Below are 59,693 nucleotides of genomic sequence, written 5' to 3' on the forward strand. Positions count from 1 at the left end.
GCAGTTCTTCACAGCTTTAACGGCAAAAATCTTCAACGGGAAAATCTTCTGCGGCAAATCTTACAGGGACAAAATCTTTAACGGTAAAATCTTCAACGGCTTATCTTCAGCGGTACGCCAATCTTGCACGGCTTATCATTTCCCGTGGAAGTGTTATTATTTCTTAGTTAAAAATCTTGAACGGAGTCGGGGGTCCCATACGGCTTTCCATACATACATACATACTGTTTATACAATTGTGAATTGCCTAGGCCAAAGAGTGCTCGACAAGATTTGGTCAAAATCCTAGAAGCATCTCTGGATAAGTAGACTTTAAAGACAAGTATGGCTTAAGGTATGTTTGACGTACAACCACACAATCCATAGGCTTAGGTCTGATTTGAATTGCATGCGGGGTTATTAATCATAAATGTTAGATATAATTCTATCATACTCATTAACTTGACGATATTTTCGGTAATGTAAGGGTACCCAAAATATGACACTTAATATGTATAATGAAGCCGTTTTATTTTGAAATACATCTTAATCAAAACTATTCAAAATTTAAATTAATAGAGTTTCATGGCACTGGGCATTAACTGATTTGCCAACATTATTTAAATTTTGTTTATTTCATATTAAAAATTATATTAAAATATCACAAAATTTTATAAAACTTTTAAAAGACTTGTCACTCTTATTGAACTTATTGATATAGATGCTCTAAGAGTTTTGAGGATTGCCCAGCCACTTAGTCCGTCTTTTATTCATATCATAATAAATGTATAGAATACATGTTTATATAACCTAACAGTTATATTATGTCGAGGATTCTCTGTATATAAATATTACATAATTAAATAACGGATACATATACAAGATTACTAGTATAAGGAATATTTAATTGTTATTAAAACAAACCGTGCATTAAATATATAAGCACGTGTTTTTATTGATTCAGTCCATTTAACCTAGTCAGTTTCATTTGGAGTTTTAGTGAACAGGGGGATCTAACGTATAAAAAAACCTCATTATAATAGTTTGTCTTCGTTTAAACTTTAAAAGTTTAACACGACTTAACTTTTTTCTATCTTTCTATAACTTTACATGCATAGTCTTTTTAGTCTACATTTTTATTTACCTAACAAATGTTTGACTGTTATCTGCTTGGCCGTGTCGTTGATAATTGATAAAACTTTGTAAGTTATTGCACTGACTGAAACGATTTTGAGACGACCCCTGGATCAGCTGCGTCACCTCCGACTGACTTGGTTCAGTGTGACAGCTAATGGGGCATGGCGATTGATGGTACTTTATTAGTTTTGGTCTACATAGAGTCTAGCGTAATTAGCTTGGATGAACACCACTTGGAATTTCTTATACAGCATGCACTATTGGACCGCTAACACAGTAATCGGCGAGTGATCACATTGCAAATGACTGTATCCGTGAGAGCGTCTGCACTGTCAGCAGAACGACATGATGAAGCTGATACAATAAGTACCTATACCAAGTTATGCATCTGATTCTGTGCAAGTGAATGAATAATTAATTCAACGACCATTTGGGGTTGTAATTGACAGACTGAACGATTCAAGGAAGGCTAAGTTACGGTAGACTCTTCTCATTCGAAAGTGGCCTATGTTTACAAGCTATTTTTAGTGTCAACACATGGCATCAGCTAGGGGCGACATGAGGGGAAATTAGAACACAGTAAAATTACTACCTGATCAACTGTACTGCTCCTCTTCTTTAGTCGTTTATCTGATAATGGTGACCATTCGAAATTCGAAATAGCGAATGCACGTGTACGAGTAGTATGCGAATACATACGCGTGCGCAAAGAAAACAGTGATCCGCTATAGACGATAAAGGGCAGCTAAGCACTTAGCTTAATTTATGCATCGGAAGGCCTGCACATTTCCAAATTTTCGTATTATTTTGCTACAAATTATACACGAGTTATTTCCCTTTATAACTTATATTTCCATACATACTTATCTGCCCCTGTCAAGCAGCTAGGAATTATTGGTAGCAGCTTTCGACGCGCGCCATTAAAAAATTGCAAACAGAGTTTTGTAATATGAAGTTTTCTACTATTTTCATAAGTTTTTTAGGCCTTCTCACTTAGGATCAATAAGAAAAATACTTTTGAAGGACTCGCAGAGCAGAAGAACGTCCCAGCGACGCATCGGACGGGTTTTTGAGCCCACCAGTCTCAATTTAAGATATGATTCTCTGGCACATCGAATTCAGGCTATTTTGGCTAACTTGACCCCACTCGTGTTGATTTTGGGTCATAGTTTTGTGCGTAGACTTTTTGAATATGTGCATGATCATAATTTGTAGACATTTAACCTCTCTCAATGCATTGTGAACGGTTTGGGGATTAGCGGAGCAACGGTGGACAAGTTAAAATCTAATGTGTCTGTCCAACGGAAGATAAACTCTTTACAACCGCACATTATTATACTCCAGATCGGCGGTAATTGTTTGTGCAATGACTCTATTCGCCCCGATCAGCTGGCCTATAAGATTTTTGATTTCGCCAAACACTTGCAAGATAATTATGGATGTAATGTTTATGCATGTGAACTGTTCCCCAGACCACGGCCTCGAGGCATGAGCCCGAGTCAATATGAATCACGCAGAGTCGCAACCAATAAGGCACTGCATGTTTTGCTAACCGAACAGGAGCATGTTCATATTTGGCCACATCGTCGAATTTTTAATAGCCCACTAGATCTTTTTCTGCGAGATGGGTGTCATCTCACTGGTAACGGCAATAAAAAATTCTTTCGGAGTCTTCGCCTTGCCATAATGCATGCCTATCGACAGTTGTCACAGGGTAAGTTTTGAGCATGGGCTAATATTGTACTAACCTAGATCGACTGTATTATACCTGTCCAGCATTTTATTAATGTTACCTTAAAATAGTGAGAAACAATATATCATTATGTTAAGTGATATCCCATTATATTTGGCTAGGTGTCGACAAGTAATTATAATCTGGCATGTTTTAATTTTGCATGCAAGTTGTATTGCCCAGCATCTTGGATATAGCAGCAATGCAAATTCTTATTTAAGTTTGTGGGGAAACAAGCAGCGTTTCACAGGCTGGTTTTGTGGCGGAGTTTGGCAACCCCCACACAGGTTTTTGTTGTAATTGACTACCATTGTCATTTTTAGATGTTTAATTTTGGACGTTTTTTAATTATTGTATTATGCTATGTTAATTTTGTATTGTTAATTTGTAATATGTTTAGAATTGATATTAAATGTCACCATATGCCATATATGGTGGCCATTTTCAATCTATACATTCTTTTTGTTGTCTGTGACAGGACCGAAGATGCATAAAGGGCAGCTAAGCACTTAGCTTAATTTATGCATCGGAAGGCTTGCACATTTCCAAATTTTCGTATTATTTTGCTACAAATTATACCCGAGTTATTTCCCTTTATAACTTATATTTCCATACATACTTATCTGCCCCTGTCAAGCAGCTAGGAATTATGGGTAGCAGCTTTCGACGCGCGCCATTAAAAAAGTGTCAACAGTGTTTTGTAGTTTGAAGTTTTCTACTATTTTCATAAGTTTTTTAGGCCTTCTCACTTAACCCGCTCACTTCCTCCCCTGATTCTTTTATCTTCTTATTTTATGTTTACTATATTGGATGATGTTTCACATGCCTGGTTGAAGGCGGAGTTTGGCAACCCCCACACAGGCTTTTGTTGTAATTGACTACCATTGTCATTTTTAGATGTTTATTTTTGGACGTTTTTTAATTATTGTGTTATGCTATGTTAATTTTGTATTGTCAATTTGTAATATGTTTAGAATTGATATTAAATGTCACCATATGCCATATATGGTGGCCATTTTCAATCAATACATTCTTTTTGTTGTCTGTGACAGGACCGAAGATGCATAAATAACACTTTAAGCAATGCATGATTACGGTTTTAAAAACAATCCAAGATTACGAAAAAATGAATTGTTATCAAATAAAACACCATAAGTCATCATTCAATTGCATTTTTATGTGTTTGACAGTGTGTTGTATCTTCGAAACCATTTCCCAATCGAACTGTCCGTTATCAAAGATGGCGGCCATATCTTGTTTAGCGGATTGAGGAACAAGCAAATTCTTGAATTCTGTACGTAACTTGCTCCTGTATATCAAGTTTTTGTTTTAGACACTAAAATGATTTATTAACAGATGTGTACAACAAACACCCTCCTGGGAGTCGTACTTTTTTCATAATCAGCTATAGTTTTTCGAATGATCCCCTATAGCCGATGATCCGCTACTGCCGTAACAACTGTATCAATTTTAAGCATCGTCTATTATCATTTACGCTAGAAATTACTATTTCCGTACCCTATGACTGCATGATGTACGGCCTTCGTTAATCAGTAATACCAAAACATTGTATTTGTAAGCATAGCGCTGGTTGCATGGTCAAGAAGCTGAAGGCGTATAAATGCAAAGCGCATATTAACTGACAGCAAGGGTTTCTGCACGTGCTTCTATTCCAAACACTATAAAAAAACGAAAATCTGAGACATAATGTCATTCGTTCTATTGAAACGCCAGATGTATAGACCATTTGACCAAAATGACACTATGAAATCCCTGGTAAGCTTCACAGCAACGAGGGTAAACGAGAGTAAAGAGGGACGGCTGACCAAGTGACCACTTTTGGAATTAATAATGAAATATTTTATACAAAACCAGCGGGGAAAACTGTCCCAATGACAAGAATACTTGAAATTATGCAGTGACACCAACAGCAGAGAGATATTTACATTTTTATATCTCAGTAGAAGTAACATAATTATATTCAAGTTTTTAAATAAGATAACACTACCCTTAATGCATTGATTTGTAGTTGTTAGTTAATTGCACCTGAAAATGAGTTCATTTCCATAGCTAGGTAAGAAATGATTGTTCCATTATCCGATAACACGAACAGTTTTCCCATATCCGGGAACAGGGACAGTTTTCACATATCCGGGAACAGGAGGTGTTTTCCCACATCGGGGAAACATGTAGCTAATTCTTACATATGTATCTATAGTAAGCTATCAGACTCATTTCTTGTAATGAACTAAAATGTTTTGAGTTGTAACATGAACTGATGGTTTTATTAAAAGTGTAAATGAAATACTGAATTTGACCATAACTGTTGCTGGTCTTGCTTTTGGTGATGGGTGCAAAGCTGGTAACGAACTTGTATGATAACTTATCTCACTCGCAAGATCAGTTTCGTAGAAGAACCGTTACGGGTGGAAGACTGTTTTTTGTTCAATTGCTGTCACAATGTCGTCTGCTGCAGAACTGTCATAGTATTTCTGTATCTATTGAAAACATGCCTCCCCTCAATTTTCGATCACTTATTTGGTCCTTTTATTACAAATTTTAATAATATTAATCCTCTCTGTTCGTTTCAACTTTGTATCATTAATGCTACTTTTGACTCGCATAACTACTTCAACCAGTCAGCTGATGTTTTATCCGAGCAAAATTCCTAGGGAAAAATATTTTTTTCTGGCATTTATTGCTAGTTTCTTGAGTAATTATCATACCATAACATTACATGTGACCTTTGACCTCTGAAATTTCTTTGAGGCCAGAGGAAACTGATGTAGTGAATAACATACCATATGCAACTGACCTTAAAGTATATTTCTACGAAATATTATCATTATCACTGAGGGCACACAACATGGATAGATACGCATCCCTCCTTTGCATGTGTTAATGATTTATATATAGCCAGTGGGCAATACACAGTAAATCACGATACTTGTAATTTGTATAACAATAAAACAATCAGTTTAAAAAAATCATAATTACATATCTTGTTTAATACTATTTTCGTTTCCTGAAAATTTAAAAATGGACTTCATTTTACACTAACATAATTGAAATCCATGGAAATTAGTTCCAACACTGACATAATCTTTGAAAATCTGTGTAATCTCATTGTTACCATTCAACAAATTGAAGTAATATTGAGAAAAATAAAGAGAATGACGACATGATAACTAAATTGTAATTATTACTCAAAATCCATTAAACGAGGGCAATAAATACACAAAAATATGGAGCTGCATGATTACCCTTAAATGCGTTTTTCTCCGTTTTGTAGTTACTTGAACATTGTACTGAAATCAATTTAAATACATATTGTACCTCGTTAGTATCAATAAATTCAAATGGTAATATCTTAATAAAATATATATTTTGAAAATAATTTTAAAAACAAACTCATTAATATTAATTTTCCAATTCTTTATTTATTTACTTTACATAATTACGCTTATTAGTACTTATGTAAAATAATACTTTTGTTACAATACAATCAACTATTATGATGATCTTCAATCACAAGCATATATTATCCAGTTGTTTATTACACTGAAATACCAACTCCTTTGTTTTTATATGAATCTAGATACCTGATAATTAGATAAATTCAATTAAACTTCTGTATTCAATTTTTTAAAGTGTGTTTCTTAAAATTAGTTATTATAAGACATCCAAGAAACTTTGCCACACTGTTCAGGTGATATCGTTATCAATAGGCATTCTACGAATCTGTCTCTTGATAATGTAAAAAAAAATTGCATATAGAAAGCCGGAGTTATGTCTACTGAATGTAGTGATAGTATATCTAGGTTAATACCACGTCGGTTTCATCCAAGAGATCTGTCAACAACTCTATTTAGTCCCACAAATAAAATTTCTATTAAAATAAAAGATATAAATTATCAAATGAATATATATAACATATAAAAACAAAAGTATCTTTATCAATGAAATGTAAGCTAGGCCACTATCTCCATATATACGAGTGTGGGCTTTGTATATTCAAGCATCCTTTCCTTCTAAAAAATTATCTCATGAACTCGATTTAAAACTTGTTACTCTCGGCTGAAACATCTGTTTTAGGTTAAATTGAGTGAATATGCAAGATTAATAAATCTATTTATATTGATCAATAAAGAACAAAAACACAAGCTTTGCTTGTAAATACATTTGACCATATTCATATATATGCATTACCAAAACAAACATACTGGTTTTTAAAAAAAAAGGTTGTTGATTTAAAGATGCTTCGTAACCAACAAAAATAGGCTGTTTAACATTTTATGCAAACCATCCATTACATATTTTACGAAATTACCATACTCCAACAGTTTGTGCTTCTCTTTTTAAATTTTTAATTCAGAGTTAATAAATAATTCATTGTTTCCCACAGAAATTATCTCCTTTCTATCTCTTTATTTTTATATGGTCGGTAACTTTCGATCTAGCAAGCACTTTCATGACGCAGTTATTTCTATATTAAGTTATTTGTTGTTAATTATATATATCTGTATAACGTTGTAAGCATTGAAAAAGTAATAGTGTCAAAAAGTGCGAAAATAAGTAACATAATTCATGACGTAATCCTTTTGTAACGTTACTCCACGTAAACGTGACGGCGCCATTTTGAAAGGACTGATCAACGCAATTTAGTCGTTTTCTGCTGTTACCAGAGAATCTGTGCATGAATAGCTAATGTCAGGTGAGTTTTTTGTCCAAAACAAGTCTGAATATTTCAGAAATACAGCAAACTAACCAATTTATCGATCTTCGCGTCTATTGGAGAAATCGGCAGATTTTAGTGAGGTGAATACAAAGGTTCCCTCTGATTGGTCAAAGACGAAAAACTTATATTTTCACTTAAAAAAAAACAGCATTTTCACTGTTAAATCTTATAAATATAGTTGTATTAGTTTGATAAATTTCTTATTTCACTGACAAATATTGATGTTTTGATAGTGCTCACAACAATGACACCTGAATCCTATGCCTGTAACAGCTCATAACATCCCAATTAAACAGATACTTGTTAAAATATCCGCGATTCTTTTCACGGTAATTTGTTTTCACTCATTTAAATTCAATCAGACAAAAACGAAAATAAACAAGAAAAAAGGCGGGAAGACATATGTTGCAGTTATATAGTCACAAAAAAGTGTGCAAATCAATTAAGGAAGCACCATTACATATTCGTATATATTCTGGTAAAGGATAAAGATAAATAAATATGTAATATATATTTTGAGTTTGTAAAACAAATGGAAATGACACAACACGAAGCCATAAATTACCGCCAGTTCTATAGGCGGCAAGTGCTCGTATTCCTATTTTTAGAATATAAAGATTTGTTATTGATATGAAAAAATAATGCTTTTTGAAAGTTTAGGCCTGTCCCTAAAATTAAAAAAAAACAAGCAAACAATGGATAAATAAGATAATGTCTTCAGCGTGAACCTAACACCAAACATCACAAGATTGAGCTTTAATGCCAAAAACGTTTACACCAGAATGGCTCGAATGAAATGTAATAGACACAAAATAATATTCATTGACAGACAAACCAGTTTAGTTGCATGTTTAGACTTTTTCTGATCTAAAAAGTGTTACGATATCTTGAATTTATCTGATTTACAAAAACAATATCGTTAACAGTTGTTTCTTGCATGTATGGAATAAGTGACCAAAAACAAAAAAAAGCAATACAAAACAAAACAAAACAGGAATGGGAGGGGTAACAATGCCAACATTTGCATATACTCTACAAATGTTGTGTCATTAGCGTATGAACTTGGCGCTAAAAAACGTGCAATTTAAATAACAACAACATAATATGTGATTTTGATGATGATTGTGAACCATACTATCATTGAAAGTAATCCACTGTAATTCCATGCTGAGCGTAACCCAGGTTGCAAACATTCCATTGCAAAACTACTAAGCAATCGAACGGGGGAAATAACAAACTTTCAATATTTTGTTTTAATAGATATCGCGATTTCCTCCAAAGAGGTATGTGTAGAATAGCACGTGCTCGTTGACGTACCTATACATGTACGCGAGTTCATGCCGTATACATGTATCTAATTTCCCGTATATAATTGCATATCATTTCAACTGTCGTGTGTTAAGTATTCTCGTATCAGATTTAAAAAAATGATAAAGGATTTTCCCCCAACATAATTTATAATCACATTCACTATAGGGATTCTCGGTGAACAAAAAGTGATTTGATTCAATGCCAATTCACTATTTTCCAAGTAACTAGTCACAATAAAATAAGCCATTATTAGTTCAGAGGAATCATGTTAAATTGATTGGTAAAATGTTACCAAAATTATTGCTTGTAGTTTTGATTCAGGGTGGCGGGAAATATTGCCAATTTCATAAAGTGTTATTATTATTTTGGCTGCGCATGTGGGTTAATGTTGCATTTATAATTAAAAAGAACAAAAAACATCATGTTTTAATATAAATTCAATATTTAATGATTTCCCGGGTAGTTCTGTTTGTTTTTTTGATCGGATTTTAATGTTAGGTGTCCAACGTCTTTATCGGGGTGTTTTCGTCGTTCCTCGTGTTCTCGCGTGGTCACGTGACCGGCACGAAGGACTACATTAACACTTGGTCGGTAAATATGGCCAGAGCACCCGACCAACGTATTTTGTCGTACAAACAAATAGGATACATTTATTCATCGTGCTAAGAAACCGAGAAAAAGTGCTGTACATTCTTCTATTTATTCAAGTATGGTTACATAACGGCGTTATAAACTGGTGTTAATTGAAGAAATGCCGATTAATTGACTACTTTTTAAGTAATTTTGACGATGTTTGTCATTTTCGTAAGAATGTACAGCACTTTTCGTTGCTCTCATACAATTACCTTCACGCTCGTACCTGTTTCATAAGTATTGATTTAGGGTAGTCGGGTGCTCTAGGACGATTCATAGAGCAAGTGTTAATGTTCATTCTCCAATATTGGAACTCTTCAGTGTTTTAAGTATCGAAATCGGCATATAGAAACGAACAAACGTTAATAAACGAATGCAATGGATCGTAATTAATTCAATTAATTATTTACAGATGATTTCCAAAGACATAAGGTATAGTTAGAAGTTTTCGGCTGTAGACATGCAAGTTTGTAAATTCGTCACTGTGATGAAACCACCGTCCTCGTCGTTGCCATGACAGCCGATCGAAGCTGCGATCACGAATGCACTGACAAAGTGAAAGTTGAAGTATTTTTCGCAACATGCGGTTTAAACTTAAAATTACAATCACACCTCATATTGATTGGGGTTGTTTAATCATACCTGATCAATTGAATTATCAGAAAACTAACAAAAACATTAAAAAACACAGAATGAAGCCTTCGTGTCAGGCAGTGCAGACACAACGCGGGATCTGTAAACAATGTGACGTCATTGGAATGTACAAGTTGCAACAATGTACAACAATGTATATTTTACATGAATACACTAATGAGCAACAAAACGGGATGCAACATTAACCCACATGCGTGTTGTCCTACAAAATCCTCGAGCCAATTTGCCACCTTTTCATAGTACTTGTTGTGCCATTCCATATTGACAGAAATTCTATTAATTGCCGTGGAAAACCCAGCGAGATCAGGGGTATCAGCCGGATGTATATCATCTCTCCAGCTCTTGATCTATAAATAGAAACACGGGGGAAATTACACGGATCATCGTTTTAAGCATGAAACTAAAAACATCTACCATCTACTTTTCCATCCTCTTTGTGGTCATGAATACAAGAAGAATACTTTGTTCTTGTAGCGCATTACATATCCCATATCAAATATTTTATAAAATTTAAGAAGTAGTACGACTAAAGAAATTCATGGTCTAAGTTTGAACGATTTTATTTATCTCGATGCTTGCATATTGAACCGTTTTCCAATACACAATTTGGAATATCCCTCACAAATATCACCAAAACCAATTATTATCGCGCATTTAACGCTGACAAGATGTCGAAGAAAATATGAAAAAGAAAATGTTTAATGTAAGTAAGGTATAAATGCAACAATTGAATAGCTTGATTTAGGTGGCGTTTTTTAGGTAAGATCTTCATTATAATATGGCATTTTAAGCTGGTGATACTTACCCTGTTCATATCATACTCTGTATACATTCCTCTAGCTGAGGCGGCGATGATTCCATTCAATAAAATCACATCTACTCCATAACTGAAAAACAAATAATACGGCACAGGGATATACAGCACGTTTTGAAAATGTAGGCTAACATCAAATCATCGGTCGGTTAAAGAAAAGATGTTAATTACGTATTTAAAGATGTTATTTCTGATCATACATGCTAAATATTTACTCGATAACCAGGAATTCCCATTTCTCCAGAAGATAATCGAAAGTCGGGTAGAAGGCCATCGTGTTTCCAAGAAGTGTATCGAAGGCACGAGAAGCATCTTGTTGTCTAATATTTGACGGATCTAGTATGTATTCCAGGTACCTAAAATAGGAAATACAGTTTTATAAACTATTCATTACCGGAAGTAAATAACGCTCTATCCCATTAAACATTTGCTGATTCAAATTTATTTATATACTTAAAGCTTTTTATATGTATATAATTATGTTTTCTTTGTTTTCATGGTAAATACTCAAATGTGATTGGTCGAAACATTCTTTTCATTCTTCTATGAAAGAAATTCAGAGAATGGCGCGATTTAAAAACCATTTAAAACCAGTAAAATTGTACATAAATTAAATTAGAAAATAATTTTCAAAAATTAATTATAAGCGTTGATGTCAATTATTTTTTTGGTTTCATCTTCATCGGGTTATGAAACAAATTTTGTTTGCAAACTGCTGTAAGAATCCGTTACTCAGATTCATACAGTGTGCAAACAAAATTTGTTTCATACCTCGATGAAACTAAAACAAAAATGACATCAATGCTTAAATATATATACGTATATGATGTCACACTGAACATCACTTAAGAAGCACGGAAATTCACCTGCTGATGACCCACAAACGGTTTGTACAAGCCAGCGATTGGAGAGCCGCGGCCTGTTCCGAGCCTTGTCCACTAACGTAAACATTAAACATGTAATCCCACTCCTCTTCACCTCCTTCCTGGATAGCTTTACAGAAAACTTCTTCTTTGATGTCAGGGGGAATCCTGCAACCAACCAACAGAAAAGACATTTAAGTGTACAGTCGTTGTATTTATTAGTGTTAAGGTTGTTGTGATCGAAATACAGAAACTTTTGACCATTATTCATATCTCCACGAAAGAATTGTTCATTTTTTGGGGGGTTACAAAAATTTACCCATATTTTTACAGCATGTTATCCTCAATTTCTGTTATATATGGCATTTTGAATTAGATAAATACATTAATAGATAATTAATTAATTAATAAATCATGTTTTAAATTAAATGTTATTGTTGTCACAATTATTAAGATGTAGTAATTTAGAATTAGTGCTTACAATCGCTGTATTTCATACGTGATGATATACAGTATCCTTAGTATATAGTAGGGGAGATAATTCTAAAAGCTGTATTTCATATTCAAATTTAGAGAGTAGCCTTAGTATTGTATGGGAGATAATTCAAAGAGCTGTTTATCATATTTAAAACTAGAGAGTATGCTTAGGATAATAGAGACGATAATTCCAAGACGGTATTTTAAATTTAAAAGTCTCACAAAACTTATTCAGCTAATCAGCTGGTTCTTCACCTAAACCAAGTTTCTGAAGAAAATGTGTTTTCTTAGGTTTGTAGCTATTTCCTGAGTAAATAATACAGGAAATGGGATACTTTCTATATACGAGAATAAGGATGAGGGTGTTGAGATTTTAAAACTTCAAAATATAAACTCTTGGTATAAATAAAAAAAACCCATAGGATTCTAGGTGTAAAAAGGCGGGAATTCCCTAGGTGGGGGTTACCAAGGTCACTGTAAATATCAGGGTAAAAAAAGGACTGTTGTGCTCTTATATGCAATTTCATCATTTTGCTGGTAGGGAAATCTTCAACCTTGAAAGTGAAATAATTAGTTGTGTGTGACCTTTAAAATTAGATAGTATCTTTCGTATAGTCGGGGAGATAATTCTAAGAGCTGTATTTCATACTTAATCTATAAAGTACAGAAGGAGGAAATAGTTCCATTACCGTTAGAAATAAAATGTTTAGATATGCTTACAATGTCCCTGAATTTTTCCAGTCATTAAATAATTGTATTGCTCGATTGGTACATTCTTTTACACCGAATTTGCACGACAGTTGAAACATCAACCCAGACAGTGATCTGAAAATAAAATAGAAATAAATAAATAAAAAATACAACCCCCCCCCACCAAAAAAAAACAAAAAAAAAAACAAAATTCTACCAAATATTTCGAAATTTAAAAAGAATGTAAGAATGTTAATATATTAAACGATGTGTTATTGTACAAATATCCGTTAAATATCATAATATACATCATATAAACTATATTTGTATACGCTAATCGTATACTGATAGATAATTTTAATAACAATTGACAGGTGCGCTCAACAACACATACTCAATGATAAAGAAATGATATATATATAATGTTATTAATGTACCTTATACCGAATTTCGTATACATTTGTGTGTAATGTGACTTTCACGTGCAACTAAACAATCGTGTGGGAAATGTAGGTGTTTTATTGATTGTCATCGTTCTATATATTCATTTTTTTAGTACAATGATTTAAACAACACTGGTAAAAGTTATTATAATACGAGTCTACCTTTCCTGTGTAGGCCGGTTGTCGTACAAGGAAACATTCAGTGAGCGTCCTTCTAGCAAGTTCAGCATGAACCGCTGGAGATGAAAACATGTAGCATTTCAATATTTCTAACTCTGTCAAAAAGAAGGATAGCATACATTGATTATATAATGATTAAGATTTACTCTAACGTGCACATTTTAGGGTAAGCTTATCTTACCGTTTTTCGCATTGGAAGCATTCCGCTAAATCAGTAGATCGCACTGGTTTTTATAGGACTCATTGATGGTACGTTAGTTCACAATTTTGCTGATATGTTTTAATTTGCTTTTGCTCTAAATCCCGTTACTGTCTAAGATGGCTAAAGAATTGTTAAATTGTTATTAAAGTTAAGTCATATGTTAAAACAATGGTCATTTAAGGATATATTACAAGTGGTTCATGTGTAGATCACACGTTCACTGTACTGGTACGTACAGAGTTAAGGTTCTTGATGGTCAAACTCGGTATTAAGAGTATTAAGACCTCCCCGCTATTAGGACCACTTTCACTCAGTCCCAAGGTGGTCTTAAAAGGGAAGTTTTAGTGCACCCATCTATATAGTAATCTTACTTCAAAATTTCCGTAGGCTGGACGACTAACAAGCATATTGGTTGGATACTCGAGTTCATTAGCAGCGTATGCCCAAGGTATGTATTCTGTTTCGTGACGGAGGTAGGTCAACATATCCCAGGCTGTCACCAAATCAGTCTGTCCAGCCCTTTCAGGACAAAGGAGCTACAGTGTTATCCAATATCAAATACAGACCCATTTTACTATTTGATGTGCAGCTCTTTAAAACCGAACATTTAAACATTTTATTGATATCATAATCAATTTCACCGAGCACAAATGCTGTTAAATATATATTAGGATTTTCTGCGAATGATCTTATGATCATTCCGAAAACTGATTAAAAACTGAAGCAGTTGTCACACTGACTCCAGACATCTGTGATCAGTTTCCCTCCGTGGAAGAGCTACGTTATTAGATAAAGCCCAAACATCTGTGATAAATGAACCCCGATCGATGTTAGATTAGAGTAAGTTACTTAAATAAAGTCCATAACTCTGTGATGAGTGCCTCTCTTTAGTAGGTCAGATTTACTTAAATAAAGTTCATGCAATGAGTGTTTCTCTATAATAGATCAAAGTTACTTGTTTAAATAACGCCCGTACATCTGTGATGAGTTTACTTATATGGTAGATTAGAATTACTTGTTAAAACAAAGCCCATTCATCTGTGATGAGTGTCTCTCTAAAGTAGATCAATGTTACTTACTGAATAAAGGCCATACACAATGATGAGTGTCCCTCTATAGTAGATCAGACTCACTTAAATGAAGCTCATACATCTATGATGAGTGCCCCTCTATAGTAGATCAGACTCGCTTAAATAAAGCTCATACATCTATGATGAGTGCCCCTCTATGGTAGATCAGGCTCACTTAAATAAGATGAGTGTCCCTCTATGGTATATCAAAGTAACTTACTTAAATAAAGCCCACATCTATGATAAGTGCCCATATATGGTAGATCAGGCTCACTTAAATAAAGCCCACATCTATGATGAGTGTCCCTCTATGGTAGATAAAAGTTACTTGTTTAAATAAAGCTCATACATCTCTGATGAGTGTCCCTCTATGGTAGATCAGACTCACTTAAATAAAGCTCATACATCTATGATGAGTGTCCCTCTATGTTATATCAAAGTAACTTACTTAAATAAAGCCCACATCTATGATGAGTGTCCTTCTATGGTAGATCAGACTCAGTTAAATAAAGCTCATACATCTATGATGAGTGTCCCTCTATGGTAGATCAGACTCACTTAAATAAAGCTCATACATCTCTGATGAGTGCCCCTCTATGGTAGATAAAAGTTACTTGTTTAAATAAAGGCCATACACAATGATGAGTGTCCCTCTATGGTAGATCAGACTCACTTAAATAAGGCCCACATCTATGATGAGTGCCCCTCTATGGTAGATCAGGCTCACTTAAATAAAACTCATACATCTATGATGAGTGTCCCTCTATGGTAGATCAAAGTTACTTGCTTAAATAAAGCCCACATCTATGATGAGTGTCCCTCTATGGTAGATCAGACTCACTTAAATAAAGCCCATACATCTATGATGAGTGTTCCTCTATGGTAGATCGGACTCACTTAAATAAAGCCCACATCTATGATGAGTGTCCCTCTATGGTAGATCAGACTCACTTAAATAAAGCCCACATCTATGATGAGTGTCCCTCTATGGTAGATCAGACTCACTTAAATAAAGCTCATACATCTATGATGAGTGTCCCTCTATGGTAGATCAAAGTTACTTGCTTAAATAAAGGCCATACACAATGATGAGTGTCCTTCTATGGTAGATCAGACTCACTTAAATAAAGCTCATACATCTATGATGAGTGCCCCTCTATGGTAGATCAGGCTCACTTAAATAAAGCCCACATCTATGATGAGTGCCCCTCTATAGTAGATCAGGCTCACTTAAATAAAGCCCACATCTATGATGAGTGCCCCTCTATGGTAGATCAGACTCACTTAAATAAAGCCCACATCTATGATGAGTGCCCCTCTATGGTAGATCAGACTCCCTTAAATAAAGCCCATACATCTATGATGAGTGTCCCTCTATGGTAGATCGGACTCACTTAAATAAAGCTCACACATCTATGATGAGTGTCCCTCTATGGTAGATCGGACTCACTTAAATAAAGCTCATACATCTCTGATGAGTGTCCCTCTATGGTAGATAAAAGTTACTTGTTTAAATAAAGGCCATACACAATAATGAGTGTCCCTCTATGGTATATCAAAGTAACTTACTTAAATAAAGCTCATACATCTCTGATGGGTGCCCCTCTATGGTAGATCAGACTCACTTAAATAAAGCTCATACATCTCTGATGAGTGCCCCTCTATGGTAGATCAGACTGACTTAAATAAAGCTCATACATCTATGATGAGTGCCCCTCTATGGTAGATAAAAGTTACTTGTTTAAATAAAGGCCATACACAATGATGAGTGTCCCTCTATGGTAGATCAGACTCGCTTAAATAAAGCTCACATCAATGATAAGTGCCCCTCTATGGTAGATCAGACTCACTTAAATAAAACTCATACATCTATGATGAGTGTCCCTCTATGTTATATCAAAGTTACTTACTTAAATAAAACTCATACATCTATGATGAGTGTCCCTCTATGGTATATCAAAGTAACTTACTTAAATAAAGCTCATACATCTCTGATGAGTGCCCCTCTATGTTATATCAAAGTTACTTACTTAAATAAAGCTCATACATCTATGATGAGTGCCCCTCTATGGTAGATCAGACTCACTTAAATAAAGCCCACATCTCTGATGAGTGCCCCTCTATGGTAGATCAGACTCACTTAAATAAAGCTCATACATCTCTGATGAGTGTCCCTCTATGGTAGATCAGACTCACTTAAAAAAAGCCCATACATCTATGATGAGTGCCCCTATATAATAGATAAGAGTTACTTACTTACATACATCTGTGACAAGTTGCCTTCTAAAGTAGACCAGTGTTACTTACTTAAATAATGCCCATACGTCTGTGATGAGTGTTCCTCTGTTGACCACGCGTATTTTCTGTTACAATCAACATAATTCTCATTACAAACCCACAGTATAATATTTAATAACGAGCAAACATCGCCACAAGTATCGCCGCGTTCGGCCTCTGAAGTGATCGTACACTTTTTATAACACAAGTAGTACAAGTATATCGCCAACATATCAATTATAATATAGCATCCCAAAGTAGGGTAGTGATGATAAAAAATCAAAATATATTTCATTTGTTTCTTTAAAACAATAATTGAATATTGTCCTGATTTAGGGTTACAAGTCAGCAGATATTTTTCTATTTTTTTTCATAATTGGCTTATTCACCAATCAGGGATGGCTAGCGGATAGCCCTATAGAGTAGAACTTGTGTCGGATATGTCATAACAAATAAATATCAATGCATAGACTTCTCAAATATACACTAGATCTATTCAATGAAAGTACTTTTAACGTTAAATTAAGTTTTGTCTTCTGTCTGTTAGAAAAATGTTACTATGTCCAGGCAGATATATAAGGATCAGGCAGAGGGGAATATATATCAAAATTAATGTCGTTTATTCAGGTTGAATAGCCTTATTTTGAAAAAGTGTAATAAATTACCGTAAAATCGGTTTTAAGCTGGGTGATCAGAGCATTCCAATTATCAGGTTCATAATTCACGCGGAAGTATCCGTAATGTTGAATGTTTCCAATGACCCATCCGCCCGTCTTACTGATACTGGCGTCGGTAGCGTATACTGAAACGAAATTTCATATAAAGAGGATATTGAATGGTTTCCCGTTTAATATAACATATATTTCACGAGTATGACAGAATATCGATATTTTCACGAGTGCGAAGCACGAGTGAAAAATATCGAAATATTCTGTCATACGAGTGAAATATATGTTATATTTAATGGCAAACAATTCAATATTCTTTTTATTGCATTTCATACATTAAAAACAAAATTAAAAACATCGAAAAATTAGGAGCGTCAAAAGGTGCGCGAATCAGTAATGACGTCATCTCTTTATGACGTTACCCCACGTTAATTTGACGGCGCCATTTTGAAAGGACTGACCGGCGCGATTTAAGCGTTTTCTGCTGTTATTGGAGAATCTGTGCATGAATAGCTAACGTCAAGTGAATGTTTTGTCAAAAACTAGTCAGAAAATTTCAGAAATACAGTAAAATAACCAATGTATCTATCTCCGCTTCGATTTGAAAAACCGGCAAGTTTCAACGAGCTGAATACAAAGGTCCGCTCTGATTGGTCAAAAACGGAAAACTTATATTTTCACTGCAAAATCTTATATGTTCACTGCAAAACCTTATATTTTCACTGCAAAATCTTATATTTTCACTGCTCATCGCTGCAGTGAAAATATAAGTTTTATTAGTTTGATAAATTTCTATATTTCATTGGCAAAAATGCAATAAACACGTTTATATAATATTGTCGTCATATTAAAACCAAGCATAGAAAGCAATATACGAATTGACCATTAACTGTTTTGAAATATATATTATTCCGTGTAATTATGTAAAATCTCAACTTAAATATTCAAATATGGAAATATATCGTGTTCTTACAGAAAATATTTGAAAAAAAAAATATTTGAAAGAAAATATACTGTACCTTGTGTATTGGGTGCCATCCATACAACGTCATTTGATGTTTTATTGAAATCCAGTTCCTGATCTGTAGTGTAGGTAAATGGAATATTCCAGCTATACCTGTAATTTGTATAAATAATGAATATAGAAAAAATAGTATACATGTAGTATTAGTATAATAGTATATCAGCACTTCACATCAATTTGTTAGGCGTCCTTTTTTATAATTTTTATTATTTGTAATTTTGAGTATATACCATCTAATCGACTCTGGATACTCACGCAATGTTATATGGGTCAACGAAAAGTGAAGACTCCCTTAATAGGAAAATATTGGCTTTAAACACACATAAACAATATCGTATAGCTATTTATTTTCGAGAGTCAAAATTTCAGCAATTTCCATTTATAAAGGAGTCATAAGGAGGATATGTTATTTTCGCGGGTATTGCTCCGGATGTCGAATTTCAAAGTGCTGAACTCGTGATTGTTAATTTTATAAAAACACAGAATGAGAAGATTTGTCATCCATGAAGCAGTCTAAACTACCTTACCCAACAAAATCTGTGGTGTTGTCAGAATGGAGAAGGAATCTTCCCTGGTTCAGGTAAAGACCTCCATTTACTCTCCTCACTGTCACGACCGGGTAGTTCGTTTGTAATATCCAGGAATCCATTAAAGTTTTAATGTTAAAATCGGTTTTACCATCCTCGATCGCTTGCTATAAATACAAACATGTCAATCAAGCAGCAAGCACGGTACGATAGAGAAACATATAGGCAATTTTAGTTAACTGTTCCATTCATTAAAAAAATAGAATAAAATGTTCCAAACATGCCTCTTTATAAAAAAATATTATTGTGTATACAATGTAGTTAACAGTATTTTTGAATCAGAGAAAGACGATAAAATTAAAAAAAATATGCAAATGTGAGTATATAGACAAAACGGTTATCTTTAAATGAAAGCCTGACTCTGCCCTGAAATATGTACTAGGGAAAAAGAAAGCTGGGGTCCAAAAAAAAATCAATGACTTGAAGAAACTATAAATATGGAAATTGAGTATTGAAATGAAGAGATCCGGAAAAAAAATTAACGCTGTCCTTAAAAACATTACAATGTTGTATCCAAGAACATACTCAAGAAGTACATCTGACTAATAACGGACAGAAAGCTTGAAACTTGTTCATTTGATAATCAAAGTACAGACTCACTACCCCTGTCTACCATATACCCATATACATAAAAAGACAATGTATATTTGTATTTTTCTGACCATCAAGAATAAACAAAGAACATCTCACGTACATATAGGTTCATATCGAAATAGAATCTCTTATGCCTTAACAGGCAACACCCACCGTTTGCAGAGCTCTCCATAAATCATCATGAGCAACATTTCCATAAGCCTTCTCTCTCAGATATCCCTGTAACATTTTAAATAATCTTGCACAAAATTCATAGACATTAATGACAGACAAAGCTTGAAATCATCATTGTTGATTATGACAACGGTTGTCTTTAATGATGCCATTAATCATAGATTGCTCTTGTTTCCTGACAAAAAGTATTACTGCTACCAAAATAATCAAATGAAGTTTTCTTTTTATATTGTACAGCTCTACTCAATTTATGCATATGATTGCAATGCAACAGATTGATGAACACTGGTAAGACAGAGACATTCCAGGAAACAAAGACAACCAACGAAAAATGACCTGAAATATATTCTCACATACTTCACATGGTTATCCCGCGGTTGTTTGGAAAAAAGATCAATCGATCTCAGGGTAGGAGGTAAAGACAGCTGGCAAGCGCTATATGACACTGCTCAAAGTAACGTAACGTCATCATTTTACGTTGGGTAACCATGTCATAAATTTTGATGTTGATTAAAAAATAATTAAACATGCTTATCTCAACGCCCGTGCAAGAGTTTGGCTGATCAGCACTCGGCAAGCCTCGTGATGACTGGCCTAACTCTTACGATTGAACCGAGATATCCTTGTCCACCGATAAACTTATGTTAGATTCTATCAATCCCATATAGACATAATACAACGTTACAGAATTTTTTTTTTAATAGGTGGTATCTCCTCAATCATAATTGTTCGTAATAGCCCTTTAATTTCCCGAACCTGTCTTTTTTCCGCACGAAAACAAAGGAAAATTAATATTGTGAAATGTTCGTCTGTAGTTAGAAATATGTTTATTAAACAGACTGTGAAAATCTTAATGTTTTCTAATTAAAAAGAGAATGGTTTGTGAATGTATAATAATTAACATTAGAAATAATAGCGTTTATAAAAGTTGCATTCATAGAAAACATAAATTTAAGTAAAGGCATGCGAGCTTCATTTTAAATATAAACAGCTTGTATAATATCTCCGGCAACAAAATATATGATATGGTCGAAATTTGTCAATATTATATCATATTTGTATTATCATACAATTGGAATTGTATGGATTATATATCTATAAACCATTATAACGTACCTGTAATCCTTTCCTGAAGGTTTCTGGTCCAAGGAAGAACCACATCATTCTAATGACAGCGCAACCCTTGGAAAAAAACATTCGAATGGTTAAATGTTCCGTACTAGATTACAGCTGACATAACAGATACTGTAAATCGATGGAGTACATAAATGATTATTACTTACTATCTTGTTGAGAAAATGCCTGTTGTGTTTGTGTACAAACAGTGCGCTTAACAAACGTTAGTTATCATAAAGTAAATGTACCTATCAATATTTAGTATTACATTGTGTTAAGCGGAAAATTAAATCACTATTGAAATTTTTCAAGAAAAGAATGTCTTCATTTCAAAACCAATTCGGTTATAAATTGATCGATCACAACATGATGTATTAATATAAGAGCGCATGTTATGTAATTAACGCCAAAGTGTTTAAGAAAAAAACATATCGTATACAAATACCGTATGTCCTTGCGGTAATTAGTGATACTTCGGGTCGATCAAGAATTTTCAGGACTTGATACTCGAAGAACTTTGGTTTATCTTGAGAGTTAAACTGCAATATTAATGTAAATATCATGAACCCTGATATCATAAGATTAACTCTCGGTAAGTATCAGGTCAGTACACAATTAACACACCTTGAAGTACGTAATTATGTCAAACAAGGCTAGAATATCTTCAGGTGCGTACGCCTCTCTGTAAAGAGGGCTAACACTTTCCACGCTGTCCACGTCCATCACCGGCTGTATAACGTTCAAATTGATCAGGTCCATCTAAAACTCATTAATATTCATACCTTTACATGTATGGTAAAAAAAGGAAGAAGAAAACAAGAATATGCATTTTGTCAAAACAAGGATTAAGGGAATATTATTTACAGATATATGTTAGAATATTGAAGTAACCAGTGTCTCCTACAGCTCGGAGACATCTGTATGGCGTTACTGCCATTGTTTCCTATAATTGCAATACTTTAAATCTGTCCTTTGTTCTCCCATTTCTTACTCCCTTTTCCGGGTGTTTCCATATATTCAATTCTGATATATTTCTAATCAAAATAAGCAACGTTTGTATATATATTTACAATGGTGTTATACCCACCGTTTTTGGCTGTTGTTGAACTTTGATATATAAGCGTAATAAAGAGTGCATATGAGTTGTATGTATGTTTCATATCCGTCCCTGCGTTAAGAAGTAATACTATATATCAATGAACGTTGTGAACTTACTGTAAAATCAGATATTTTCGTGGGGTTAAAATTTCATTGTTTTCTCCAAAAATGCTATATCCTGAGGACGTGAATTCGTGAATTAAGATTATCTTCATGTATGTACTTTGAAGTTTTTAGTAATTCGTGGACATTTGAATTCGTGCATCAAGTTTAACCTCGAAAAAAACAAAAATGAAACGTCGAGAAATAATGGTTTTACAGTAACACCATATCATTTTCAATTACCATATCAAATTTATACAAACACTACTAATTAAAGTAGGGTCAAAGCACTGACTCCACCATCTAGAGGCTGTACAAACACCTCTCTATATTGGCTATAAAAATAAGTTTGATGATTATGTAATTGATCAGAAATGTCGAACTCTAGGTTTCAAATTTAGATGGGATAGTATCTGGATTCAGCTGGGCAAGTCGTAATAACAACTAACTGATAGCTCTAATTTCACAGGAGAATATAGAACTGAACTCGGCCAGGGAAGATGTTATAACTACCATATCCCACTCAGGGTCCACAAGATCCACTCCGAAAGTAGGAGAGAAAAACGGCAAAACCTTCATTCAGCCAAATGTCGTCCCACCATTCCGGGGACACCAAGTTGCCAAACCACTGATGAAAACAAGCGAATCATTTGATAAGATTTCACCAATAACCTTTATAGAATAATATGGACATGCTGGTTAAATAGCAATGTAGCATTTAAGTGAGGTTTTCCATGTTTTGGTCTACCAAAGGATGAAATAATGTTTTGATGAATTTGTATAAACCACGTCTCTTGTTACTTGGTCAGGAGCCTTACTGGCATCTGCATTGTGATCATTTGCAAATTACTCAAACTCGCGAAGTTATTTCTCCGTGCGAAGTGTTTACTTGATTTTAAGGGCTTTGTTTGTAGGTGGCGTGAGGCCCTCGCAACAGTCAGGGTCATATCATAACAAGGTCAAGGAGACATTATTTCAGTGAACAAAAAGTAGAACAAAAAATAAGCCGAAGGAAATAAATGTAAAAAAATAAAAAGAATTAGATTGACTGCAAGTAAGTTCTTTTATCGATGTATAGAACAATAATAAAAATGAAGGCTTAATCTTCAGTATTTATATGCACTGGGCCGAACCAGTGAGAGCATCGTCAGTCTACTCACTGAATGGACAATCTCGTGTGACAAGACCTCAGCTGTTAGTTCCATGCTTCTTGTGGTAGATACACCTTCCGTGTATAAAAGATAACGTTCTTGGTATGCTATAATTCCCCAATTCTCCATAGCACCGTATATAAAGTCAGGCACGCCCACATTGTCTATAGAAATAGATGATATAGTATTACATATACATACATAGTATCTATATGATAAAAGAATATCGTATAATATCATTATACAAGATCACACAATGCCACGTTATTGTGTGCATAAAAATAATATGGTATGCATATAAATGCATTTACAATCCGTATACAAAGTTTGACAAGCCCAATAAAATCTTACATACTGTATCCAATCATAAGAGGGTAGACAAAAGAAAAGTTGAAAATTAAATTCATATTACGTCTAAAAAATTTCATTTCTAAACAACAGCCTATGTGTTAGAATACATCTCACTTAATTACGTATTTCGGCTCATTCACTTGAAATAGAGACAGAAAGATACAGAAACAATTCGAGAGAAGCGAGGATTTGTAAACAATGTAACTCCCTTGATGTCGAAGATGAAATCACTAATTACTAACTTGTAACAAATTTCAGAATCTTAGAGTTAAATATATGTATTTAAAAAAAAATATGTTATTGGAAAAATGCTTCAGCTTTTAAAGCTATTCAACTTTTAAATTTGCAAAGTATTAATGAATAAATATCTGCATCAGGTAAATAAATTTTAGAATCTAATAAGTTAAAAAGTGCTGGTATATATTTTGATCTGATATAATTGTATATTGTATGTCAAGGAACTCATTGTCTATACATTATTCTGCATTTAATCTCTACTGTATTTTTGCTCTGTTGTACTAATGGGCCAATGGCGTAAAGTTTTAAATAAAACTTAAAACTTGAGTGTCCTTGATACACTAACAAAACCAGATCAAGCCGAAATAGTATCGTAGCTTTATAATTGTATTTTTGACTGGAGTTGATTGAAATTGGTGGGCGTTATTTATGAACCACAAACATGCATTCTCTTATATGTATATATGTAGGTAAAGGACAAAATACGTGAAAATGTTTTACCGAGTTTGGGAAGAGCGAATGAAATATTGAAATACTCCTCAAAGCTGTCAAGAAGTGAACTTCCCATCTGCAGAGCAAATCCCGTCTGGTTGATATTGGCCGGCGTGGTATAAACTCCGAACTGAAAAAAACAAGTACATATATATAGTAATTCTTATCAAATATAAATTTCAGTTACGAGTACAAATCTTGATCTGAGATGGTAGTAGTTTTGCTCGTTTATAAGACTCATAGGATTTCAAAAGCAATGTTTGTTAGTGATACGATCTGTTACTGTGCATCATACGTTGTTGATATATTGTATCTCTCCTAGTTTCATATGACAGAAATGTATATGGCGTCATAATATCATTACTCATTCTGACGTCACAACAAGTGGAAAATGTATAGCTGGTTAAGAATATAACACGGTAAATTTATTATATTTCACATTTTTCAACAATATATAGAGGTTACACAACGAGTGGTTGTTGGATGTGGAATAAGTTACTAGTAAGTTACAAAAGACACGAGCTTTAGCGACGTTTAAAAATAACTTGGCCAATTTCGCGGATGCAAATAAGGTGTATAGGGTTACGGCCGGGACCCAGTGATGTGACGTCATTCGATTATTGATGACGTTTATAACAATTGCAATTCGGGTCAAAGTTCGAATTCTATATAATAGGATACGAAAATTAAAAACCATTCAGTTTAATACGACTCCTTTGCTCACACAGATCAGTTTTTATTTTACTTGGTTAAGTCAGCCAATCATAGTGTTATAACTCCTGTCTTTCACAAAACTCACCTGAACATTATTTGTTGTTTGTTTGTTTACACTTTCAAGTTCGCCGAGGATGAAGGCAACAAGATATGTAGGCATAATGACCGACACATCGAAATGGTCTGCAAAATAACCATCTCCTCTGTAATAACAATAGAAGTATACGTAGTAGTCTTGTATTCTGTATACTTGTGAAATAAATACATGATTGCTCGAGCGTTTGGTAAGATCACCACATGTTATCGACAATAGATTTAGCAATGAGTCATTTTCCCAGTAGATAATATGAATAAGAGCTAGAGATGACATGAAATATAAACGAACAATAGATTTAAACGGGGATCCTTGTAATTGTGCAGGAAATAAAATCAAGTGTTCCAGGACAGCAAGCGTCTTCTACGTCATCGATGCCACCAGTCATGAATTTTTATGTTTATTCTCAAATGACATCCTGATTGCTTGAATACATTCTTCAAAAGAATGGTATGTGGATGTGACGTTGATTCATATTACATTAACTATATAGATATGAGTAAACAATTGTGCTCATTGACAAAAAAAATTTAAAGAGGGGAGGGGGTCATTTAATCTTGTATTTCATCAGAAAACAGTGTTCAAATACTTACAAGGCCACTGAATTAGCCAATGGCATGTTTGAGAGACAAGTGATATCGTGGGGCTGAAGTATTTCATCATAAACAGTGTTCAAATACTTACAAGTCCACTGAATTAGTCAATGGCATGTTGGAGAGACTGATAATGTGGGGCTGTCTCTCTAGTGTAATGTCGAACGTTGCCTTCATTGTCGGTTCGTCGAAACAATGAAACGCGTGTCTTGCAAATGTTGGCCCAAACTGAGTGACAGCCATATACCTTAAAGATGATATCAACTTATATAAGTTATGTAACATGAAACGATGATGTAATAGCTCCCGTTCAAATCGTGTTTGCAAACGATGACTAGATGAATGTCACTTGCAAATTAATTTGGATAATGAACAAATGTTTTAATGGTAATAAATTGTATGACCATTTAACTACAATATGTAGATAACTATATCTACATATAGATTGGAATAATCAAACGCCTATCTCCCCGTGTTATTTACATTTCATGATCTGGCTTGGTACTTACTTCGTCATATTGGCTGCTTCGTCTTTGTATGTGCTGACATGCAGTCCCCGAAGAACTTTGTTCGAGAGTTTATCTTCAAATGCGAGACGAATGATATACTGAGCCCCAACAACTAAAGGTTTATCTAACGCGAGGATCAGGAACTGTCTAGACATGTCTTTAGTGGTGTTGAGGACGACAGGAGATATCTCACCAACAGTGACCGCCTCAACTGTTGGTGTAGCAGTAAGGTTTTGCTGGGCAATATGGAGAGTGATGTTGTTCGTCGCACTATTGCATTCTATAGTAATCGCATAGGTACCGTTGAAAGTAAATGTCTCTGGCCTGTTGTTATACATCTCCGGCCTCAACTGCAGTATATAGTGGAGCGGTTTTACTGAGGTAGGCAGCCGAACATCTCTGACCGGTCCAGGAGGAGGAGTTGGTGGGGTCGTTGCATTGGCCGTTGTTGATGTTGTTTCCATTTGCATAGTTGTGGTCATTGATTGTTGTGGTTGCGCAGTGGTCGCTGCTGGACACAGCCCGCCTGCAGATATAATGGAAATGCAGCTATGAAATTTATTTAAACACATTGAGTCAACACACCTTTCATAGACATACCCAAATTATAAATAATTTGACAGCGATCTTATCTTAGCTAGCGATCTTATCTTAGCTAGCGATCTTATTTTAGCTAACGATCTTATCTTAGCCAACAATCTTATCTTAGCTAACAATCTTAACTTAGCTAACGATCTTAACTAAGCTAAAGATCTTTACAAAGCTAGTGATTTTAACTTAGCTAGCGATTTTATCATAGCTAGCGATTTTATCTTACCTAGCGATCTTATCTTAGCTAACGATCTTATCATAGCTAGTGATTTTATCTTACCTGGCGATCTTATCTTAGCTAGCGCTCTTAATTTAGCTAGCGATCTTATTTTAGCTAGCGATCTTATCTAAGCTAACGATCTTATCTTAGCTAGCGATCTTATCTTACCTAGATATCTTAAATTAGCTAGCGATGCATGTGCTGAAAGAATATCGCTTTGTATATAGCTGTATACAACCATATAAAGTGTTAGCAGGCAGCATTGAGTTACACTCCAAATGTAGGTGTTTTAAAATAGGTACATGTACAGTACTCTTTTTCAGTGATATGCGCAATTGCTAATTCCGTAGCTTTTCATTTGCATTTCCAAAGTTGCTTCCCCTTGAATCACTTGCCATGGAGCCTTAATGATGTAGCATACTTACTTAGAGTTTATGCTTCATGTTTGGTATATGCTTTCAAGCTTTGCTAGATTCAATTTTAATATGTTTTTCTCTGCGATGATTTTTGCTCGGTGTTTACAGCTGTTTCTTTTGCTTTTAATTATCAACACAAATGGACTGCGGCTACTACTAAATATCTAGCGCCCTGATGAATTATCTGATTTTTTTTTCAGTATCGCTTTGCCTACCAGCATCAATATACACTATCCTAGCATCACAAAAAAAAACAAATACAAAAAAAAAAATTATCAGTATACATATTGAAACCATACGAATCGCACGGAAGACATACAAGATGTCAGCACCATTGGAAACAAAAGGAGATTCACAATTGATCCAAAATGAATGAGACTGCTCTATACGACTCTTTCTTTCTAAATTTACTTATATTGGTCGTTTGACATCCTTCGACGAGAATTTTGACACTAATTGAACTAAGTCAACCACAATATTTCATTGATAACTAATGCATAATTGTTATTTCACGCTGTTTCTATTTCACGACGCTATTATTTCACGATATCATTATTTCACGGTGCAGTTATTTTACAACGCTTTTATTTCACGTTGTTATCATTTCACGTTTCTAATATTTCACATCGCTATTATTCACAGCGCAATCATTTTACGATGCTATTTTTCGCAATCGTTCCAGACGAGTCGCGGGTTTTAAATTTCGCGGAACTATGGCTTTTAAACATTATGCAGCAAACATGCCTTAACATTTCAGTATATGCCCATGTTATATATCATAAGCGAGAATGTATATAGCGAAATTAATTCACCCGCGAATATTACTAACAACACAGTATCAATCAAAACAGCATTAAAAGTGATTTAGATATAAATATTCCTGAATACATGTGATTAAATTCAGTTGTTTACAATCCTGCCAACGCCTTGTTCCCCTGGCACATATAATTAGCTTCCATGGAACTTAACAATGCATTTCAAACGAATAAAATGTGAAAACATGAAACGCCCTTGAACAAAGCGACATCGTGGTAGAGGCTATAAATAGATAATCTCACAGCAAAATATGCGTGATGCTTAAGATGTACCTTCAAAATATGCTGCCATATGATATACGCTAAAGAACAGTGAGCGTATGGCATCATTCACCCGAGACAACCCGACATTTTTATAATTATTACGTCGTGAAACATGCACATACGACTACTGAAGTCACAGGTATCGCCTGTCCAGAATTATGTAATATTTATATATACCCAATACTGCATATAAAACTGCGCAGTTTAGTTGAACTGCTTTATCTATAGTTAATTTAGAAGCCCGCTGCATTTAACAGGCCTTTTGAAATGTAAATTGTAAATCTAATATATATATGGTGATCGTACGTGTAATATTGATAGTCGTCTACGACTTATTATATGTATGCTGTTATATTTTGAAAATGTCTATCTTATGTCGAGATCTCAAACAACCAAAATAATGTTGTTGAGTTTCTATAGATGATTATCTTTACATATCCCAGCGCGCTGGTTTAAATTTTTATTTGTGAAGGTAGCTAACACTGGTTTGGCCCATTATAAGCTTGACACATTGTATACAAATACATTTCAACTTCACAATTTCATAATAAGTGATACTCAGGATTTTCAATATAAGATTTATTCAACGGATACAAATAAAACATAACAAAAAGATACGCATTTTCAAATGATTATGATATAATTGTATATCAATTTTAATATGTCTATTTTTAAATTATCAAGTTAACATTCCGTTAAAGGAGCATGTGTTCCATTTCTTAGAGTTTTTGTTTGCGTGCATCTGAGGCAGGTATAGAAAGAGTTGAGCAGTAAGTAGTGTTTGGTATCAACCTCGCCGACACGATTATACTGAAATATTTAAATCTGGTTTACATTAGATTTCAATGCCCTATAGACGTTTTTTGATAAATACTCCTTCCCTAGACTCTGATAGCTCAGACGCCTGGGAATTAATTCCTAGTCTGAATAATTAGCGTTTCTGTGGAACATTTATTTGCATTTGCTCCGCATTTCCCCATTGACACAATGCTAAGAGGCAGTTGCCACCATACACCTATAACACCCTGTGCCTCAGGCTATAATACCCTGTGGGTCATTTGACATTAAAAAAGGCGGGATTTTTATTTATTTTTTGTTGTTGTTGTTGTTGTTGTTGGTTCAGTTTTTTTCAAAGTTGACGAAGATGATAAGACAATGTAAATATAAGTATTGAACATTGAACAGTGGTTTTAATGCTGTTATTGTCGATATGGCGGCAAGATGTATGGTTGGCAAATGTAGCATTTGAACCTGGTTGTTTCAGTGCTTAAATATTTTATAAGTACCATATACTGTTGTAGGTTTTTTAATGGAGCATGATTGATCCCATATAGCATACCACGTGAAACCTTGATGAGCAGTTAGGTAGCCACCAACTACCACAATTATACACCATATCAGAATTATCCTCGATATTAAGTGGGCGACAAAAGTAAACTTTTAGTTTTAATTACTTTTCCTCGTTTGATTATCAATTATTTGGTCAGATTATTTTCATTGATATTCTACTATTTAATGATAGTACTGAACTATTGTAGACATTTTTGTTCAGTGTAGAAACTTGTAATTTAAAGATATCTTTAAAAGATACTGTTTGATATCAGTGACTGTAAAGGGATGCCTTCTGTAGCGATTAAAGTATTACAAGTGTTTAACATTGTTCTAGTATTAGTTAATACCTTAATTCATTTAAAAATTGTCATTTTTTTTGGCATTAGAAACAACATTTAGCAGATAGGGTATCAAGATGCATTTTCAGGCTTATATCAAATTGTCCACTTATTCTAGATATGTAATATTTGACATTATCTAGAACCTTCGGGTCTGAATAAATACAATTTGCATTTTGATTTAAACATATAGTTACTGCCATGAATCAACGCAAATAGGATTTAGTTATAACATCATTAAAGCCCTTTCCCAAATAAGTACAAAAAATCTAAATTTTGCCAAAATGCCAAACAAAAAAAACAAAAACAAAAAAAAACAAAACAAAAAAAAGGGGGGGGGGGGGGGGGGGGGGGGGGGGGGATTTTGTTTACATAATAGATAGCATGTTAATTTCAAACTTATTTTTTGTTTATCAAAATGTTCAATACATCAAAGTTACATATATCGAGGTGTTTTCACCTGTGTGAACCTGAGGGCTATAGTTATTTGGTAGAAAAAATCTTCACATCTAAGATATAAAACGGTCCCAGAAATTTCTGAAGATATTGTCATGTTTCATACATACATACATACATTAAAGCTACTTTCATAACAATATTCAACAGAAATATATTAAACAGGCCCAGATTTTCAGAAATTCAATTTAAAAGATATATTTCCCTACATTTATGTAACACAGAAGTAACAGGGTATTTGCTTTTTGGACAAATAATTAAAAGTATCGCTAAAATTATAAATATCCCTATTAATTTTCAAGAAGAAATAACAATTAAAAATGCACCTTAATCAATTACGTATTTTTTACATAATAAATAAAAATTACCTAATACAAAATTATAGAGAATATTTTAAAGTAAACAAAAATACCTACACAATTCTTGGTTTCCAAGAACAGCTGACGCCTTACAGGTTTCCGTCAAAAATCCCGGAGCCATTGTCACGGCACCATCTACTGGACCACACGAGCAGTTACAATTCAATTCCTTCTGATTTCCAGCAAAGTGCACAATTAATCCAACACCTACAGCGATAGCCATAGCCAACAACACCATGAGGAACCCCGAAGCGCTGGACATTCGGCACCCTCCATCTTCATCGTTGCGCCCCATCTTTTTTCTACCCTCAATGTCAGAAAAATCGAATTTGTCTGTCGAGCCCCCAAACATATCGCCTGAAGCTACCCACCTATGTCAAGGCCCTTCCGTCGGCAGGTGAGTGCCGGGTATATTTTTAAGTCAGTAAACCGATACCTATCAAATTTGCTGGTTTTCCGCTTTTGGTGCAGTTAAACGCATATGATATACGATCTTGGCTTCACAAAAAAAACCATGTCTGTTTTAATTGTTGTTTCTATACAATATGTAATGGGAAAACTATATTAATACTTAATAATACACGAAAAATGTTAATTTTGTTTGTTAAAAATCGACATGTAATTATTATGTAATTAGTATGTGTACATGAGATTCTGCCCACGTTCCTGTGAACTCGTAGACGAAGGGGACAAATTCTATATTCACTACACAACGACGTTAAGGAAATCAAAGGTAAACTATCTTGTGTTGGAAATGATTTATCTGTCTGCAAGTCATCCCTTTCTTCCCTATCTGACTCTGTTGCTTCAGTAAAAGACAACTGATGCTAATATTCATGAAATCGAAGTTGAAACCAGAAGAAAAGTCGACGCTGCTATCAGTGGTTTCGCCGAGGAGATAGGTGCTCAATTAAATGGAGTTCGGAAGTTTGTATCTGACGCTCTTAATCCTTCTGAGTCATCGCCCGACTCTCTCCAGCTAAGAAAGGTTTCGACAAAAACACCCCAGTCGAGTGATGTTCCATGGCCCTCCGTTCCCATAGAGAGTAAGGAATCTCCAGGCGAGCCAGTGGCTGGTAGTCATTCTTTGCCGTCTAAAACTCCTCACGACACTTCAGGTAATGGTCGGCGTCTGGCAGACTCCAGGAACTCTTCCTTGAACAAGGATAGCAGCAAGAAGTCGACCTCTTCTCGTCAGCAGGGTAATCATTCTGTTACTCCCACCCCTCAGCCGACATCTTCTGGTAAGCTTGTCACTTGCAAGTCTCCAGATCCTCCCTCTTCGAGTGGATTCACGGCCGTGGTGAGGAACAAGAACATGATATCCAGTCTTATCTAAACGACCGTGGAGTATCAGCTACTTTCATTCGCATCATGAAAAGTAAGATAAAGCACAGTGTTTCTGCTCAAGTCAACATACTCCCGTCTGATGTCGCAAAGACAAAATCTGAAAACTTCTGGCCTAGCGGACTGCGAATCAGGAAATGGTATTCTAAAAACCAGTACTATGGTGAAAGTGATGAGTCCTCTAATGTCAATGATAACAGTTAAGCATACGACTTTTCATTTATCTGTTGTTCTTTTCGTCATGGCTTTAATCCGGTTAATGTCCTGGAATGTTACTGGCATTATGTCAGCGGCTTCGCATCTCAACACTGCCCTCACTTCACATAAAGTCGGCATATCAGAACACTGGCTACTTGAAGAGCAAAGACATCTGTTTCAGAGTATTCATAGTGATTTTGCCTGTCATGTTATCTCTGACTTTTCACTTCATCCTCTCGCTCACGACAGGAGGCGTAAAGGAGGCGTCGCTTTGTTGTGGCGTAAAGGTTTTTCAAGTCAGGTGACGGTAATTGATTCCGCCGATTACCGAATAGCAATATTGAAACTAACTTTGAACTCTAGCGTGGTATTCGTTATTCAAGTTTACCTCCCGACATACCGTTATGGCGCAAACATTTTCTCCGAATATATTGCCAAATTAAATGAATTCTGCGCGTCGTTCCTTTCTGAAGGTTCAGTTATTATCATGCACGGTTAAGTGGACCCAGAATCAACGGATACGAGAACAACCGAGGTCACCAACTTCAAGCTGTTTTGAATCGTCATCAGCTCTTCGCGGTAACAACTTCCTGTTTGTGCAAGGGTCCTACTCATATTTATGTTCACTCTGATGACGGCTCATCTTCCCTGATTGATCGTCTGATCATTGAATCCAGCAAACATGACCTTATTAAGGAATGTCGAGTGCTCAACGAGAGTTATCTTGATGTATCTAATCATCGTCCGATTTTCTGTGAATTATGTTTCCATGTCGACATTCCAACCACGTGTGAGCAATTGCCGCGTACCTCATTTAAATGGAATTCAGCTGATGGTTCTGATTACTCCGAAAACTTTCGCCAATCACTCCATTCACATTTATTAAATTCTGATTTGTGCGAACGCGTCTTGGCATCTGAACAAGACATTGAAATATTTACCAGAGATATTACATCTTGTCTATACTCTGCATCGGAGGCTTCGCTTAAGAAACGCAAATTCCGTTCATTCCTGAAACCCTACTGGAAGGGTGAACTGAAGGCCTTGCATAAGGAAATGTGGAGACTTCGGTGTGTATGGATTTCCCACGGAAGACCTCGTGACTCTAACTCTGTTTCGTTTGTTCGATATAAGGAAGCAAACGAAAGTTTCGTTTAAAACATAGACAGCTCTCAGAAGCTCATCTAGTGAACTTAAATACGGAGTTAGAATCTTCCGCTGACTTGAATCAGAAATCGTTTTGGTCGATGATTAAGTCTCGACGTAAGGACTCGTGCGGTGATTCTGGGGCCGGAAATGAAATTTGAAGACGTTACTGTGAGAGATCCACCTAGTCTTGCACTGCACTGGGGAGATTATTTTTCCAAAATTTACACAGAATCATTTAATGTAAATTATAACGATTCATTTAGTTTGGAAGTTGAGAACACTTTTAAAAGTTTTATGGAAAACGATTCTCAATGTAGTAACACTTCGCTGACTGATTTCACTTCTGTTGAGGTCACAACTGTCTGTATTAATCTCCCCCGTGGTAAAGCTGCAGGTGTTGACTTAGTTGTTTATGAACATCTTATTTTTTGCAGATGATCGTGTTAACCATTGTCTATGTAAACTTTTCAATGCTTTTAAAAAATATTTTTTTGTTCCGAAGGATCTCAAAAGGGGCATTATTTGTACACTTTATAAAGGTCATAATAAGCCAAAATCTGATCCTAACAGTTATCAAGCTATTTCTCTAATGCCTGTTATTCTTAAAGTCTATGAAAAACTCATCCTCAACAGACTAGTTAATGAAAACCTATTTAAAGTTAATCCTTTACAAAATGGCTTTCAGAAAAACGTCAGTAGCACTATGACGTCATATCTTGTACATGAATCTGTTATTTACTCTGGTGAAAACAACAGTAAATTGTATTCTTGTTTTTTGGATGCTGCCAAAGCTTTTGACTGCGTTTGGCATAAGGGTCTGTTTGTCAAACTTATATCTCTAGGTTTTAAACGTGATTTTATTAATGTCATTGTTTCATTATATAAAGATATGCACAGTGCAGTTCGTTATCAAGGTTTTATTTCAAAATGGTTTCCCATATGTCAGGGAAGCCGGCAAGGGAGTATTCTCTCTCCTTGGCTTTATTCTGTGTATATTAATGATCTGTTAAATGAATTATGTGCTTCTAAGTCTTCATTTTCCATTCAAGACGTTAACGTCACTTGTCCTACTCAAACAGATGACATTGTTCTTCTCTCACTATCCAAACGTAATCTTGACAACTTAATGCATACTTGCCATAAATATAGCTGTAATTGGAGATTTGAATACAACGCTTCGAAATCTGTTGTTATTGTTTTTAATGAAAAAAGAAATGCTTTTGTAAATACGAAACGCAAGTGGTTCCTTGGGTCAAAAGAGGTACTAGAGTCCTCTTATACTACACATGTTGGTATTCACGTGGACAAGTTTCGACCTGGTCGTCCTGAAATAGACGAAATTGTGCATAAGCTGCGTGGACAAACCTTTGCGCTTATGCAGTGCAACTTACTTGGCACAGGAATTAATCCTCTTACAAATTTGAAACTTTACAAATCTATTGTTCTTTCTAGAGCTTTGTTTGGTTGTGAGCTTTGGTTCGCGCTTTCTTTAACTGATTTGCGGCGACTAGAGACTACACACCATCTATGCGCAAAACTTTTACAGAATTTCCCGATACGTACTAGGTCAGATATTGCATTGGGAATGTTAGGATTAGTATCTCTCTCTGTATATATTGAACAATGTAAGTTAAGATTTCTTGTTGCTATATGTAATGTTAAGTCTGTATGTACTGCGAAGCAGTTGTTTTTGTTACGTTTATACCATATGTATTTAGGTATATATAAGTCAAAAACAGGTTTTATTTTCGACGAGTGGAAGATTTTTCATGAATACGATTTGCAGTCATTTGTGTACGATTACTTAGAGTCAACATGCATACCAAGCAAATACACATGGAAACATATTGTTAGAAATGTTCTACGTCTTGAAGAAAGTAATCAATGGAAACAGCGTTTCCCATTAAATTGTGAGCTGCGCAGGTTTAGGAATATTCACATGGAATTTTCTCCCTCGATTTTGTGGTCCATTTCCAAAGTCTCTCCATTTTTATCTGGTATTTGTAAACGCGTTTCCAAATTATGGATTACTCCCCCTGACTGTGAGCTGCACTGTGCTAAATGCAATTTATCTGTCCCAGATGCTGTTGCCCATTGTATTTTAGATTGTAGAAATATAGATATAGTCACAATTAGAGATGCATTTTTTTACAAAAGTTGTGAATATTTATCCCGTCCTTGTATATGTTCTGTTAGACCAAGCTGACAGGGAAGAACAAATCAATATCATTCTTGGCCGTCCAAATGATAACATTGTTCTTGCTCTTGGTGAGGATGACGTCGTATATTCTTTCGTTCAAGATTGTCTTTATTTCGCAGATAAAGTATCTGCCCTGACCTTTCAGTAATCACATTCTTATATACTCTGTAACACTTCCTGTATTGGTGCAACTTTATATCTGTATTTATACCTGTACTTATACAATAGATATACTGAAATATAATTGTTGGTAGCCAACAGTTAAGCTTACGCTTACCTGTAAATTAACATGTGTTTATAATTTGACTAATGGTAGTATCTCTGGAACATTTTTGTCCATCAATTTATTTATTTATTATATATTTATTTATCTTGTTTTCTCCCTTGTCTTTAAAATATGTCCTCTCACCTTTTTGTCATTACTTTGCACCTATTATTGTTTGTATTCATATTTGTTCATGTAACTCTTCACTTATGGAGGAAATAAATATATGAATGAATGAATGAAAAGGGGACACATTCTATATTCACAGTGTAAACATGGGTCAGTTTATAATTGTACATGTATATACCGGTCTGCATTTAATTAAAATTTGATGTTTAATATTATTTTGCATGACTCCATATGTTAATTGAACATCATGTTTTAAATTGATTGATACCATGGATATCTAATATATTATAGCATGATGCGATTTAATTTTCAAGTGCAAATTACATGTATTTTTATACTATAGTATTCGAAGATGAGGGGTGGGGGTGGGGGTGAGGGTTGTGACAGCGGGGACGGAAGGGACGGGATGGGCGGTAGGGGGGGGGGGCGAGGGAGTAGAAATGAGAGATGAGACAGTAGGGACGGCAGGGGAGGGGGAGGGGAGGGAGAAGAGATGATAGATGAGACAGCGATGACGGAAGGGAAGGGAGGGAGGGACGGAAGGGGTGGGAGAAGAGATTAGAGTTGGGACAGCAGGGACGAGAAGAGTAGGAGTAGCTAGGTACTATATGTGAGGTAGGATCATATTACAGTCCCCTGAGGGAGATATGTGCTGCATTGGAGGCATATGATATGTAATAGTTATATGGTAGCTAGGTATTATGTGAGACGTAAGGTTTATGTTACGGTACCCTGTGGTCCCATGTGATATATGTAGCTAGGCACTATATGGGACGCAAGGAAGGATCATATTAGAGCCCTCTGCGGTAGCTTTGCAATATATGGGAGGTAGGGATTATGTTACAGTCCCCTGTGGTACATGTAGCTAGGCAATATATGGGAGGTAGGGATTATGTTACAGTCCCCTGTGGTACATGTAGCTAGGCAATATATGGGAGGTAGTGATTATGTTACAGTCCCCTGTGGTACATGTAGCTAGGCAATATATTGGTGGTAGGGATTATGTTACAGTCCCCTGTGGTACATGTAGCTAGGCAATATATTGGAGGTAGGGATTATGTTACAGTCCCCTGTGGTACATGTAGCTAGGCAATATATTGGAGGTAGGGATTAAGTAACAGTCCCCTGTGATACATGTAGCTAGGCAATATATGGGAGGTAGGGATTATGTCAGAAGTCTACAAGTGATGGTATAGCAAAATCATATAGGAAAAAATTATCTTTTTTTTGCATTTTACCATTTTGTGGACTTTACTTTTTTGGCACCAAAACTCACTTTAAAGTTTTGGGGGTACATGTACATGTAAGTCCAAAAGTATAAACCAATCACCCTTCTAATTTGGTTTATGCATTCATTAGAGGTCCAGGAGTGATGTTACGGCAAATTCATGCAGAAAAAAAATGTGATTTTTTGGCATTTTACCATTTAGTGTACTTAATTTTTTTTGGCACAAAAACCCTCTTTAAAGATTTTGGAGGTAAGTTTTGGAAAGCTTGTAAGTCCACACCCTTCTTGGTTTATACATTCATTAGAGGTCTAGGAGCGATATTATATGATGTACAATTTAAAATGACATGCTTATACATACATAAAAAAAACGAATGCATAATGTGATTGCTGCCGCCGGTGAGCTTTCGCAATCATTGATTACACTTGTTTTACAGTACCCTGTGATGGCTTGGCAATATATTTGATGCAGATTACGCGTAACGGTCTCCTATGGTGGCTAAGAAATATATTTTAGGCATGGACATAGTACAGTCCCCCGTCGTGGCTAGGGAATATATTTTAGGCATGGATCTGTTACGGTCCCCTGTGGTGGCTAGGAAATATATTTTAGGCATGGACCTGGTACAGACCCCGTGGTGGCTAGGGAATATATTTTAGGCATGGATCTGTTACGGTCCCCTATGGTGGCTGGGCAACATATTTGAGGCATGTACTGTGCTACGGTCCCCCGTGGTGGCTAGGGAATATATTTCAGGCATGGATCTGTTACGGTCCCCTGTGGTGGCTAGGAAATATATTTTAGGCATGGACCTGGTACAGTTCCCCGTGGTGGCTAGGGAATATATTTTAAGCATGGATCTGTTACAGTCCCCTGTGTTGGCTAGGAAATATATTTAAAGCATGGACCTGGTACAGTCCCCCGTGGTGGCTAGGGAATATATTTTAAGCATGGATCTGTTACGGTCCCCTGTGTTGGCTAGGAAATATATTTCAGGCATGGACCGTATTACAGTCCCATGTGGTAGCTATTCCTTGTAAGGAGATGGAACATGCTTTAAATTAGATTTAGTCTGGGGCGAGGGACAGGTAGGATGTGAGGAAAGAGCCAGGAGTTTGGTAAAATGTAAAAGAAAAATATTACCGTTAAAAACAAATTTTATGTCACCGACTATATCCGAATTTTTTATGCCGTATATCAAGTGTTATTTTATTACATATGTTGCCCTGTATTGTTTTATTACAATTATTATTACAAAGTCGAGTTAATAAGAAATCAAATATTAAAATAATAATAATAATCTATACTATAAATGATGTTGAGGGTATTTCGTCACTCTTTACCCGGACAGTATATGCCGGGGTTTAGTACTTAGCGGAACTGATTTTGGGACGGATTAGTAGCGGTACTGGGGAGGGTTGAACTGTACTTAGTCTAGCTATGGAGACAAATCAAGAGTTACCTCCTAAATACTTACCTGGGAATGAATCGGAATCCATCTATCTCAGAACTTTACTTCAAACAATTAAAGCAAAATTAATATGTAAATGTTTAAAATACAATGTTATATTTTTTGTAAAAGAAATTTAAACAAAAAGCCGTTGTAGCGATCTATAAACTTGTGTAGAAAATATGTACACATGGGGAAATTGATTTTCTTTGGTATAAAGTGATAGTTTTTTGCAAGTTAGAATTTATTTTATTTCAGAACACAGGTGCGAATTTGTACAATTGATATTTTTCACTCAAACTTAAAAAAAAAGAAGAAGATATTTTTCACAAATGAAAAATCTTTTTTTTCTGAGTTAACCAATCAGAACACTGCTTACAAACGACAATGAGGAAAATTAAGATTTGCATATAGCTCTCCGTCATTTTATATGACGTCATAATGCAACATAGAATACATAACGTCACGATTTGGCGTACATTCGTGAACCGTTGACAGGGGACTGTTATGAATTCTTGAAGAGAATGAGCTTCCTCGGTATATTTTGCTACAAAATGTAATAAACAGAATGTCTAACAGTATCTTCAGTAATAACGCACTCGTGAAAAATATCAAATTTTAGCCACACATGTGAAATACTTTTGGTATTACTGAAGACACTGTTAGATATCCTCTATTTCTTACACATCTTATACTTCGATAAATTCTATCCAACAAGGCGATATATGAGAGAGATTTGTTTATTTCGTTATGATGACACAGTTTCGATATTCAGTTAAGAGTAATGATTGGCCAGTCAATCTTACATATGTGCGAGAGTGTCACACTCATCAGGGCTAGGTCGCCATGAGGCAAGGGCGTTCCGTGTGGTGTGTTGTCAACCAACTGGATAAGTTTTGCCTATTGATAAAAATAATGCAGAATGTATGTAATAAATATACATATATATATATAAATATATGTAATAGAAGCAAACATCTAATATCAATTTATTTAGAGTATATTTGGCAAAGTAAAAACATAAAGCTTGAGGAATGAGAAAGAAAACATACACACTTTCAATAATATAATTATCAGAACTCATTCGGAGATGAGGGGAGCAGGAATACCTCGAAGTTCTTAAGATCGTGAACATGATTCTGAGAGCTCACTCGGAGATGAGGGAACCTAACATTTCGAGGTTCCTTATAGCATGGACATGGTTATTATAGCTCGCTCGGAGATAAAGAAACCCAGTCTACCTCGATGTTTCTCACGCGGAGAGAAGGGAAACCAATCTACCTCGAGGTTCCTCACTCGGGGAAAATGAAAGCCATCCTAACTCGAGGTTCCTCACGCGGAGAGAAGGGAAACCAACCTACATCGAGGTTCCTCACTCGGAGATAAGGGAAACCAGCCAACCTCGAGGTTCCTCACTCGGAGATTAGGGAAACCAATCTTCCTCGAGGTTTCTCATTCGGACATAACGGAAATCAGCCTAACTCTAGGTTCCTCACTCGGAGATATGAGAAACCAGCATACCACGATGTTCCTCAGTCGGAGAAAAGGGAAACCAGCCTGCCTCGAGGTTCCTCACTCGGAGAGAAGGGAAACCAGCCAACATCGAGGTTCCTCACGCGGAGATATGAGAAACCAGCATACCACGATGTTCCTCACTCGGAGAGACGGGAAACCAGACTGCCTCGAGGTTCCTCACTCAGAGATAACGAAAACCAATCTACCTCGAGGTTCCTCACTCGGGGATTATGGAAACCAGCCAACCTCCAGGTTCCTCACTCTGAGATAAGGGAAACCAGTCTACCTCGAGGTTCCTCACTCTGAGATAATGAAAACAAGTCTACCTCGAGGTTTCTCAAGCGGAGAGAAGGGAAACCAGTCTACCTCCAGGTTCCTCACTCTGAGATAAGGGAAACCAGTCTACCTCGAGGTTCCTCACTCTGAGATAATGAAAACAAGTCTACCTCGAGGTTTCTCAAGCGGAGAGAAGGGAAACCAGTCTAACTCCAGGTTCCTCACTCTGAGATAAGGGAAACCAGTCTACCTCGAGGTTCCTCACTCTGAGATAATGGAAACCAGTCTACCTCGAGCTTCCTCACTCGGAGATAATGAAAACCAGTCTACCTCGAGGTTCCTCACTCGGAGATAATGGAAACCAGTCTACCTCGAGGTTCCTCACTCGGAGAGAAGGGAAACCAGTCTACCTCGAGGTTCCTCACTCTGAGATAATGGAAACCAGTCTACCTCGAGGTTTCTCAAGCGGAGATAATGGAAACCAGTCTACCTCGAGGTTCCTCACTCGGAGATAATGGAAACCAGTCTACCTCGAGGTTCCTCACTCGGAGAGAAGGGAAACCAGCCTAACTCGAGGTTCCTCACGCAGAGATAAGTGAAACCAGCACGCGGAGATAAGGGAAACCAGCCTACCTCGAGGTTACTCACGCGGAGAGAAGGGAAACCAGCCTACCTCAAGGTTCCTGAGGACATGTATATCCTTGATGTGTCTCTGTTCGTCATCTGATGGGTGGTAGATCCAACACTGGTGATTGTTGACCACTGCCATACGATGCTGAATAGAGTAAGTAAACACTATTTCATACTTTGTCAAATTATTCCGTAATTTCTTGAATATTTTCAAACACTAATTGTGTCTTTTCCAACATGTTTGATATTACTTAAATGAAAAATGTATCTATGGTATATTTTATGGCCCATCACAACGGTACGTGTTTTTAAAAGGAATTAACTGCTATCCGGTAGGTATGAGACCGGTCCCACTACCGATAGTGTAGGAAACACGATGTGATTCACCTATATGCTTTTTTTTTTAATTTCTATTATCAATATCCAACTCACAAGCCTGCACATTATGTTATTTCTTCGACAATTAATAGTCAAATCTAAAAAGAACAAGACATACAGGAAAATTCATTCAAATATCGTTATCTTTGATACAAATGTCAAGGTCAATTTCTTTATAAGGAAGCCGAAATAAAATTATGCTGATGTGATTTCTCACAATATTTCAACAGATAACCATGTTCAGAGCTATATACCTCGGTAAGCGAGGTAAAACATTTTGAAACTGAATCATCACTCAAAATAAGATGCATTTTCTTCGGCTGAAAAATAGGTAATAGATATCTGACCATCCATATATGGTCATAAATACCATATTTGGATCAGCATCATTGCGAGGGTTCTCTAGGAAGTGTCACGGTGGATGACTGAGACAACTCTAAGTAGTATAATATTGGAATGTGCGAATTAAATGTTTTCTGACGCCATCTCGTCTGAAAACATTTAATTTTTGTTCAATCATACCAAATAATGTTGCAAAATTACACAACATCCGTTAATTGTAATTTTTTGGGGGTTCATTATTTCACAACACGACTGTCAATGGAGGAAAATCGTAGCTTTGACGACGACCATTTTTTGTCAGAAATTGTCCGTTCGTCCTCAAAAGCTACATTATCTCAGCTACGTCTTTCAATCCTGCGGTCTAATACATATAATTGACTCTGGTAATTGTTGTCCGTCCGTCGTTAAGAGCTACTTTATCGCAGCTACGTGTTTCTATCCTGCCCAATACATAGAGAATACATGGTCAGTGTCTTAAAATATAAGCTGTATTTTTGGCGAGGGTAAAGAAAGACAAAAGTGGCGAGCCTTGGCGAGCCACTTTTGTCTTTCTGTCCCGAGCCAAAAATACAACTTATATTTTAAGACACTGACCATGTATTCTTTTTATCCTGCAACAGTCATAAAAATACTCATAAAAATAATCATTTTGAAGTGAAACGGTGTCAAAAATGATAGAAATATGTTCGCCTTTTAAACGTAGTTTCACTTTGAAGTAGGTCAGTCGAACTGACGCACGTGCAAAGATTCCAAAATACAGCTGTTTTCCGTCACTGCCGTATACAGCAAAAATATATACGGTGGGTGTATTCCGACAATGCGGTGGCAGTTGCAGGATAAATACATGTATATCTGACAATGGTAATTATATCATTTATTTTCGCACTGATACATTTGCTTTTTCTTAATGTTATTAATTGTATTTCTTGATATTAATTGATTCACGATGCAAAAAAAGATTTGCTTTCTTTCGTTATCAACCTGATATTTAAAGTTCATATTTTTAATTAAGTGGTCTCATTCAGATACGTCTTTACTTTATCGTTCATCTGTTTTCTACGGGTTTCAGTCCCTAGCAACATCTTAGTTTACATGACGACGGATGTCACGATCGCATGTATTTTACGTATGTTTCGTGGTTAGTTTGTTCACGTAGCTGTATATGGCACGAATGTAAGTACGGATCGAGCGGAAGTGCACGTGCGATTTTGTGAGCGTCAACACAGGTAAGGTATGCCGTGAACAATAGCTTTGTTGTGTTTACGTGTAGTCGGTTAAATAGCACACACGGATACAGGCATGGAATTCAGTCTGCGGTGAGTATTTCACTAATTTGTCTCTTTGAGTGTTTCGTATTTTCGCTAAATGTATGTATGTCTTGTGCGTGTAGCGGTTAGGAGACGTAGTACTCGTGCATATATCAGCTGATATTGTCATACATGTATACATTGCCGATAGTATTATCATGCTTAGTTGGTTAAAGTTGTATTCTGATCTTTATTATAACGTAAATACAGTAATTGTATTGCTAAGTTTGTAAATGTCTGTATGACTTTCCATATACAGGTAATTATATAAATTAGGTTCATGAGTTGCCCCGGAATAGAAATGTACGGCAGCCTTGACAGGGCATATTTGCCTAGCTGACATGCAGCGTTAAAATTGACTGGCACGTGATTTTTGTATTAATATTTTATACGGATATTTGCTATATATAAGGATTAAACTGCTTTTCTTGTAGTTTTATCAAGTTCAGTATGGTGCATATTCATGTACTTGCACTTTGGAGGGACATATGTCCTTCCTTCGTGATACATGCCCTGCAGGTAGGGCGTAAGAATTGTGCCTGCTGCCCCCATTGCATGATCGTAAAAGGCGACTTAACTTGGGATCTTATCTTTGCTCTTCTTTCTTAACTTTCTTCTTCCTAATGTCTCCCTTGACAATGCCTCTCTTTTGGCCTTTAGTTGAGCGTTCGCCCCTGTGAGGAAGGCTTTGGGTTCTGTCCCCTGGCCGAGACATACCAGAGTCTTTAGAAATGGTAGTTGCTGCTCCTGCTTAGCGCTCAGCAAATTAGGAGTGGGACGACCTCCCAAAACACACATACGCACTCATCACACGCATACATTTCGCACACACGGGAGGCCGTCCTTAAATGACCTTAGCTGTTAATAGGACGTTAAACAAAATAAACCAAACCAAACCAAACCAAACCTTCGTGATACGTGCGCGGGAGGTACGCAGCTAGGATATCGCTGCTCTGCGAATCAGCTGTCGTGTAGCCATTCTTTTAAGTGAGGATTGAGGAGTGAGATTGTACTTTGTGCTTTTCCTTGCTGTGCTGAACTTATATTTGGATTTTGATATGCTTGTTTGAGGTACTGGAGAGCGACCGTGAACGTGCTTTAGTATTTCGAACACAGTATTTCACACAGTTGACATCATTATAAGATGTCTTAATTGAAGAAATGTATCGACAGTTCTTTCCTTTTTTCATACCATACACCGACGCGTACGTTTTCGGACTTCCGGTTGCTGACAATTATGTACATGCATTTCATTAAACGTATGTCACCTGGTAGCTTCAGTGTGTCCATATATATTTAGAAATCCTTTGTTCCCTAGTATCTTGTTTGCTTTGGAACTCGCAGATAAAATAGGTTTGGCACATTCTAGAATTGCACGAATTAGTGTTTTGTATAGAGCCAAAACATACATCTTCTTTGCACGGGGGGGGGGGGGGGGGGGGGGGGGGGGGGGGGGGGGGGGGGGCATGGACGTTCATGTTCTGAACAATAGTCCGATTGTCTTGTTTGCAACATACACTCCTAGTTCCTTCTCGAAGTTCAATTTTTGTACATATGTGATATTATCCCATTTGTCTGATAGTGTAGGTCCAGTCCTCTTGGGACTGTCCAATCTTTAGGTGCTTGTGTTTTTCTATGTCTTTCAGCATAAGCCACGGTTTTGTCCAATAACACATAAGATTAGTATTGTTTTGATTAGGTCTTGACTGTCGTTGTCTGTGTTTATAACGGTGTATAATTTTGTGTCATCCGCAAACATCTTTATTGTACAGTTTGACATGTCGAGCATGTCGATTACATAGATAAGAAAGAGAGTTGGCCCTATTACACTTCCTTGTGGTACCCCGCTTGTGACAGCTATGGATTCTGATGTGAATTCGTTCATTGACACTTTCTGGACCATATTGCTGAGATACTGTAAACGTGGACATTTACGTGAGTGGGAAATTAACGTTAATTACACAGAGTCCTTTTGAAGGCTAATATTCCCCCACCGGGTATTATTTTGATAACAATTTGCTAAATCTCGAATTACAAACGAATGTGGATCGATCGCGAAAATTACCCCAACGCGTATAGTTTACATATCGAAATCGCGAAATCAAGGCAATTGGCAGAGTTTTCCATGGACTCGAGTAGTCGTGTGATGCAGGATTTGCCTGATCTAAATCCGTGTTGGTGACGAGTGAATATATCATGGAGGTTCATAAAGGGAATTATCTAATTTCTTTGTGAGTATGCATTTGTTGATAATAAATTATAAATATTTCCTGTATTGTTGATAATAAATTATAAATATTTCCTGTGTAATTTCTTGGGTTATATTTTCGTTCCCAAACTCTTAAATCTGACCAGCTTGTCCTACGTTACAACGGCGCTAACGGATAATGGGACCACTGCCGTACATTTTTATAGTGTTGTCACATTGAAATGTACCTTCGCACAGTAGAAAGATATCCAACCCGGTCACACCATGCTAAGTATGAGAAAACCCGTCCTAACCGTCAAATCATTTCAAGCTGAATATCAAGCAGATAACAATACAGCTTACAATGTAAGTACCAGTTTTAAAGACATTATTATTTTATGTCGCCTAAAAATAAAGCTTGGAATATTCCTCGCCTGGGCTGACGCTCACCACTGCGGGCTAAAATTGAGGTGTTGTCAAATGTTTATTGTAATACACAGAACTCTTATCCGTCGAAAAAAGTCGATATTTGCAATAATCTTAATCTTTGCGTATAAATATAACAACAATTTCGAATTGATTTCAAAAGATTAATGATGAACGTTTTCTATGTATCACTAAAATTACCATTAAGATATGTTGCAGTATCCCGGCATGCAATGCATATCATTTCGCGGATCATTTAAAGATTTGTCGCCCGCTTAACTTCAAATTTTCTCTGTCGTCCCCTAGGATGTGGTTTCTCTGTCAGCCTCTAGGGTATGACATATGGCACGTACTGACAACGTTACAATGACGTCAAGGCAAGGATACAATGACGTCACGTCAACATTGCGTTACAATGTCATCATTTTTGAATTTGTGAACAACTTGGCGCTGTGTAAACAATGAAATAGTATTACGAAAACAAATTAATTATTGTATGCCAAAAAAAAAAAAAAAAAGTGACTGAGAAATCTCCAGTCCAAGGGGTGATATTCTTGATTATTTATCCCTCGGGTTAGGTAACAAAGAATAGCACTCGTAGAGTTGGAGATTTTTTTTTCACGTCCTCAAGACAGATTATATTGAACATCTGAAAAGCTATGTCAATAGAAAATCATGTTGAACACCAGTATGAATACTATTACCGCATTAGGGTCGTATCTGAAAATAAATCCCTCTCCGATAGGAGGTGGGTGTGTCCCGTGATGACCATGGTGAGGTGGTGCCTTTGTGGTTGTCATGGCGCACGTCTGAAATAATTAATACACTAAAAATCACTGAAAATCTAACATGGAAAGGGTATTGTTTATATAATTATTACTTCAAAATATTATAGGGAATATTTCAAATTTTAAATTAAGTGCTTGATTTTGCCTCTGATTTTTCATCAAAATCATACATGAACGATTTGTAACTATATTGATTCAACTTTTTAGTATATCTATAATACAGACATGATTTGTAGAACCTTCGAGTGCAATTTTCAAAAACAAAAAAACAAAAAAAATTTTTTTAAGACGAACAGACTTGATACAAATTTCTCCTTATCATCAGGTAAATTAAATTTCTCTTGTTTGGCTTACCTTGATACTGTATATTTTAAACTCCTACTAATTTGAATTTCCGATATAAAGAAAATGTTAGACCTTGTTAGTCCTTATACTAAGATTTGAAATACCTATCTTCCACAACATGTTATGCTAGTGTTTGTTTATTCTCCTTATGATACGGCGCTATGTAGATGTATAGATGTATGACAATAAGCTTATCGGCCAATAATGGATTAATGGAGATATTATGTTGAAATCAGAAAATCTTTATCTTAGCAAAAGATTTCTCGATATGCGTTCAATGTCATGACACTACAATCTTCCTATTCAAAACTATTAATAACGAATTAAAAAAAAACTGAAATAGCAACAATAATTGTCTCAGCAAAAGATTTCTCGATATGCGTTCAATGTCATGAAACTGCAATCTTCCTACTCAAAACTATTAATAACGAATTTAAAAAAAACCCTGAACTAGCAACAATAATTGTCTCAACGGTAAACACTGCAATTCAAGTAAGGTGTAACATAAATGAGGTAATGTCATAAAAAGTAGAAGAAATCGTAAAGACAAAGCTGTTATTTCGTGTTTTACGCATTGGCCGTAACTATTGCATACATATGTATCTATATTTTATGAAACAAATATCCTCCCTCTCTTGCCTGTGATCAACCTTTTAATGTCTCGCTGCATGCTTTATCCAAACAATTTCTGCAAATTTCATTTTTAGATCACCTGGACCAAAAAAGGTAGAAATACAATTGGAATGTAGCTTTAAATATTTTGCCATGATTACTGAAATATCCAGGTGAGCGATGCAGGCCCACTGGGCCTCTTATTTTTCCAGTGCAATAGATCTGTACCATCAGAGATATCATTTAAATCATTTAAATGGAATGATTAAGAATGAAATTGTTTTCTCCTATTTCGGAGAGGACCGTCGTATGGCATGCGAGTGTCGGTTGGCGGAAAGTGCCGAGGGTTTCCGAGTTGGAAAGCGGGTACGATGCATGTGATACCACGTTGACGAGTAAGTGTCTGTGCTAGTTCGGCTGTTTTGTTTTCATATATATATATATATTCATAGACATATACCTTTGTTAAATTTTGAAAGCGATGAGATATTCAATAAAGGATGGGACTGGGGTGTTAAGGTCATTGGTATTCTGACGAGAGAGGGGTGTGTTTTTGAGCATTGCAAATCTTGTTGATATTTGTAAAGAAATAAACTAAGCACTCAGTGTGTCGAGTCATTGTAATTTAATTGGGTTTTATGTTATATCTTGTCATGAACATATTGATGGCGATGGCACTATAAGCGTTATAGGAGAAAAAAAATGCGTTTTGGAAGCAGTTCGTTTCTTGTACAATTTTTAATAGATTTATAGATTTTAATCCTTTTAATATTTCTTTTCTAATGACGTGTTTCTTTTTGTGAAAATTCTTCTAATCTAGAATTGTGTGACCCTAAATGACTGCAATTATCGATGGGTCGTAATGTGATACAATATAATATAAGACTTTCCCATGATTTAATTTTCCTCTGGCCCTGACACAAGACTTACATCTGACAGTTAGACGACGTCTGGTACGCCAGACATGGTGTCAGGGTCAGCGGAAACTCGGACTGGTTTGGGGCACAGTTACGTCACATCATACCAAGCGCTTAATTTTTATGCATAGGACAAAATAATAAGGTCACAAAGTATGTAACAACTAAGATATCATAAAATGGCGTTAGGCGAATCATACATTCAAACTAACAAAATTTTGTAAATATATATACTCACCATGGCAACCATACATGCCAGAAAACCAAGGACTCTATGCATCATTGACGTGTGATTACGGGCGCAAGAATTTGACAATGAAGAACTGTCCAGTGCATTATAACCGATATCTGGGATTGACCTCGACTCGAAGTATTATCAGTGCTGTTTCGACTATAAAGGATAGTCACGATGCCATATGGTCATATAAAACATGACACCTTTTTTAACAATTATTTATAAAGCATGTTAAGAACCACGTTCAGCATTTGCTCAAAAACAATTTGCATGACCATCACCATTACATTAATCACATGACTGCATTTGTCATCCGAGTTGTCTGATTTCTTTTCATGATTTTTTTCACATTCTGGTTGGTTTACATTTGTTAGCCTATGAAATATTTTGTGAGCTTGTTGGTCTCGTCTAGTTACATAGAACTTTTTATGTAGTCAAAGTTTCCAACCAGTAGAATCGCAATTTCTCACATACTATACAGGGTTATCCCTGCGTTTGCTAGGCAAAGATTTATAGAATATTTACCCCCTTGGGGGCGAGACATGGGAATCTCAACCCGAGGGGAAAGATTCTTAAGTCGCCAAACACGAGGCTTGCCGTGTATCTTACCCAGAGTTGGAATTCCTCAGTCTCACATCCATGGGAATGTTTACCCTCTTATGTATGTAATATTGTCGATACATTAATGCAAGACAATGTTGACATGACGCGATTTAATTGTCGACTTGACGTGATTATATTGCCGTGACGTCATACCTGTATTGTTGCTGCGACGTCATACAATTGTTGAGAACGTGCAAGAGTCTTTTCTCTGGGGCGAGATTGATAGAGTCAATCATATGTAAGTATGTGGGATAGGGAATATCTACCCTAGGGTGTAAATTTGGGGTCAAAACCGAGGCTTGCCGAGATATTCTACCCGAGGGTGTATAATTTCTTTATCCGACATACATAACATACTATGGACTATTTTTCTCAAACGTTTTTCGTAAAATGCATGGGGAAATTGATTCAACATGGCAAACCCATGTAGAAATTTGTATTTTTTCTTGGTGACCTACCACAAAACCAATTACATATTTGGAAAGATGAGAAAAACAAGTATGGTATACCCTATTAATGTTTGTCAGAGCTGATCGGCTTTCCGGAAACTGCCGACTGATGTTTGACATCACGTTATATTCCTCCGCCAATGCTTGCTCGCACAACGAAAAATATCTTATCTTCCCCGGAAAAAAAAAAAAAAAAAAAAACTCTCGACGCACAGTTACAATATGACTGAATCTATAGGTCAATAATCACAATTAAATAAATTGTTCAAATGACACATAGAAAAATGATACAATGCATTTGTGAAAGTTATACATATAAACAAATAGAAGGGTTTTGCCAGTGACGTAACGCAGTTAAAAAGTAGTCCCGGACCTGAGGTCACTCAGTGCACCTATGTGGGATAGAGATATCCAACATGGGTGTTCCACATGGGTGTTCCACATGGGACAAATGTATCTTGCATATGCAAAGGTGTGAGAAAAGCTAACCCCTGTAAGAATGCGGATATCCATGTCCTGGGTAACAGAATAATAGAATCTAAGATCGGGCTGTTCCGTAGACACGGATATCTCAACCCGAGTGTAGGTGTTTGGCCAGCCAAACTCTTACACGAGGGTTGAGATATCCTTGTTTGCGGAACAGACTCATGTTTTTTCTCTCTCACATACTTGTAAGCAAATGTAAGCTTTTATGAAAGTTTTTCATCGCGCCATCTGCAATGCTCCTAGGAATGTGCGTCAAAATAAATGACGTAATCCTTTAAGACATAGATACTCAACGTAAAATGATGACGTTACGTTATTGAGAGCAGCGTCATACAGCGCGTGCCAGCTGTCTTTACCCTCTGTGTTAGATCGACTTATCTTCTCCCTAGCAACCGCCAGATAACCCTGTGAAGTATGTGAGAAAAACCGATCTCGCACAGGGGGTTAAAGACAGCTGGCGTACACTATGAGACTGCTAACAATAACTTTAACGTCATCATTTTTTCGTTGATTAACCATGTCATAAATGATGACGTCATCAATTTTGCCGCACATTCCAAGGAGCATTGAGGATGGCGCCTATAATCAAACATGATTCGTGGAAGGGTTTGGCTGACCAGCACTCGGCAAGCCTCGTGCTAACTGACCAAAATCTTACACTCGGGTTTAGATATCCCTGTCCACGGAATAGACCCTTGTTAGATTCTATTAATCCACTGAGGGTTTTAGCCCTTTTTTAGTGACTTCCTTTACAACAGGGACAGGCAAACTTATTCATAAAAATCATTGATTCTAATCAAGACCAATAAGCGTAACCGCCATGGATTATGTAATATTCTCTATGTATCGGATTGGAAACTATATGGTTAATGAATTCAGATACTACTTCGACATCTGTGGTTTAGCATTTTTATCTCTTTCCTGAAGATTTGATTTTGCTTTTGTTGTTTTAATCCTCTCCTCATTGTTGTTTTCATGCTTCATGGTTTCCAAGAGATCTTCAAGGGTCTCCATTGGTTTCCAAGGGTTTCCAAAGGGTCTCGAAGTTTCTCCAGGGTGTATCCAAGGGTCTCCATGGGGTCTCAAAGGGTCCCCAAGGATCCCCAAGGATCAACTAAGGGTCTCTACGGATCTTCAAAATTCTCCAATGGTCTATTTCGTTATATCGATATTCTCTGTTGTTCTGGACATTGAAGCTGCTATCTTAAAGCTTCTGTTCAATTGTCAGTATTGGTGTCATTTCTTCTCGATTAACGTTACGATGAATAAGCAGGATCGTCAGATTTGGCGGTAAGGAAAATATCCTGAATCATATGGATTACAGATGAATTACAGTCAGGCAACGCCATCTCAATGTCAGTGGGCGTCATAAAAACTTCGAATTATGCGAGTATTTAAGCAGAGCCAAGTAATCAGACTTCGAGAGAACGTGGCTTGACTACTTTGTTCGATATATATCTGGTACATAATGCATCATATGTTTTTCTACAATATCAATGTAAAATTTACAACTCTAACACTGTAGCTGTGGTATAATTCCATATAAAACATAACACATCTCGTCAATTATAGGGAAATGTTTTATTTTCATGTGCCTACATTTAATTTAGAGTCGCGATTGGAAAGTTTACTTTGCACGTGTGCGCGAGAGATGTGCTCATGAGGGCAAGGTCGTCATGAGACAAGGGTGTTCCCGTGGGATTACTGTCAATCAACTGGATGAGTTTTGCCTAAAAACATAAAATACAATTTATATAAATATATATATTATCAGCAGAAATCAGTATTTCAAGTGTGTAAATCCGCTTAAATCGCATTTATTTTGGAATCAGTTTGTATGCGGAACACTAGTATTATATATCTAATAATGCAAACTATACGAAAAGGTTTCCTGGTGTCAACCGATTTATATACTGTGTATTAGGAAATATTCGCGGTAGATTGAATTTCGCTATGTTAGCGGTCATTAAATATACCGAGAAAATAATACTCAGCAAATATTTATATCACAGAAATTGAAAAGTTTACTGCACAATGTTAACAAGAGGTGGCTGTGCGATATGTCATACCCGCGAACAAGGTCTGATTAGAACAACCGCGATAAACAGTGAAATGAAACTTACCTCGAGATTCCTAAGAACGTGAATGTCTGCAATGTTGTTCTTTTCATCGTCGCTCGGGTTATAAATCCAGCATTGATGGTTGCTGACTACGGCCATACGGTGCTGTGTAAATGGAACATCAATAGTTATTTTCAAAAGGATTGTACCAGGGATATATAGAGTAACAAACACAATTTATACTAAATCATGAATATGAAAAAAAAAATTAAAAACATGATATTACTCTTTAGTTCACACTATAATAAATATATATAAATAGAAATATATATGAAACGTGAGTTGGGAATTCGTGCCATTCTTACATTTACTATTTTTGAATCCACAAACATATCTGTAGTTTGTTTTTAGCTTTTAATGGTCGTGGAAGTGGTGTATATATCCATTTGTAATCATAGTTTTAACGCGATTTCTGAAAGATTTCATCTGGTAAACAGACCATTTCCGAGAGAACAGCCTGCTGGTAACTTCCATGCAAACATGAACAATATTTATATCTCCATTTTTCAATCTATCTCTCTTAAGCTTAGTTGGCTTAATAATCATGATAAGCAGACGTGTATATGGCAAGCCAAGTTGTCATTAATTCGCTGAGCAATGTTGATTCAGTATTTTACCAAATTATATAAGATATCTTATATACACTGTATTATTAAAAGAATCTTTCAACCCCTTGGGCTGATACAGGGGAATCTCAACCCGAAGGGGAAGATTCTTAAGTTGCCAAACACAAGGCTTTACAACTTAAGAATTTTACTCCGTGGGTTGAGACCCCACCCCCGTCTTATTCCCATGATTATTTTTCTCTTACCCTGGTAACCTTCGTCTGAATCTAATATTGTAATTGCATCATCAATGTAAGACAATGTTGACATGACGTGACGTCATTGTATTGTTGCGGCGACGTCATGCAATTGTTGAGAACGTGCAATGGGCACGTTAAGCTAATCTTAACCCTAGGGTGAGATTAATAGAATCTTTCACCCACTCGGTGGTGAGACAAGGGGATCTCAATCAGAGGAGGGAAATTCTTAAGTTGACAACACGAGGTTTGTAAAGTTTTTGGCAGTCTAAGTATCTCACCAAGAGTTGAGATTCCCCTGTCTCACTTCCATGGGGATGATTATTTTTCTCTTACACTGTCTACCCTCCTATGTATCTAATATTGAAGTTACATCAATGCAAGGAAATGTTGATGTGACGTTATTAAATTGTCAACGTGACGTCATGGTATTGTTGACGTAACGAAATACAATTGTTGAGAACGTGAAAAGAGCACGTGTAGTTTGTCTTTTCCTGTAGGGTAAGATGATAAAATCTTACCCTTGTAAAACGGCGGATATCCCTGTCCAGGGTAAGTGAATGAAGGAATCCTTCAACCCGAGGAGGGATTTTTTAGTTGACAAACACGAGGTTTGTCAAGTGTTTGGCAGTCTTAAGTATCTGAACCCGAAAGTTGAGAATAATGGAATCGGCAAGCGAAGCCCTTGTTTGGCAACATAAAAGTTACCCTTCCTCGGGTTGAGATTTGCCCTGCCACATCCCCAAGAGGTTGAAAGATTATATTTTTCTCAACCCTCGGAATAAGATACTGAAGCTGCCAAACACTCCACAAACCTCGTGTTTAGCAAGAGGTTGAAGGATTCTGTCAATTTTCCCCTAGCAACCGCGGGATAACCCTGTGAAATATGTGAAAAAAGAAAACCTCACACCGGTAAAATTGTGGATATCTCGGGGTCCGTGGTAAGAGAAAGTTGTAATAACACATGTTAACACATCATATAGCGTATAAAAAAGTTCTGACAAATGATTGAACTAATTAGGACTTGTTTACATAAGGAACATTACCGAGGTTTGGTCGTACTTGAAGACGAATCCCTCTCCGATATGTGGCGGATGAGTCGCGTGGTGACCATGGTGATGTGTTGTGTTGTGATTGTGCTGGTGATGAGGTGCCTTTGTGGTGGTCATGGCACATGTCTGAAATATAAAGTTAACAGGACTCAAAAATTATGATAACTTCATGAAGTTAATTGTCATTCCTAGGTGCATTCTTATACACTATTGTACAATGAGCTTTATTTTGTTTCTAACTCATTAGCTTTAAAAATAAAAATTAAATTAAAATTTAAAAAATATGTCAACAGAATTTAAGCGACAACTTAAACAAAATCCGTTGTAACTATTGAAAACAATTAACATACAAAAGGTTCGCGGTATATACTCCTGATTTTTTTTTTAAATCAGTCAAAACAACGTTTACATGAAAAATAATTGCAACGAATCACTGCAGAATCAGAAAATGTGCCGGGCACCTTTAAAAACACAAAGAATGCAACATGAGAACGAAACCATAATTCCATTTTAAAATTGATAAAATGGGGATAAAACATGAACAGAAATATAGATTTGTATCAGGAGAAAGTGACTGTGCAATGTTGATAAGATAACCGAGAAATACGTCCATTACCTTGTTTGATACACAACAGAACTAAGACGTAGATAGAGAAAAAGTTAATTAGATCAAGAGATCAAGACTGAACTCACAATAGCGACCATACAGGCCAGCACAGCAAGGAATCCGTTCATCGTAAGGATCTGAGAGTGGACATAAGTTTGATGACAAGTGAATCAAAGAGCTGAACAGCTCGATGTATTTGTATCCAGAGCGTGGGAATGTCCTAGATTTAACCTCTTATCGGTGTTGTTATCATATAACTTGGGAGTACCATATGGTCAGCAAATGGTCGGCCAAACCAAGTAACCCCTTTCGTCTTATTCATCTGAATGTTTTGTCGTGAAAAGGTATGGTGGTGGTCATTTGCGCGACCCCTTGGGTACTCCTGTTGTGCTTCCTCCCACAGTAAGACCCCTCGTCGCGCTTTCATCCGGGCCAACAAGAGCGATTAAAAGCATGGAAACAATTTATTGATGCTGAGGGAGTGAAAGAAAAAATAAAAAGGCTGACAGGTACATTGACAATACCTCTTTGGTATAATAAAAGTATAACTATTGGAGGGAAGACAGTCTTTTACAAGTCCTGGCATAACAGAGGTGTAACAATAATTAATGATTTGGTAAAAGATCCTGGTACAAGTTCCTTCTATACATTTCAAGAATTTAAAGAGATATATCAGCTCAATACAAACTTTCTTCAATTTCAGGGTGTAATCTCAGCTGTCAAAGAACTTTTAACGAGGCTGAATGTTGAGAAACACACGAAAATAGTATATCCAGTTATTCCCAATAATATATTATTGTTCATGAAAAGTGTCAAAGGGACAAAGGATCTTTATAATATTATGGTAAAAAATGCTCTTATATCAACTGGTAGAAGAAAATGGGAAGAATCGTTTGAAGATATTGAATTGAATTGGGTCAATATATATAATAAACCTTTCAAGGTTACGAAAAGCACAAAATTAATTACTTTGGTTCCAGTATAGGATAGTTCAAAATATTTTAACGACAAATTCGTTTTTATTCAAAGTGGGATTAGGAAATAATCCAATATGTAATCTATGTAATCGTGAAAGAGAAACTATCGTTCATATTTTATGGGAATGTAGAGAAACTCAGAGATTTTTGGAAAGTATAGAGACACTTTTGGATGCGCTGTATATCCCATTTAAATACAATAAACAAAGTTTTCTTTTTGGTGTGTTTTTAAATAATAGATATTCTCCTTTAAATAGAAAAGACAATGAAATTTTGATCATAATTAAGTTTTTTATATACAAAACAAGATGCTTGCATAAAGTCTTAAGTCCCCATGCCTAAATCAATTCAATTAAAGAACATTACATATTTCAAAAGTATATAGCCAATAGTAAAGGTGAAGGTGCACAGCTTAAATGTGAAAATGAATGGAAAAAATTGGGAAAACTTATTGAACTATCTGATAGTTAATTTTCTTTACAATTTTGATTTAGTGTGCCAATATATGATAATACATCTATTATTATTTATGTAAATATACATGCGTACCTTGTATGCTTGTATGTAAACTACTTCTCCCTACTTGAGCTGCTGGATGCTGGAGTTTATATGTTTATGGTACCACTTGAATAAATAACAATTGGAATCAATGTTAATTATCAAAATGCCTTTGTGATATCTTGTCTACTCTCTCTCTCTCTCTCTCTCTCTCTCTCTCTCTCTCTCTCTCTCTCTCTCAGGTACATGTGGGTATGATATTATTATGAATGCGTATGTATGTTTTGTGTGTATATGCTAGATTTAGTTGGTGTAATCAGTGTGGAGCCTGGTTAATCGTGCCGATGGCTCAGTTGACGTGGCAAGAGTTGATATGACCAACACAGAAGCTGAGCCCTCGACAGGATTTATCAGGCTACCAGGAAACTGAATATGTATGTGTGTGTGTGTGGGTGAATGTATGTTTATCAGAATATATATACAAGTATAGGAGTATGTATGTTTTTTTTATGTATTTATCTCCTTGTTTAATTGATGGTGATGATGATGATAAGATTACAATGATGATGATTATGATGATGATGAGATTATGGTTATGATGATATGATGATTAGCATGATGATAAGATTACAATGATGAATTGATGATTATGATGATGATGATGATGATGATGATGTGGAGATGATGATATTATGACGATGATGATGATGATGAGATTTGGATGATTACTATGATGATGATGAGATTATGATGATGATTACTATGATGATGATGAGATTATGATGATGATGAATATGATGAAGCTGATGATGATGATGATGATGATATTTTGATGTTGATTACTATGATGATGATGATTACTATGATGATGATGAGGTTATGATGGTGATGAATATGATGATGATGATGATGATGATGATGATTTGATGATGATGATGATGATATTTTGATGTTGATTACTATGACGATGATGATTACTATGATGATGATGAGGTTATGATGGTGATGAATATGATGATTATGATGATGATTAGCATGATACAATTATGATTATGATGACAGGCAAGCCATACCAATTGGAATTGATGTGTGTTTGTGTGTGTGTGTGGTTCTTATATATTTATGTATTAAAAATGTCTTAAAAAATAAAACAAATAAAAAAAAGAGCGATTAAAACGAGTTGGTATAACTTGTTTTGTAATTGCTGTAAATAAAATAAATAAATAATAAATTTACTTTCCATACATGTAATCAACTATGGCCATCTTAACTTGCTTCATTCCATCTCGCATATCTATCGTGCTGTTGACGCAGGTAAAAAAAAACGCTGTCGATGTGTTTTATCGGGAGGACTTCAATCTACACTGCAGATATATTTCCATCGCTGCCGTTCACCTAGGCAACCGTATCCATAGTAACCACTTATTCATAGCAACTCCTAAAATCAAACAGACTTCATAGTGATCGCCATGTTCTTCTACAATGAGCGATTTTAATCAATCTCTCATACTGCATAATTAATCTGTCTGAAAAGTTCTCGTTGTTTCGAAATATATTATTTACAAATAATTAACAAACAACTTGTTCATAATTACACTGTCAAAAGGAAATAATGATAAAGTGTTTTGCCTACCGAATATATGGCTAAATTTGGTTGAAAATTCAGTCGAACAAATAAATGCAATATTCATGAAAACCAGAAACAGATCAAATGAACCGATAATGATGTCATCGAATTCTCTATTCCAAAGATAAGAGGAAAAAAAATGTTACAACCAAACTGCTTCACAAATTCAATATAACGTTAATTTTTTTATAAACGTCTTGTTTGTTAAGGGGTTTAATTTTTTCTAAGTCGAATTCTCAGCCACTCAGCCAAATTAGCCAATTTTTCAGCCAAGTAGGAATTATGCTCGATTGGATATATCTATTTTCAACAATAAGTCAATGCTACAAATAGGCTAATATTGATTGTCCGGATCACCACACCCCCTTACAGGCGTTCAGAGTCACAAAGTACAGCGCTGTGTCCTGAATTTGTTCCAAGAAAAAAGAGTACATGTACAAAGCCATTCATGAATGGAAATATTGCCTAACCGTATTTGACCTCCTGTCAGGTCGATGTGAAATCGTGATAAAGTCAGCAGTAGCATGTGTTGTGAATCTTCAGGAATCACTGGTAGAATGTACATTTGGTGTAATCAAACTTACCAGGAAACTCTCGTTCATATCGAGTTTGAATTTCCTCAAATTTATTTTACATCATATGCACTGTTTCCCGTGCTAGCTCCATAAGTGTATTGTTGTTTGTGTGTTTTTTTTCTTTCGTCTCTTTTGTTGTTTTACGTCAACATATTGATGCTTCATTTTTTTCATCTCGAACACTCGGCCTAGGTACATCGGCCCCTGCATTAATCAAACTCACAGGTCTGGTTAACTATTCTAAAACTAAAATTTGTTCATAATGTCAATCAACATTTGGTTTATATATTTATCAGAGGTCTAGGAGTGGTGTTATGGCAAAATCATGCAGAAAATATTGTCATTATTATCATTTTGTGGACTTTTTTGGCACCAAAACTCACTTTAAAATGTTGGGCACCAAAACTCGCTTTAAAATTTTGGAGGTAAGTCCAAAGTATGCACCTCATACCCTTCTAATTTGGTTATATACATTC

General features: G+C 35.8%; 4 protein-coding genes across 4 annotated transcripts; all 4 read right to left on the reverse strand.

The window, feature by feature from the left end:
• Nucleotides 1-11,209: 11,209 nt before the first annotated feature.
• Nucleotides 11,210-12,055, reverse strand: LOC117326745 (aminopeptidase N-like). Its single transcript, XM_033883467.1, has 2 exons — nucleotides 11,865-12,055; nucleotides 11,210-11,354 (listed from the first exon to the last, which is right to left on the reverse strand). Exons 1-2 carry the CDS (start codon nucleotides 12,053-12,055, stop codon nucleotides 11,210-11,212), a joined length of 336 nt encoding a protein of 111 aa, XP_033739358.1.
• Nucleotides 12,056-13,629: 1,574 nt separating this feature from the next.
• On the reverse strand, nucleotides 13,630-31,790 carry LOC117326747 (aminopeptidase Ey-like). The gene is made up of 15 exons (XM_033883469.1): nucleotides 31,553-31,790; nucleotides 26,705-27,230; nucleotides 26,287-26,442; nucleotides 25,594-25,711; nucleotides 24,804-24,924; nucleotides 23,724-23,878; nucleotides 21,988-22,092; nucleotides 21,364-21,429; nucleotides 20,227-20,292; nucleotides 19,420-19,586; nucleotides 18,888-18,985; nucleotides 17,866-18,002; nucleotides 17,231-17,286; nucleotides 14,225-14,372; nucleotides 13,630-13,707 (listed from the first exon to the last, which is right to left on the reverse strand). Exons 1-15 carry the CDS (start codon nucleotides 31,788-31,790, stop codon nucleotides 13,630-13,632), a joined length of 2,235 nt encoding a protein of 744 aa, XP_033739360.1.
• An 8,396-nt stretch (nucleotides 31,791-40,186) lies between these two features.
• Nucleotides 40,187-49,611, reverse strand: LOC117327047. Its single transcript, XM_033883871.1, has 4 exons — nucleotides 49,425-49,611; nucleotides 47,229-47,333; nucleotides 41,927-42,028; nucleotides 40,187-40,362 (listed from the first exon to the last, which is right to left on the reverse strand). The coding sequence occupies exons 1-4, from the start codon at nucleotides 49,467-49,469 to the stop codon at nucleotides 40,234-40,236; spliced, it is 381 nt and encodes a 126-aa protein (XP_033739762.1). The 5' UTR covers nucleotides 49,470-49,611; the 3' UTR covers nucleotides 40,187-40,233.
• A 2,909-nt stretch (nucleotides 49,612-52,520) lies between these two features.
• Nucleotides 52,521-55,748, reverse strand: LOC117327048. Its single transcript, XM_033883872.1, has 4 exons — nucleotides 55,627-55,748; nucleotides 54,928-55,059; nucleotides 53,083-53,184; nucleotides 52,521-52,689 (listed from the first exon to the last, which is right to left on the reverse strand). The coding sequence occupies exons 1-4, from the start codon at nucleotides 55,666-55,668 to the stop codon at nucleotides 52,561-52,563; spliced, it is 405 nt and encodes a 134-aa protein (XP_033739763.1). The 5' UTR covers nucleotides 55,669-55,748; the 3' UTR covers nucleotides 52,521-52,560.
• Nucleotides 55,749-59,693: the final 3,945 nt, after the last annotated feature.

Source organism: Pecten maximus, chromosome 5 (assembly GCF_902652985.1).
Source record: "Pecten maximus chromosome 5, xPecMax1.1, whole genome shotgun sequence".
Taxonomy (NCBI): Eukaryota; Metazoa; Mollusca; class Bivalvia; order Pectinida; family Pectinidae; genus Pecten; species Pecten maximus.

Coding starts and splice junctions, on each gene's coding strand:
- LOC117326745 (XM_033883467.1), bottom strand. CDS start 12,055: ATGTCTTTTCTGTTGGTTGGTTGCAGGATTCCCCCTGACATCAAAGAA. Junction 11,355..11,864: donor CGTTTGTGGGTCATCAGCAG/GTGAATTTCCGT, acceptor TTCCTATTTTAG/GTACCTGGAATACATACTAG.
- LOC117326747 (XM_033883469.1), bottom strand. CDS start 31,790: ATGGGGCGCAACGATGAAGATGGAGGGTGCCGAATGTCCAGCGCTTCG. Junction 20,293..21,363: donor CCTTCAGGAAAGGATTACAG/GTACGTTATAAT, acceptor AAAATGTTACAG/GGATATCTGAGAGAGAAGGC. Junction 17,287..17,865: donor AGCTTAAAACCGATTTTACG/GTAATTTATTAC, acceptor TGATTGTAACAG/AAAATACGCGTGGTCAACAG.
- LOC117327047 (XM_033883871.1), bottom strand. CDS start 49,469: ATGATGCATAGAGTCCTTGGTTTTCTGGCATGTATGGTTGCCATG. Junction 42,029..47,228: donor TCAGATACGACCCTAATGCG/GTAATAGTATTC, acceptor TACTCTATTCAG/CATCGTATGGCAGTGGTCAA. Junction 40,363..41,926: donor ATGTCCTCAGGAACCTTGAG/GTAGGCTGGTTT, acceptor TTTTATCAATAG/GCAAAACTTATCCAGTTGGT.
- LOC117327048 (XM_033883872.1), bottom strand. CDS start 55,668: ATGAACGGATTCCTTGCTGTGCTGGCCTGTATGGTCGCTATT. Junction 55,060..55,626: donor TGGCCTGTATGGTCGCTATT/GTGAGTTCAGTC, acceptor TTTATATTTCAG/ACATGTGCCATGACCACCAC. Junction 53,185..54,927: donor TCAAGTACGACCAAACCTCG/GTAATGTTCCTT, acceptor CCATTTACACAG/CACCGTATGGCCGTAGTCAG.